The sequence below is a fragment of the Ambystoma mexicanum genome, chromosome 8 (genome assembly GCF_040938575.1).
Source record: "Ambystoma mexicanum isolate Mex_15411 chromosome 8, UKY_AmexF1_1, whole genome shotgun sequence".
NCBI lineage: Eukaryota > Metazoa > Chordata > Amphibia > Caudata > Ambystomatidae > Ambystoma > Ambystoma mexicanum.
This window is the reverse complement of record NC_090929.1, coordinates 553,654,202-553,726,290: the sequence shown is the minus strand read 5'-3', so window position 1 is coordinate 553,726,290 and position 72,089 is coordinate 553,654,202.

The window sequence follows — 72,089 nt, the reverse complement described above, 5'->3', positions numbered from 1 at the left end:
CAAATACATACACCCGGTCGAAATGATAAACAATTTATACCCCAAAATATTCAAAGGAATTGGCAAACTCAAAAAAAGGCAAATCAAGCTCCATGTGGACAACTCCATACACCCTGTAGCCCAACCGTACCATGGGATTCCGGTCAACATTCAAAAAACGGTTGAGGGCAAGCTACAGAAACTACTGAAACAAGATATTATTGAAAGGGCCACAGGACTCACCACGTAGGTATCTCCAATTGTCCCGGTCCCCAAAAAGGGATCCGAGGCCATAAGACTGTGCGTAGATATGCGACACCCTAATCAAGCCATCCGACGGAAGAGATACCCCGCGCCCCGCATCATGGACATGATTCACCTGTTGAATGGGGCGAAGGTATTTTCCAAACTCGACCTGCAAAAGGGCTGCCACCAGCTAGTATTACACCCCGAGAGCAGGAACATAACAACCTTCGTCACTCATGTCGGCCTCTTTAGATACAAAAGACTGAGCTTTGTGGTGTCCTCGGTGGCAGAAACATTCAAGGCCGAGGTCCATAACATCATTAAGCACATCCCAAATTGCCTTAATTACTCGGACAACATACTGGTATTTGGAACAGACGTGAACAGGCACGATGAGACCCTGATGAAAGTATGCAAGGCCCTGCACGATGCCAATCTCACCTTGAACAGGGACAAGTGTGAATTCCGCAAAAGCACACTAAAGTTCTTTGGACACATCTTCTCGGAATCAAGAATGACTCCTGACCAGGATAAGGTAGCGGCACTAAATGACACCTCCGCCCCAACCAATGTGTCAGAACTTTAGTCCTTCTTGGGCCTGGCCAGTTATTGCAATCGATACATCCGGGAATTTGCATTGGTCAGTGAGCCACTGAGACATCTAAAACATCAAGATGTGAAATTCGAGTGGACCATTGACTGTCAAAATGCATTTGAACTAATAAGAGAAAGGGTAGCGAAAGCAGAAAACATGTTGTACTATGACCCGAGCTGTAAGACCGAGCTAACAGATGAAGCCAGTTCCGTGGGCCTGGGAGCCATTCTGACGCAACTCAAACAAAAAGACCCCTCTCAGAAACACGTTGTGGCCTACGCCAGCTGCAGCCTGTCCACCACCAAACAGGCGTACTCTCAAGCAGAGAAGGAAGGGCTCACCGTTGTATGGGTGTGCAAGCATTTTCACCTGTTTCTGTATGGGAATCCCTTCCAGGTCGTCACAAGCCACCAGGCCCTACTATTGTTGTACAGTAATCCCCAAGCCAAGATGCCTCCGGGAATTGCCCGATGGGGTTTGAGATTACATGACTACGCATTTGATATCATACACAGGCCGGGAAAAGGCAAAAACCTGGCAGACTTCCTGTCCCGGAGACCACGGGAGGATTGTGTACCTGAACCGTCAGTGGCTGATAGGTACCTAATATATCTCATACACCAGACCACACCAGAAGGAGTCAACATGGAGGCGCTCGCCAGAGAGACTGGGAGTGACCTGGCGTATCGGATCATCTGCGAAGGACTGGAATCTGAACTGTGGTGGAGGGCCAAGGAAAGGAGGAGAGCCGCAGGAGGCAAGGTGCGAGAGGACGTGGAACGTCTGTTACAAGTGAAAGACGAGCTTGCAGTGTCGGAAGATCACCTGCTCCTAAAAGACTGCAAACTGGTAATCCCTGAAGCCATGAGAGCAAAAATCATCGAGCTAGCCCACGAGACCCATAGGGGCGTGGCATCCACCAAACGCATGCTCTGCCTAAGGGTATGGTTTCCCCACATGGACACCTTGGTAGTGGCAGCATTGAAAGTGTGCCCTACATGCTGCCTCATCATGCCAAATCACCACCCGAACCACTGGTCATGTCAAAGCTCCCGCAGAGAGTATGGGAGGCAGTTGCAGCCAACTTCTTTGGACCCATTGAAGGAGGAAAACACGTCTTGGCCGTGATGGACTCACGGTATCCGGATGTTAGGCTAATATCATCGACCGCTGCCCACCATGTCATTCCCGCTCTGAACCACATGTTCTCGGCCTATGGAGTACCTACTAAAGTACTCAAGACAGACAATGGACCCCCGTTTTGTGGACATCAGTTCGCCGAGTTCGCCGAATACCTAGGATTTCATCATAGGAAGTTCACTCCCTTATGGTCCGAAGCCAATGGGATGATTGAGCGATTTATGGCGAACCTTAAAAGAGCCTACAGATTGCCCGGTTGACGGGACAGCCATACAAACAGGTACTAAACCAACTCATGAGAAACTACAGGGGGACTCCCCATAGTATCACAGGGAAGACCCCGGCTGAACTGAACACACAAACGTGCATTCCCCAGGCCGAGGTGATCAGCCCTCTGCCTGCTCTTGACCTGGAGGTGCGGGAGCGGGATGAAGCAGCAAAAGCCCAAATGAAGGAATACGTGGACAACCGCAGGTGGGCACAGGCCTCTCAAATAGAGGTATGAGATGTGGTAGTGGTCAGACAACCGCTGACACACAAGCACACCTCTCAGCATTCCACAAGGAACCTCTACTTGTCACTCAGAAGAAGGGATCCATGATCACGGCCCAAGGGTCAGAAGGATCTGTCATGAGGAACTCGTCCCACTTCAAAGAACTCCCACAGACGGGAACACGGCATCTGAGTGGGAGTTTGCAGGCTCACTTGGATTATGAATCAGATGATCCCTACCAAGGAGATCAGTGGGACTCAGATGAATCAGAACCGGACGTGGGGAAAGAAAATGCTGAGAGCGGACTGTCGCCAGGGCGGAGTCAAGCATGCCCGCAGAGGGCCCAGAACAGACCTCGCCGATGGATTGAGTAAATGGACTAGAGGCCCTCCAGACCGTCGCCCGTTGCGAAGAGTCAGTAACTGTTTAAAAAGGGGGGAGATGTCACGTTGATGTCTCCAAGGTAACGGGGGGTGGGAGGAACAAGGGAAGTGAAGAGGAAAGGGAAGTGACGTGGGTGGGGCGGGGGAAATGGGGCAGTTCCTGTTGTATGTTAAATAAAGTGGACGTGTGTATGCAGAGCTCCGTGTCTGTCCATTTCTTGCTGCGCCATCGCTCCCATGCCGAGCCCGGCTCCAACATATAGCATCACCCTATTTGACAAGCAACATGCCAACCACTCCAAACCATGGTTTTAACACATAAGCATGTTGATTATATGTACATATGGTTGCTACTATACAGTAGTGTACCGCTATGACTTTATGGCCCAAATCGATTGCAGGGAGAAAGGCAGTGTTGCTTAATGCTGCCACCATGCAGGGCGTCATGGATCTGACTGTCTGCGTGCTTGAATGGACACCTATGACAAGCTCTCCTCCTACTGTATAGCTTTTATTTATTTATTTATTTATTTTACTTATTCATATTTATTCAGTTCTCTCCTCTGTTCCGCACTTTCCACATCTCCCCCCTTCCATACACTTGCCCCCTTTTAATGTCACTGGGCGTAGTAAGGTCGTTGTATTTGTTCTCCCCTGTTCCCCTGCCTATGCCTGGTCGCGCTCTGAAAACAATTATGTATGAGCGCGATATAAATAAAATTTGATTTCATTTTATTTCATTTTACTTGCACCACCCCTCTGGCCAACCAATGAATGCACAGGCACTCAAGAATAATTCAGCGGCAATGATGAGCTGTGAGGAGAAATGATACAGTATCTCAAAAGTGTGTGTGTAGCCAGAATCGCCTGTAGAATGGGGCCAAAGCATCGCTGAAATCACTGAAGAGGTGCCAAATGCCAAGGGCACGTTTTAAAGAACTGGATCTGTACCATGTGGAATATTGAGTTGAATGGTCCTGTTAAAAGTGCACATATGTTTAAGATCCTCATTCTATGCACATAGTGTGTTAACCTGTGTGTCATCTCTAAAGAAAAAAAAAAAACAAGAGGCAATGTGGTTAATGAGCTCATACCCCATAGGAGTATGTTACATAAGAAGGAGAGAATGTTTAGTAGCTGGACAGTACAGCAGGTTTAATGTTTAATGCTGAGCACTTTGTACTTCCATGCCACCATTGGAGCATTTGGTGTCCACTCTACAGGGAGCTTAGGCTTTCGTTCCTATTTCTCCTTCAGTGTCTGGAGTGGCCATTCAAGCTGTGCGTGATCACCCCTGAGTTCCCTTTTCCAGGGTGTGGGTCTTGTATACAGTTCTGACTTTCTTGGTCAGCGAATAGTACAGTTCAAGCAGTTGAGGTGTAGAGGAATATTGGCTGGGCTTTTCAGTACTGCACAGTCCATTGTTCTGGTTAAACACACATGTATATGCTAATACAGCCATCTTCTAACATTGGGTCACCTCGTTCTACTCCACAGGTGGACATTGCCAATTTCAGGTGTCAGCAGGAATCAAGTAAGTGCCCATTAAAGAACAATAAGAAAGGTCAATGTCAGGACTGCAGGCAAAAGCCTAGAGTTAATCTGTCACTGTGATCTATGAGCTGTCAGAGTTAAGAGAGTTGAAGTGTGGGGTGCATGGGCTAAGGGGGTGGGTAACAATGACAACAGATAAAAAGTGTATGACCCCTCCACAGCTGCACTTCATAATACAACACAGGAATAGTGCGTAATGTGTGGTGGGTGGGCAGCTGTTGGGGGTGTGCTGTAAGAATAGGAGGCAAACCAAAAGTGTGGGTTTCTAGAAAAACGAGTCTTCCTGACCACCAGCCTTGTGAGTACAGGACATATCTGTTCAATGTATTGTAGAGGACAAAACACAATTCCTCTACAGCATTGAAGCTTAATGTCACTTGTTTCTCAACACCTCTCCAAGTGTTTTGCACTACCACTCCAAACAGATCTACTCAGGAAGGGTAGGACAGATAGGAAGTTTGAATCTCACTAACCAAAGATGGCAACATCAAATCCTCCTTCCCTGGTGTTGTTACGCATACAGTGGTGAAAAAAAGTAATAAACAAGGAAAAGCAGGGGAACAAATAAGTACATTATGCAGGTGTAAAATTGACTATATGCTGAACTCATTAAAAGTAACAATGGTGGAGCAGATCAAAACCTGGTACCCAGATGATTTAGGGTTTACCTACTTGATTAGGCAATCTCCCGGGTGCACACCAGGTTCAAACTCTGGGGCCCAATCTATCACAGATAAACCAGGTGCTGACTTTTGCTCCCTCTTGTCTCTTATTGCTTTTCTTTGTCTTTTTCATTTTCTCCGTTCCACTTCAATATTCCCTAAACATTTGTTCCTGACATGTACCATACACCTATGTGAATCTAAAATGGAGTGCGGTGTCATTTGAGAAGCGAACAGATATATATTTTTTGGGGCTGTATCTCTTGCTCTTAAGAAATTAAGGAACTCTTTGCTACTCCAATGAGACTTCAGTCTCCTTTGTGTGTTCAGCACCTCGAAACTAGTGGTGATCTGTAGCGGCTCCAGGGACTTGAAAGAATACAGTTCCATATGTGTAACAAGTGTGATTAAGGAATACTGGGAGTGAAGTCATTTCACACACACTCGCGAGAGATTGAGAAAAGACAGGCAAGTGCAAAACCACTGAGATGCCGAAGAGCAGGATGCACTGGCTGGATGTGCATCCGCCTCCAAATGCACTGCTGAGTCCTCATGCAGTATCACTCCGTACACACCCTATTGCCTCACACTTGCCAGACCATATTGCAAAGAAAATCACTTGTATAACACATTCTTACAGGATATACCAGTGTGACTCATTAGACATTTTAGCTAAAGACAAAAGAAATCGTTGATGAACATTGAAACACCCATGTGCTGAACTCAAAGCACAAAAGTAAACATTTGACTTCACTTTAACATTATCAAGACATGCATGAACATGCCCCAGGGCCCTAACAAAGTTTGCCTTCCCCCGGAGAGCTAGTATTGATTATGAACGTGAAAGACTGAGAAACGACCACCAAGCATGCTGTTCCTGTTACTACTAAGGGAGTCCTGTTATATATTTTAATTGAGACCATTTCCACACAAAGGCACGAACGATTGTAAGAGGATTGCTCTTCTCGGGGAGGGAGAGGGGTTACGGATGGGAAAAATCATTTTGAAGATGTTCAGTTAAAGCTGCTAGGATATATGTGGTGACTAACTCTATGTGTATACAATGAATCTCCGGCTCTGTTCTGTATTGCTTTGTTTTATTTTTCATTTGCTTGTACTTATGGAAACTCAATAAAATTGAAAAAAAAAACTGCAGCTGTATTTTTTCATGGCAGTGGAACTCTTCAGGCTGTGTGTACTTTATCACAGATGTACATAGCAGTGAACCCACGTTGTGTCAGTCCAGTGTTGTCGAAGTGCTTAATTTTGGCAAAAAATGCCTTAAGTCCCATGATAGACAGAACCTGCTCTATGCTAGCCTCAATATCATTTTGGCAATCGTTATCGTGCCCCTTTGTGGAAAATTCTGGATTCCAGTATTTCATGGCAACTGTCAAGCAGTTCTGGGAAGTTTCTATCTGATGTGTTTTTCTCTTGTAAAGCAGTACTGGAATTGTACAGTTATGTTATGGCTACAGTAGGGTCACTACAAAAGAAGTCTGTGTGAAAAAAGTCCACTTAAACATAGACATGTGCTTTTTCACAGCACAAAAGACCACGTGTCCTTGCTGCCCTATTATTTGGCACAACACAACTTTTTGAATTATTTGTGCAATTCCGTCACCTTGTGGTAATTGTAATTGTTTATTTGTAAAGCACTTATACACAAGTGAAGTGCTTCAAAGCGCTTCAAGGCGGGAAGGGAACAAGGGGATATCACAGTCATTCTTAGAATTTGAAGATTCTGAAATATCTAACAGCAATAACTAGTATACTAGCCAGATGCATTTCTATTAGTATAAGTGTGTGACAAAGAGTGGGGGGGGGGAAGGGGGACAGGGTGAGGAACATACAGAGGCACACAGTTGGTCATCAATGTGCCTATGCATGCAGGCACAGCCAAGATAGGGAGGGGAGAAAGATGAGGATAGGACAGACAAATATGCTAAACCTAGTACTTTCAAGGTTGTGCAAGTGCGCATACAGAAGAACGAGGGGGGGACATGTGTGCCCAGACCAGCAGGGGCCAGGGTGGTTGTCACTCTTCCTTTGTGCTTGAACGGCATAGATACCCATATATTGGGAGGAGCACTAGCAGCAAGAGTCACACAGCAGAGACACTATGCAACTCTGCTTGGATAAAGAAGACAGGCAGCAAGAATTTCCAGAGCCTGAATCAAGGCATCACACTGCAGTGCATCAAATACACCTGTTGATCTCTTTGTGAGCAGTGTAGGCCCAGTCTATGAGGAGAAATATCAATGTGACAACCTTCTCAGTGACTTGTGTATCTGGAGCAGTGCTCAATTTGTCTGGGCATTTGGAAGAGACCCAAGCCTTATTTCTGTGTACCAGCTCTTGTTGTCTCAGCCTTAGTTTAATTATGATGTGTTTGGCAACATTATTATCAATCAGTCTTAGTCAGACAACAAGCAACAACAGTGTGATCCACACTGGCCCTGCTGTGCTGGTTATCCAGTTATCCAGCATAAACATAAGCCAGAAAGTCAAAGTGCTAGGAGGCTGTGGTGGTCGAGCCAGAACATTGCTCTAGTCAACTTGCATGACACTCGTGCCGTTCTGCAATACATGGCAGTACTGTTGAATCAGAGTGGCTAGCACAAGCATTTGGTGAAGGAAGTAACCTTGCAGCCAAGATATGAATGGCTCATTGGTGGGATGGCAATAAGGGCAAGAACATATAGATGTGTTAGTGTTAATATGATGCTGGCGTTGGTTGCCCTCTATAAGTACAGGGCCCCAGTGGACATATTCAGGCCACTGCCAACATGGTCAGTCACCTGTATCTTCAAATATATAGTAAGCAATAGTGTGCCCCAAAACTGAGGTGTGTGCCAGGCCATGAACTCACAGCACATGATATTGACATGACTACAATTAGTGCTACACAGTGAAAAGATGGAGAACAGAAAGGCCTCCAACCACAGATGTAATTCTTAACACTATCCTAATGTCTGAGTGTCTGCATGATTCTAATATGATTATTTCAAAGTGGAGCTTCAAATAGTAAGCCAAATATCCTTTACATGCATAATCAGGTCATCAAATATGGCAGAAAAAGGCACAAATCCCTCATTCTCAGTCATTATTTAATTTGATTTATTCACAAGGTAATGAGATATCAAGAGTTGACGCTTAGCCTAAGCCTCAACAAATTAGATGATTCAGACGGTTGGACCAGTCTAATTCATCCTTACTCTAGAGTTATTTACAGGTAGATCATGTTGGCACTGAAACATTTTGAGACAACATCTTTCTCAACTCCAATAGCTCTGTTAATTCATTGTCCTCCTGTTTGATTTTTCATGGCATGCCAGTGACCTTCCAATGAGTTATGGATTATATTTGAATATTGAATACCTCAACCTTCCTACTTCAGCAAACACTTATATTACATTGTCAACTATATCCAATCCTCAGAAGTGCACATGAGACAGCATCATTTGGTCATCCACAGTTTTAGAAATCCCAGGCTGAATGAAAAATCCTGAAAAAGACATCATGCAATTACAGCTCTAAAATATCTTGATTTCAGGGTATGAGATTACAACCAACATCAGGCAAAAGAGGACATCCAGAAGATGACAACTTCAGAAACAAATAGACACCTCTGAAATTCCTCTGTTTAGTGTGCTATTACTAAACATTTATCCCAATTTCTTGAACTTGGCAGAAACTCTGATTGACCATCTTAAGGACCGCAGAACAAAATGCACCTGGGCAACCTCCAAGGAAGAGGGTTTTGAGACATACCTGTAATCCCGATCCCATCCACCTCTCCTCATAATGCTTATTTTCAGAGGCCTGTTTATCTTACAAAAAGATTCTTCTTTAACAGGGGTTGTAGCTGTTCTTTCACAAGTATGTCACTGGTATAACCACTTAGGCATTACCATCAGTAGGAATTCTATCCCTGAGATACACACAATGCTGCCATTGAGATGGAATTTCCTGATATTGGCCCTCACAACATCTGAAGGCCACAAGAGACTACACTGGGAACACCAATCAAGAAGAAATTGCCTCATCCCTGCAACAACAGTGATAAAATCAGAAACCAACCACTGATGAACTAGGTGATCAGGTGACAAGATTGTGTGCCATCACTTCTGGTTTGTTGCTTCAATTTCTGCCTGTAACATCACTTCTGATGGCCGTCATGGATCAGTGACATCACTCCCTGAGACCATCTTGGATCAATGACATTGCTTCCTGTGGCCATCTTGGATCAGTGACATCACTTCCTACAGCCATCTTGTGTTGGCCCACACTCCAGCTGAAGGCCACAAGAGACTACTCTGGGAACACCAGATTGGAAGAAATTGCCTCATCCTAGCAACACCATTGACAAAATCAGAGAGAACAATCTCTGATTGACTAGGCCATCACGTGACAAGAGCATTTGTCATCACTTCTGAACTGTATAGGGCATTGGACAAGTATTATTATTCCATGCTTCACCAGATGTAATATATGTGGGGCTAGTATCTATTATACTTGTGTTGCATCCCCAGATGTTGTCAAATGAATCTGAGCCAACTCCTGAGGGGTCAGAATTGAGGCGCAAATGGTAATGATTTCAACCTCAGACTTTTTCATTAAAGGAAAAGGGTTGGATATAGGCCTATCTGTCCCTATTCTAAAGAGAGTATGCCTACCTAGCAAACTAAAGCTAAAGATCAGTCTGTGTCTCATTGCCATGATTATATAGACTGTCCTTGAGTCCAAAACATTACTCTGACCCTCACACTAGAAAGTAACATTTTTGGGTGTAGTAAAGTGTCTCTGGTGTAGGTTTGGTGAAAAGTGTTCAAACATAAATGAATCCATCCAAGAAAAATAATCTTTGGATACAGACGGTGGCTCTCTTCCCATGAATGTCTCAGACAGGATGGCAAAAGTGTCTCCCCCAAACAAAAGTTCCTTCAGGATGGCGAAAATGTTTCTTTCCATCAGCAACTCTTCAAGGTTGGAAAAAAGAAGTGTCTTTTCCAAAGAATGGTTCCTTTAGAATGGAAAAAGTGTCTTATTCAAACAATAATTCCTTTAGTATGGCAAAAGTGTCTCTTTCAAATAATAATTCATTTAAGATGTGAAAAGAGTCTACATTCAATTTCACAATTTCCACTTGCCTGTTCTCCTATAGTCACTGGCTCACTTGTTTTGCCATCTATTCTGTAAAAGTTAATACGTACATTTCTTCTAATAACTTCAGTGGGCTTCCGGATGTACTCCCCTGCCAGGAATCCCTTATTAGGCTTTTCAGATCCCCTGGTATACTCTCCTCCCATGTATATCCCCACAACGCCAATGTATCTATTCAATTTCAACTTGCTTGGTACTTGGACTGCCAGGACCTCTTTTTATCTGGTCCTTACATATCACCTGGTATACTTCCCTGCCAGGTATCTACCCACAATGTCTTATTCCTCTGTGTATTTCAAATGGATTACCTGGTGAACTCCCATGCCGGGAATCCCTTTCTTGGGCTTGCATATCCCCTGGCTTCTCTACAACGTGTCCTTCTCCCCAATTACTCACTGCCTGATGTGCTTCTTTCACCAGTGCTTCTCTTAATGTTCTCACTGTTTTCAGCATAGCACAGCTTTATTCCAATTACTATCTATACTTCCTTGGCTCTACAGACCTTCTCCCAGCTCCCCTGCTGGCTCCATGTGCACTCAATGGTAAGCGTGTTGCTTATGGATTTGGCCGCACTCCAGATAGCATTGCTGTATCTGTCAGCTTCTCAGCGGTTCTTCCTCGATGCCTGCAATGTCTTCCATGGCCTCACAACACTCTGGTAGGTACTGCTGGCAAGCGGAAGAATGAAAGCCCCGGCTTTCTCCAGCCTGGTCCACTCCTATGCTGATGCCTGCTCCCTCGGTTTGACTTCCTACTACCTCCAAACTGCTTCTCTCTGGTCCTCTAATGTAGACATCATTTTTAAATGTCCCGCACACCTGAGTCTCATTACAACAACTAACTGCATGTTCAGTTTAGTGTTTCCTTTGATCCACATCACTTTTTCTTCCTCTTCCTCGTCTCAGTACTTGAGGCTTTATGGGAGTTGGAGTGCATAGGATTTATAGGACTTCTAAGGTAATTTTGTTTCGGATTTTTGTTTAGCACAAACATATCAGAGACAGGAGTTTCTGTGTGTATGTTATACCCATACGAGATGTGAATGGTATTCTTCTCAGAATGTTTTGCAGGAACGGGGGTCTTGGGTTTAACAATGGGACAGATTTGCATAGTGGCAACAGGCCATCAAGAATTTAGGAATTATGGAGTCTTCTTCATTGGCAAGGGAAGAATACTGCATCTATCCTGATTGGGTCACCACCTTTCCCCGACAGGGCTCTCCTCCCATGTGATCCTACCTCAATATACCACCCCCAGGATCAGGATCTGGCTGCCGGCCCCTGGCTAGATGGGAGGAAATCTCTGGCGTGGGTTCCGTGATGATTCCACAGGATTCATCACAAGAGGCACTGATCAGAGTTTGCTCTGAGTTTCTTGGTTTTTGTTACAGGACTTAGGTCACTGGGACATATTTTAGTAATGTCAGATATTTAGGCATGAGACCTCTTGGGGGAACCTCGTCTGATTTTAAAATGGTCTTTCCCCTTCAGTAATGGCATCTCAGGCTGAAGAACAGTGAATTACAGAGTTGCCCAGAGCAATGACAGAGGGTATGATTTATTCAAAGCCTCTCAGCCATCATTTTGCAGTTGTGAAGATGTGTGAGCACTGTTCTGGATTACAAATCAAACTACACTTCTTGCAGAAAGACCATCATTCCTAAGTGCAAGGCCAGTGTGATCAAAGCTTTTGAACTTGTACAGTTTATGTGGTCTTGTGAGTAAAGAGGATCATCCCTTGAACATGCACAATTCATGTTCCTTTTTTCACACTTTTGTAACTGATTTATAAACCAAGGTACTTGTTCAAAGCGGGGCAGATACTAGATAAGTCCTTGGGCCAGAAAATCCACTTTCTCATGGACATGTGGAAAGAGTACAAAGAATTGCCTGCATGGCTGTGAAAACAAACGTTATGCCCTTCCCCTCAGCTGGCAGTCAATTATGGTCCTGATTCCAGATTAAATGTAGATGGGTGTATGTGTAGACAGGTTGACGTTAGGCAACTTTGCGTACCAATGATTTAAGGGCAAAGATGATAAGGTAGGTCACATCTGGGAGAAGGTAGAGGAGGTGACAGAACCATGGCTAATCCCAAAATGCCTACATCTTGGCTTTGCTGCTGCTGACAGTGGGACTAACATTGTTGCTGCCAATCAAAATGGCAAGTAGCATGCATTCGCTTTCCTCTGAGCATGATCTTTACCTTGTAGAACTAACAAAACAGAGGCAACCCACCGAAAGAGTTATATAATTGGACCCAAGCAGTGGATCGAAGAGCAAATCACAAAAACATGAAGGGTGCAATAGACATTGCCACTTAATGGGTCAAAACTCGAGTTGGCATCCTCTTTTTGAGTCTATACTGCCTATTTTTGACTAAAGGTTTGGGATTGTTGTAAAGCAAAGCACTTTTGTGCAGTCAGGTCAACACACAAGTGTGGCCTAAGATGTAAATCTGTTAGGTTCTTGTTCATTCATTTGCTACATTTGCTTTTTCTTTGTACTTGGATCTAGTGGTTTCTGTGTATTTTCCTTTTCGTATTTGGCATCACGGGTTTGGTGTGATTGTCTTTCATTAATTCATAGAGCTAAGAGAGCTGCCTCTTCATGTCTAATATTACATTTGCTTTTAGAATATGAATACGAGTGTTTTATATGAATTAAATGTTGTGATATATTTTTGGATATTAACAATCTGAGTCTGGTTTTATGTTCACCCATTAAGTGTTGATGTGTATTGGATCCTTCACGTTTTTGTGTTTTTATCTTAACCGTGTGCCACTTTTGATCATCGTTTTCCAACTTGTGAAAGAAATGATTAATGTTTCCCAAACGATCAATTCAAACTACAGAAATGCCTACCAAGGACGAAAATGGCTGTGCAAATTGCATGTATAAAATAAGTTGCTAAAGCACAGCTTAAAGGCCACAATTAATATTCTATGAAATTCCACTTTGCACATTTTGTACCAGCGAAAGAGACAATGCATATCCATCACTGATTATATCTTCAGCCACAGATGACCCTTAGATCAGACCTTCTAAGATTACAGTGGCATCTCTTGTCTGAAGTCACTTCAGTAATAACGAAATTTGAAATGCTACATTAGAGAGGTGCAGACAGCATTTTTGCCAGTGCCACCTTGGTGATCATATGTGTAGGGTTGGACATGAACTCAGGACAGAGAGCTGAAAAACCCACTAAGAATGCGGAGCATTTACATGGAGAAGTCAACATAAATACAGTGGTATTTGGTAATAAAGGATAAAGGAGTTCCAAGAATGTGCTCAGAAAGTGTTGTAGCTCTTTCAAAGTATGGGATATGGAGTTTAGGGTTGTCGTAGATTTAAATATATTGTTGGTGTTTTTGTTTTTATTGGGTGGGGACAAGCAAGAAAGGGAGCGAGAGGATGAAGTGGTTGGGGAGGGGCATAGACTAAGCAAGGTGCTCAGAGGATGGTGTGAGGAGCACAGTAGCAAGCGATAGAAACAGTTGGGCAGGTTCTCGACTCTGTAACGTGTTAAATGCTTAACAAATGGGCCTTCCCATTAAGCTGTATCCTGACAATTTCATGACACAGCGGTTGTCAGTCTGTTCAACCCTTGCTCAACTTAGATGTGGATTTTGAAGTGATGGGCATGTAGATGTGCCTCCTGAATGTGTTGATTTGCATTGTCTTCCAGCCTTGCAATGCAGCAATTCAACCACTATTTCCCTGTATCGGGACACATGATATCCTAGTTGTTTCACCATGCTATGGTATGTTGCGTTAATGTGATTCATACGGCGCACCTCAGCCATTTTCATTCTCTCCAGAAGCTCTTATCAAGACACTGCCAACTTTTCCACCACCGGGGTATGCTAAGCTAACTGATCCAATACCGGCCAGTGCCACTGGCTGTGGCTGGGAATCTTTCAAACAATGTCATGCTCTATTTCATGGTGGGGAACAATCCGCATCTCACAATATCCTGACAGACGCTTTCTTTGCCCATTAGAGGAGTGTTCATTTGGAATGGGGGCAGTAGGCGGCACATGGGTATACAGCATCAGTTGTGCCATTGTATAATGTGACCGTGCATTCATGTTACTTCCAATGCACAGTTCTCACTCTTCCTGCCCCAGAACACATTCCTCTTGCAGACATTGCAAATGCATATTCCCTCTTATGCCTGTGCATTCCTTTCCCTCCAGGAGAGATGATCTAATGGCACATCTCAGAGGAGCATATTGTAGAACGTTTTGTGGCGGTAATCCTTTGCTTGTCCCATTTTGCAAGGCGGCTTTGCCCCCTTCCATAGGTTAGAAGCCACCGGAATCAAGTTGGTCAGACTTCTTCACCTCCTCAAGACCCCCCCACCGTCGTTATCCCATGCCATATCCATGCTCATCTCATCCTGCCATTCTCATCCTCATATTCCATCATGCTGTCCTTTCTTTTTTTATTGTTTACTTGGTTTAACAGTGCCTTAAAGAAACACAATATAAGCATATAGATGACGGAACATATCAAATACTTGATACTTTATAGATAAACCAATAATATACCATCACATGAAATACAAAATCATAAAATATCAACTAATGACTTCATGAAGCACTTATCTATTAAACTATTATCAACATATTTCTATAAAATCTGTATTACAACTATAAAATATAAATGCATTAACTTCAATGTGCTTAAATAACGAATCACAGCTAAGGTCTATGAAATCTGACTTCCATCACTTATTTTGGACCATAAATTATCCCCTGAGGCAACATTCTATTTATGTAGGAATCGACTAAAGTACAGGAATCCCAGATTATGTAAAACAGGACAGTATAGCAACAGATGTTTCAAGGTTTCTCTTTCCTTAGTGCAGTGTCTACGGTATGCAGCAGCTAAATCGTTTCCCTCGGGGATAGATGGAATTGTTCTGGTTAATAACTAATTACACCTACATTTCATAAAATGTATGCTCCATTTTGCATTGGGAATCTTAACCAAGTATTGCGCAACGGAACCTAACTTTGTATACCCATACTTTAGGTGATGTAAAAGACTCTTAATCTGAGAATTAGTTTGACAGCAGTCCCACTGCCACAATATATTTTTTTTGTTGCTAAAGCAGGGTTTTGAAATTCCTGTAGCCTCCAATATTGTATAACCAATTGTTATGCAATAACCACAGCACCTTTCCCCGATCAATAACATTTCATTATGCAAAATTTGAATAATTCAAATAATGCATTTGAAGGAAGATCTAGCAACATCCTACATAGTAAAAGCCATTCTCACATCACCCAAATGTTTAGAGACAATAAACCAAACTCAAATCGAATAATGGCATTGGGCACACACTTTGGAAGTGGCAGTACTTGATGAACAGTAGACAGACTTCCGTGCAAAGTGAGAACCAAACATTTATTCAGACAGACAGAGGATAAAACCCAGGTCGCAAGCTTTTGACCCAAAAGGTGCCTTTTGGCCATGTTGAAAGCTAATGACCGGTCTTTACAAGCCAGATAGAGTGGTCCACCATATTTATTCCAAACTTTTTTTTTGTCAATTAAGACTACATTTAACAATGTACCCGCCCTTCTTTGGAAACCAATCTGAAAGTTCTTTAGATGCCTTGATTCATTTTCTCAAACTTCTAAATCTCTTAGTACTATCTGCACCGAATATGGAGGCAGACTTATAGCTTTTTCTGCTAATTTGTCTACTTTGTTTAAAAAGAGGACTAACATGTGACATTTCCCAAGTGGCAGTGGTCTTGCCACTATTCACTATTTGGACAGAAAGTGTGTGCAACATATAAGCCTATAGTGCTGGTGCATTCTTAAAGATTTTATTACAGGGCCACATTGGGACTAGAGTTGCAACACTTTTTAATATACCACATCACATCATCTGCATCAAAATGAAGGAACTATGGCAGTGCTATGTTATTAAGTTTCATTAATTATAGTGCACGTGATGGCTCACATACCTCAGACAATTGCCCGATCCAAGTAGTTTTCTAAGATTGGATTTTCTTGCCAAATTGCTAGATTGCTTTCTGAGTTATTAATTAGTGACCGGAAAATATTATCAGATGTTTTGATTAAACCTTCCAGCATGGTTTCTACATCGTTTCTAAATCTTGTAGGTTTAAGCAATGCTTCAAGACTTGTATTAGTTTTATGTATGTCTGGCTAATTCATTTTATAGTTCCAAATGCATTATCAACTTCCACACTACTACCCAGAATAAAGTTGATATTGCATCTGATATCACTTTTGTATTTTTGAACCAAGGTATTAAACATGTGCGGACATGGAAGCGAGTAGATTTTATTTTAGTTTGGACTAGCAAAGCTTTATCACACAGTTTTTTTTTTCAAATGTCCAACCCCAAGCCGATGACAAAAAGTCATGCAATTGTAGAGGAGCAGCCGAATGCCTCTACTGGAAGTCCCGCTGCCTTCTGCATATATGCTGGAAGCCTGAAATCACGGCATGCACAACACCAGTGGTTATGACTATTCCACGCAGAGCCTCCGAGAAAAGGTATCCACTAAGAAAACACTATCTGATGTATCCCTGTAGAGATGACAATCTCTTGGAAGAGATCCAAGAACAAATATGAAATCGGAAGAAAGAGAAGTTTGTGAAGTCACAAGAGATGAGCGTGATATACTAATAAGAGTGGCTGAAGAAGAGGATGTATAGACTTTATGAAATCTGATGACGAAGTAACAAATCAAGTAAACTTTCATATGCGAAGTGAAGATTGCACGTGCGAAGAGCACTACAGAAAATGCAAGCCATTTACAGACTTTGCAGATGCAGTACTCAAGTAGACTAAGATCTTAGAAGCTGGTTATACGTAGTAAATAGACTGCATGCAGTGCCGACATTATATAGAATCTGGACTTCGGTGTCACAATTTTAGTAAGCTTACACCCATGGAGAAGATGGCTGAAAATTGTGTTGCAGCAAGAAAGCAGCTGGAATCAAGGAAAGATTGTGTTGCAGCAAGAAAGCAGCTGGAATCAAGGAAAGACAGAGAAAGGCTGCCTGGCCTGGAGTCAAAGACTGTAGCAGCCAAGAACTGGTTATCCTTGAAGAACAGTGAACGTGTGAAGCTGAGTCATCACTTTTTAAGGTGGGAAGAAAGAACACATGAGTACCAGGTATTATTCATTAAATACAAATAAATGCTAGAAAATTAGCCGAATTGCAGTCTCCTGTCACGTGGGCTATGGATGGAAATAGAAATTGGGCATGCAGCTCTAGACTTCAGATAGTGGGTGCTCACACTCCATAAATTCCCACGAGCAAGATTACTTTGCAAGGCCAATTTCAAAGGCAATCTCCATGGCAGAACGCATGGACGATGAGAGATGTTGGACTAATTCGGTGGGGAGACATGGTCAAAGTCCACCCACTGACACCTGAGGTACCAGCATATGTGCTGCTACTGAGCCGAATGGTCCAGAAGGGTACAAGTGCGCCAACCAATTATAGGAGGCCATATTACGAAGAGCCTTATAGTTTGATAGAGTCAATGATGAGCTGTCTGTCAAATAACTGTTGAAGATGCCTTGCACTAGGGGTGGGCATAAGTTATCACAACTCGATCCCTTATAGAAAGTATACTTAGAGGTTCCCTTTAAGCCTATCACAACCCTGCAGAGGTTTTTCCTATTTGCCACATAGTGTCACGTCACGTATGACAAGTTTTCACTACATAAATGTAATTTTTGATTAAATACTTTGAGTTCTCGGTGAGATTATGATGTGCAACGTTAGTTGATGTCTCTTGTAACTCCCTGTTTTAGACAATTGATAATAAAACAGTGAAACAAATTTTCCTTCTTCCTGAGTTGGTTTGTTTATTTGCTACCTATTTAAGGACGATATGTTCACAATAATATTTATTTGAATAAGACAATACAGCTGGGGTACCAAGAGATGCTGTTTTTACCATCAGAGACCACACTCACAATGGGACCAGTAACATTCATTTTCTAGGGTTCTAGGAAGAAATAAGCAAAAAGCATGTTATGATCGCTTAGTTTGGAAACTATAATTTTGAAATAATTGCACCTATGGAAAAGAAGTTTAGATATCAATGTGTGATCAATACAGGATTCAAAATAACCCCTATGTCAGGTATTTCTCTGCAGATTATCCCTGTTTACATTTCCATTTAATGTGTTTAGATTCCATCCAAATAATGGGCCTCATTATGAGGTTGCCAGTATCCTGGTGGTAAATCTGCCAGGATACTGGTAATTGTTATTACTGTCTTCAGCACTCGGTCCAGAGGCATTACCGCTGGATTACGAGTGCCAGAGTGACTGTGTTAATCCCCATTCATGGGGGGGGGGAGATTTGCGGTAATTACCGGCACTGGCAATATTGTTGACTGCAATGACAATGTTTCTTGCCAGTAAGGTGCCTACCTTACCACCAGCTTTTAGCTGGAGGTAATGCATGTGCCCCACGGGCAAACCTGTAGTCAGCTGGTCCAGTAAAGTGTCAGTATACATTAATTCTAGAACTTTAATACTGGACCGCTAATTTATAATGAGTCCCAATGTTGTTCTTAACCAAAGATTGTCCCTGGAGACCGAACACCCTATATTCAGATTAAGGGCAGACAGCAATGCATAGGTACAATTCTTGTCTTGCAAGCAATTTGAATAAAAAATCCCCAGCAACAAAACTATCACCACTAGATGAATTCCCATTCTATTATTTCAAGATGTGGGATAAGAGAAAGGTGTATATCGCAATGTGAGGGATTCCAGTAAATATTAACAATTGTTAAATCTTTTAAAATAGTGTCCCAACTTTGACAAACTTTAATAGTTAAGATTCCAAACTGTGAATCACCAATTATGGGCACTTGTTTCCCCAAATTGGATTTCACTGCTGTCAGTAATACACCAAAAGCTCTACCATCACTACTCTACTACCTTTGTGATCAAGCTGGGAACACGTAGAAAAACATCAAAAGTAGGTTTTGCAGTAGCCAGGTTTATTGTGATTTTTACAAAGTTGTAATGATCTCTTGTATTCCAAGGTAAAAGTTGAAAACATACCTGATAAAATGTACTAAATACCAAGTCCCGGCCCATTCCCTTTTGAACCAAACAGTTTCAGTGTCAATCTAAGTCATTACCAGTATGTTCATTTTTGTGATATTGCCCTCCTCCAAGAGACTCACCTTACTGACCTTGAATCTGAGAAGCTGAAGCAGGGTTGGGTTGATGAGATTTTTTTTTCAACTTACACGTCCAACAAAAGGGGGGTTTCTCTTCTGATCAAGAAAAACCTGCCAATATCTATCCTCTCTAGCAAATCGGACAAAGAAGGGAGAGTCATCTGTGTCTTGCTCAGAGTTCAGGATTCAAAACTGCTTATATATAATGTGTATGCACCAAATCTAGATGAGCCAATTTTCTTTCATGAACTTGCAGCGCTGATTCAAAGCTTTGATGTGGACTCAATTGTACTGGCTGGTGATTTCAACTTGGTGCTAGACCCTGCTCTAGATCGCTCAAATGGGGACTGCTGGAGAAACTCAAAAGTAAGCAAGAGATCATTGGATAATCTAATGAAGGAGTTTAATCTGGCTGACATATGGCGACGGGAACACCCATGTGAAAGGGACTATACGTTTCATTCTCAGTGTCATAACACATACACCCCCGCATTGACTTCGTCTTAACTTCAGGGCAGGTAACTTCTGGTTGTTATGATTCCAAAATCAGACTTATTGCACTGTCAGATCATGCGCCTGCGTCTATAAACCTCTCTTTACAACACACTTTGATAAAGTCACCACGATGGAGGATGAACTCTTACATTCTCAAAAGTGATCTAATCAGGTATGAAATTAAGGATGAACTTGAGAATTTTATCCAGACCAACAGAACTGATGATGTCAAAATCTCTTCAGTGTGGGAAGCATTGAAGTGTTTTGCATGTGGTCTTCTGATTGACAGAAGCGGTAAGCAAAAGAAAATGAGGGCAATGGAAACCCGAAGTCTTTCCGATGAGGCAAAAATACTGGATTAACTGTTTGCGAGTAGCAGGGATGCAGGTACTAAGAATGATCTGAGGAGAGCCAAGTTTGAACTAAATAAATTAATTTCGAGTCAAGTGGACTATCCTCTATTTAGGCAAAAAATAAATTATTTTGAAAATGGTGAAAGAGCTTGAAAGCTGCTGGCATACAGACTAAAGGTAGCGGAAGGTGACGTTTCATTTCTGCAATTGCAAATCGAAATGGTGGAATGGAGACTAAGCAGAGAGAAATAAACAAATTGTTTCGTGACTTTTATTCAAAGCTTTATGGCTCAGACCTTGGCTGTGATGAGACGGGTATTGTAAATGTTCTTAACTCTTATGATGTACCCCAGCTCTCAGATGTTCAATCGGAATGTCTTGAAGAAGAATTTACGGTGGACGATATAAAATTGGCTATTTCAAAACTTGCAGGGGGTAAGTCGCCGGGTATGGATGGCCTTCCAGGTGAGTTTCACAGAATCCTGCCGGAGTCTGCTATACAACTTTTGTGTGATGTCTACAAGGAGGGCTTTGATTCGGGTTTGTTACCCGGAACGATGCGGCATGCATTAATAACTGTACTAAAGAAAAAAGACAAGTGCCCTACAAGGTGTGAAAACTATAGACCGATCAGCCTGATTAATTGTGATTGTAAAATACTTGTGAAAATGCTGGCAATGCGACTGGAACCAGTGATTACAACTATAATTCACAAAAACCAGGGTGATTTGTTACAGCTAGGGCTGTGGCTGATAATATGCGCCGTCTGCTGTTGTCTATTGAACATGGTCATCGACAGAGAGTAGCCACTGCTGCAATTTCTCTAGATGCTGAGAAGGCGTTTGATTGAGTGGAGTGGGCCTTCTTGTTCTCCTGCCTGAAGAGGATGCGCTTTGGTGAAAAATATCAGCAGTGGGTACAACTTCTCTACAAAGGCCCATCAGCTAGTGTGCTCACGAATGGTCTCATTTCTGATGCATTTACACTCCACAGGGGCATGAGACAAGGTTGCCCTCTCTCTCCATTGTTGTTTATCTTGTCTATGGAACTGTTGGCGCTGGGTCTGAGAGCGGACGTGAATCTTAAGCCAATAATTGGAAATGACCGTGAAAACTTGCTTTGGCTGTACGCTGACGATCTATTGGTTGTACTCCAGGATCCAGTTAATGGCATACCCCACTTGATGCATGACATTCAAGAATTCTCTGTTGTATCTGGCTATAAAATTAATTGGGGCAAGTCTGAAATTTTACCACTCGATCTGTGTCTACGTAGTGCTTGTGCACATTTTCAATTCAGGTGGTGTTGTGATAGAATCAAGTATTTGGGAATCTGGATTGGTGCAGATGTGGTGAAGTTGCCGGCTTTGAACTTTGTGGTGCTCATTCAAAACTTACAATCTGACATAGCCAGGTGGGGGCTTTTACATTTATTCACGTGGGGGAAAATTAATTGCATTAAAAATGAACCTGGCTCCTCGAGTGAACTATCTTCTATCTATGTTGCCTATCGAGGTTCCTGGTCATATTTTCAGAGCAATAGACAAACTTATGCAACAGTTTATTTGGAATGGGAGACCACCCAGATTAGCTATATGGAAACTACAGCTGCCATTGAAAAAAGGTGGGATGAATTTACCTAACTTCAGTGAATACCATCTTTCATTTTCATCTTTGTCAACTCCTTGTTCCGAATAATGAATGTCCGCAGTGTGTGACGCCGGAATGTAGTGCTATATCCCAGTTGGAACCCAGAGCTCTGCTGACTTCGAAGAAAAATAACTCGAAGGGAGCGAATCCTTTGACTGGTTTTCTTCAAGATCGCTGGTGTGATATCTCGAAGCGCCTGAAGACAGACCCTTACCTGCACGTGGATGCCTCCATTTGGCTGAATCCTGCACTGAAAAGTCAAGGGAAGGTTTTGTTTTGGCCAGAGTGGTTCCTGGCGGCTATAAAGTACCTCCGGGATCTAATAGATGGAGGAAATTGGATCCCGTATGCACAGCTGTGTCGGACTCATGATATGGCTGGTTGTTTGTTTTCTGAGTACAGAAAATTGAAAGGCGTTGTCAATGCTTGCCTTGGTGGTGGTGATTTGTTAGAACCGAATGCTGCCTGGTCTATGTTGCTGCTATTTGGGAGTGCTGCTCATCCTGCTGCTACAATGCATGGATTTCTGAAATCATTCAGGAAAGAAGATTTGAGACTCCGTGTAATTTGGGAGGAGGAATTAGGAGAAGATATTGATGAGGTCTGCTGGCAGCACTGCTGTGAGAATACCCGATTGGTAAGTCTAGATTGGGGTCTTAGAGCATCGCAAACAAAACTGCTCTTTAGGTCCTATTGGACTCCAGTCAGATTGTTTAGGTGACAGCTCATGGACAATGAACTCTGTTGGAAGTGTAAAGGTGCTAGAGGCTCCCTCAGTCATCTGGTATGGTTCTGTCCTAAGACAAAGACATTCTGGGAGTACATTTGTGAGAGGTTGAGACTAGTTTTGAGCTGTACGATTCCCCTCTCTGCTACCTTACTGATTCTAGGGGGCGTATCAAAAAATGATGATATCTCCTTTGGGCAGGCGACTTGGGTACTCCAAGCCAGTATGATCGCTAAAAGGATGATATTGAGATCGTGGAAGTCAAGTAGCTCCTTTAACATTGATGAATGGGTGGATGAACTTTTGACTGTTTCAACTTATGAGAAGGTAATTTACAAGAATACAGATGATATTGAGAATTCTGTGACATTTGGAATAGGTTCCTGGTGGTCTACAGTTGAATTTTATTTTCTATACACAATGCGATGTTCCTGTAGTTGGAAAATGTTCTTGCTGTGTTAATTCTTACTTGTAATTTTTTGATTCAATGTTTCATTGATTTTGCATTTATGGTTCCTTTGGCTAACCAATTGCTTTCTGGTTTTCTGTCATTTCCTGGTTACTGGCTTTCTTTCTTCTGTCCTCTTGTTTTCCTTTCTCTTTAATTTCCTTCATTTGCAGAGTTGGTTTTTCTATATGCTGTTAATTATGTGTCTAGAAAATGTGTTGCTCACTCTTGACGTTTGTATTTGTAATGTTGGAATAGAAACTTGAATGGTAAAAAAAAAAACAGTATGTTATGAAATTAGTGGAAAAGTCCTGGTTACCTTGCAAAGGAAGATTTTTTTAGTCAAATCTTCTTAATAAAAGATTCTCACGCTGGATGCTAAGAAAAGATTCTCAAACTGGAAGCAGTGTTTCAAAGTGTGTTTCTTTATTGTCCGTAGTGTAGACACATGGTCTTAAAAGTGGTCAGCCGACGCGTGTTTCGACACCGGAGGGTCCTTCAAAAGGCGGATATTTTGAAAATTACAGTTCAACAGTGATCCACATATACATATATTCTATTCATCAAATGTTTGACATTTGTTGACCAGGGTGAATGTGTGAGTGACAAAGTGACAGGGTGAAATAAGATTGATATATATGAGGTTGGTGAATTGGTTAGGTTTTAGTTATTGTATATGTACAGCATAGTGCATCATATAGTATGCATTGGTTATGGCGACAACATGTTAAATTCATTGAAGAATCATAGGCGAAAAAGGAGAACAAGAGGTGGAAGGAAAAGAAAGAGACAGCAAATTAGTTGTAGGTCATGGATACAGTGTAGGGTTTGAGAACGTTTGAATTGGATTGCTCTTACCAGGTTCTGTATAGATGATCGAGGGATATGTTGCCCCAGATGGTTCATAGATGTCGTGTGGCGAGTGAGTCAAGGTTGGCTCTGGTTATGTTTCATGGCTGGGCATAAGGATTGTATTGAAGGTCTGAAGTGCTCATATTCAGACACATTATAGAAAGGCCGCATGGATGGAGGGTGAGAAGAGGCCCGATTGGGTCAGAAATTATGTGAAGTCGGCTAAGTGTGCCGTGGAGGAGAAATGGCACATTGAGATGAGCGTGCGTAGATATAATGACAAAATGGTCATGCTGCAATATGTAACAGAACAACATAAAGTGCGATGTACGCAATAACGAAGTAATTCATTATTTCTAATGACAATATGGTCATGCTGCAATGTCTATCAATTGTCATATTCTGCGTTTCTGCGCAATCATAATGCAATAGTTTTGAATACACGTTTTTTTAAAATATGTTCATTTAAAAATTAAAAACCATGGGGAATTGTATCCCCGGAGCTTAAAAAAAGACTGAAGTGGCAGACATTATTGAGTGGCTGCATGGGGCGAGGGCCTTAATAGACACTCCAGCCATTACAGCAAACTTGACGGACGGCGGCAGCAGGTAAGCTCCGGGGACCCCAATTTCATTTTCCCCTCACTCCTCTAAAACAAGTTTTTTTTTTTTAAAACGGATGCTTTAGAAAGGGATGTAACTTAACAGTTCAGCTGTACCGACTTCCATCCAAAACGTCAATTCCGGCTGTTTCAGTCCCTGCTTCAGTCCCTGCCACCACCTCCCATAGCTTGTGATTGCGAACAAACGCAATTTGTTTCAATTTGTTAGACTTTGCAGTATGACCTCAGTGTCAGTAAAGTTAGAAATTACATCTTGATTGCGAACCACGCAAACAATGTAAATATTTTGTATACCTTGCAGCATGACCTTATTTCATTTAAATTATGGACGCCTGTTTCACCGTGCCCCTCTCCTCCTTTGCACAGCTGACCTCACACAACCTCTGACCCATTTGGGCCTCGTTTCACCTTCGCCCCATGCAGCCACTCAATGCCTCGCGAATTCCCTCTGCTTTTTTTTTATTTTTAAATTAACGTATTTTCAAAAAAACGTGTATTTAAAATGATCGCATTATGATTGCGCACAAACGCACAATATGACAATTGATAGTCATTGCAGCATGACAATATTGTCATTAGAAATAAATAATTCCTTCGTAATTGCGTACATCGCACTTTATGTTGTTTTGTTAGATATTGCTGCATGACCATTTTGTCACTATACCTAGGCTCGCCCATCTCACCGTGCCCTTTCTCCTCCACAGCACACTTAGCCGGCTTAACATAATTTCTGACCCAATCAGGCCTCTTCTCACCCTCGCTTCATGCAGCCTTTCTATAATGTGTGCGAATAGGACCACTTCAGACCTTCAATACACTCCTTATTCACAGCCATGAAACTTTACCAGACCCGACCTTGACGCACCTGCCACACAGCATCTATGAACCATCTGTGGCAACATACCCCTCGATCATCTATATAGAACCTGGTAAGAGCAATCCAATTCAAACTTTCTCACACCCTACACCTATCCATGACCCACAACTAATTTGCTGTCTCTTTCTTTCCTTCCACTTCTTTTTCTCCTTTTTTTCACATATGTTTCTTCAATTAATGTAACATGTTGTCACCATAACAAATGCATACTATATGATGCACTGTACTACACATATACAATAACTAAAACATAACCAATTCACCGACCTGATATATATCAATCTTATTTCACCATTCACTTTGTCACCCACACATTCACCCTGGTCCACAAATGTCACTACATTTGATGAATGTAGTATGTGTGGATCACTATTGAATGTAATTTTAAAAATATCAGCCTTGAGAAGGACCATACAGGGTTGAAACACGTGTCCGCTGATCACTTTTTAGACCATGTGTCTACACTACATACAATAAAGAAACATACTTTGAAACAATGCACCCAGTGTGATAATCTTTTATTAAGAAGATTCAACTAAAAAAACCTTCCTTTGCAAGGTAACCAGGACGTTTCCACTATTCCCTTACAAGAGGTGTTAGGTTCACCTCTTCCCACCTGTCGCCTTGCACAGAACTACCAAAACCAACAAACCAAATACCGAGCTCAGCAAAGGAGTGTTCAATTCTAGAGCCCACCTTCCCCCTTTTCTCATTTTATGATATTGGGTATCATGGTAGTGGCTCCCATTAAATGCACTGAACATTAATAGTACTCCCCACATTGACAGCACATTGTCATGTTGTCATTAAAGCTATTATGCTGCTGTGTTTCTTTTCCTGAAAAACAAAACATTTGCAATAGCATCATCTTACTGCATACAATGTTATCCCATTTGTCAGATGCATTCAGCAGCTCAGACTAAAATGTCATGAATAATTCGTGAAGGGATTTTTTGTTGATATTATTTCAGTTCTAAACAGTCAGTATAAATTCGACTAACGCAATGTCTCTAGAAGTAATGAGTCGTAAAGCTGGATTCTCATTAAATGAAGCTAATATGTTGTTTCTATTGTGCAAAACTGGAGCACCACCTTTTCATACTTATTCAAATGTTAATTAAAGAGGCTGTCACTCACTCATGGCAATCCTAGACCCCACTTTGGAAGTATTATTGTATATTTTGTGAAAAGCCACAAAAAACCTGTTGTAATCCTCCATGCATTGGCTTAAAATCAGGGGAAGATTTTAGGTATTCTACGTTTTCATACATGAAACTTTATGTGCAAAGCTCCTTACAGTCCCAATTAAACCACTGCACAAGGCGCTGCTTGTAGGGACAATATCTTACTCCCCTGCATTGAAAGAAGCATGTGAAGTATTCCCCATTATTTGGGCTGGTAGACACTCTGCTAGTTCCACAGAGGAATCCGTACTGTTAGGTATATTTTTCTTTTCCACTTTATACTCAGTTAGGCCCCATCATATCCTGGCGACAAGGTTAAAATGACAGCAAATTACTGCTCATTTGGACAACCTTCCATCTTGGCTATATTTTCTTTTAGTGAGAGTGATGTCAGGAATTTCCTCGAAGATTTACGATTTTACACTCAAACTTGTATCACCCATGGGGACGTTTTCACATACTACCGCGGGTGACAAAGGCCAAGAGGGATAGCATCCTTGATGATAGAGTAAAAGACAAATGAGACATTGTAAACTCCAGCAGCGCTTCTGCTCCCCCAAGGAGTCTTAATATTTTCAAGAGCCTTGCTGTTGTTAACCATTTAAGAGGAATCAGCATCTTGCTGGCGTCTGAATCATACATCCCATAAATCTAATTTAGCTTCCATTGATGTCAGCAGTGCAGTATGTATCCTACCTTCAGTGTTAAATTGTCGTATTGTCAGATCTGGCTCAGCATTTCTACTCATAATTACAGTGACCAGATCAACTCATACTGGGTGCACCTTTTTCTCAGTAAAAACACCCACTATTTGGAAATCACTCCCTGTAATCATCTGCCGCATAGAGGAACACTGTGCCCTCAGGAAAGCACTCTTCCCCTCTTCCCCATCCCTCTTGCATACCTAATTTAATTCACTTTCCACAGCAGCTCGACAAACAACCCCTCATTTATCTCAAAACGCCAATCAAAACCCAGTGCCTCAACACTCCTCCCACAACCTAAATAACCCAGCCATCAGTCTTCTGATTTAATCCATGCATACCTGGCTGCTGTGACAAGAGCCAAGCTATGACATTGAATGGAATAATGCTATCCTAACATAGGCTATTCCAGCCTCTACCAGAGCTCACGTATTACTTGAATATAAATGAATTGAGGCTCTCTTAACAGAAGCTGTTCTAGCACCTCACAACGCCCACTTGTTTCTGAATAATATGAAATTAGGCCCTCCAACATAAACTTCCATAGCCCCTACTGAAACCTTCCTCGACTTTTCACTCTAGAGACCCCCCTCCCACACACCCCCCACACCTGTAGGAATTCAGCCTCTCCATCAGGTTCCCCTACCATGCTAAGGAGAAAAGACTGTCAGAACACATCCAGGTGGGAAATGGACAGTCAAGGGTTTCACGAGTAATGTGGGCCCACAAGGGGGATAGGGGGATTAGCAAGTGGTTCCTCTCTAGAGGACTGGGTGTCCTGGAGACTGGCAATGGGATGGACGATGAATTTGAAAAAAATACTCCAAAAATAAGATAGTACAGACAAGAGGACTTGAGCTGGAGTTATATGTGTCTTATCTGACAATTGTGCATGTAATTTGCATGTTGACTGCATGTTAGACATTGATGAATATGTTCTGCATGTTAAGTATAGCAGAGCCCCCAACTGTAGATACTTACTCTAGGGATTGATAGAGTATTTACAATACCTGTGTCCCCTTTCACGCTGCAACCCAATGGGATACAGCCGAGTACCATAAAATATTCAGTCCAGCTATCACATAGCCACTGACATAGAGATTTTAATAATGCCATTGCAATTTGTGCTGCATGATTTAAAATGCTTCAACCTAGTCATCTGTGCTTATCACCAAATGTTAATTAACGCTTGCTCGCATTGTATTGCTCTTTTTATTTACATGTTTGCACAGACTGTGATCTTCTGAAGGGAATTCATCCACCACATCGCTTCGAAGCCATAACAATGGCAGTAGGTGCTATAAAAATCTGTGCAAAAGAGAGGGGGGTGTGGGAAACTCTCTACCAGCCCAAACACAGCTCTTTGACTTGTTCTTGGGTGGATGGCCCCTGGGAGAGTCTCAACCAAGTCTTTAGCTCACTGTTCTTTTCACAGAGAAGACATTTCCCCGCATATCAGTCTTTGTCCTGCCCAGGGGCAGTCCAGCACTGAAATGCTAGGCAATTCTCCTCTGAACAAGAGTACCACAGCAACCCCATACACGTGTTTCAGCCTAGTTGGGCATCAACAGTGAGGTGAAGCTGTGCCTCTCTAAGAGCAGTGAGCAAGGGGTCCACGCCTGGATTGCCTCCCATTGACTAAATTCTTGAAGGAGACGACAATAAGATATCGGTGGGGTTATCCTTTCTGGCTGACCTTTGAATGGGAAGGGACCACGATCAAATTGAAAACCAAAAAAGTTATTAACAGTTGTATTGCGGACTTGTTGGGTGAACAAGAAGGGCCTTTGTTCCCGAATGAGAACAGAAACAGAGACGGAGAATGGAGAATCCAGGGCCCAAGACGTCGGAAAATTCCCAGGTCCAGAAAATTTAAGCGGATGAACGCCTCTTTGGAAATGGAACACTGAACTTACTGTGAAAACTTGAAGCTACAAAAGGTGGTGCGATTCACGAAGACCACTGACAGTCGCATCTGTACTTGAGCACCGTCCCTGAACACTCGGACATAAGCCGATGCTGTTCGCTATTGATAATGATCCTGAAAAGTAAGGAAATCATCTTGTCATGTAACACTACATGGAGATACACAGACACTATTTTCAAAGTAAATATCCAATTAATGGGGTCCTCGATAACACAAACAAGAACCAACAATAGTACTTATGACAGATAGTCTGGCAAATAAACCCGATTTTATAAAGGCTGGCACTCTAAATGTGAAAGGCCTCAACTACCCCACTAAAAGATCATTGATTTCTAGTGAATTCAATAGAGTCAATTTAGACATACTTTTTTTTACAGGATACCAGGTGCTCAAGTGGAGAAGAAAGAAAGATACTCTACTCTAAAGTTGGGACTGAATGTTGGGGATCAGGCCCTTTGCGTAAGGCCGGAGTTGGTATACTGATCAAAAAGGGGCTCGGCCTTGAATTAAGAAGACCTGGTCAGACGTTGGGGGGAGAGCCATTGTTTTGGTAGGGAGGCTGCACAACACAACTCTCATCCTTGCATCCCTTTATGCCACCAACACGGGACAATCCCGATTCTTCCGATACATGATCCCAAAGATTATGCTGGAGGCCGAGGTCGAGGTCATCCTTGAAGGTGACTTTAACATGTGGGCAGATCCCTCACTCGACAGACAAGCTGGCAATCCAATGTCTCATGAACCATCGAAGAGAGGGCGTGTAGAGTTAACCCGAATGATGACATTATACGGTTTGCATGACATAGGCGTTACCTACATCCTCATCAGTTGGGGTACACTTTTTATTCAGCACTACATGCCACATACACATGAATAGATTACATATATTTTACAGCAGGTTTAAGAGATGCAGTATCCACATCAGAGATCTCTCCAATCACTTGGTCTGACCATGACATGGTCCCAACTGATATAAGCCTGTTAGCTCTCCCGTATAGAAATTCGAAATGGCGATGTAACGATTTATTGTGGAAAGATCCTATCTTCCGCACCCAGCTAGAGGAGGAGATCACACAACACTTTGCGCTGAATAACACAGGGGAGGTTGCCAAGAACTTGGTTTGGGAGGCGGGGAAGGCAACATGGAGATGCATCTTAATTCGGAGGGAGTTGCAAAAAAAAGAGAGAGAGTTCTCATAGAAAATAGACTCCGGAAGGAGATAGCAGAACTTTAATTTAATTTTTAAAACAGAAACACTATGAGAAAGGCGACAAGGCAGATGCTCTTCTGACAAAGAGGCTGAGAGGACAGCGTGCCGAAACGCTGGGTCACAGCTATAGAAAGTGAGCAGGGCCCCTTGACTGCAGCCCCTAAAAGAATCCCCGAGACCTTTGCCGACTTCTATGAGCACCTCTACAAATCTGAAACCACGCAAGAAGAGGTAGAAATTGATAATTACATGAAGGAGATAGACTTGCCCAAACTCTCAATAGACAACGCAGAAATACTAGAATTCCTGATAACATCTGAAGAAGTCGAAGTCGCAATTAAACGGCTACCCCTGGTTAAGGCTCCTGGCAACGATGGGTACACCGCAGGAATTTACAAAACCTTTCTCAACCCCCTCCTCCCCTTTATGGTAGAGTTGTTCTACCACGTCCTCCAAACGGGAATTGCTCTGGAATCTTTTTCCCAGGTGCTTATTTTGGTTATTCCTAAAGATGGTAAAGACCCCCGTAGATGTGCATCATACCGACCCATTTCCCTAATCAACATCGACGCTAAAATCTACACGCGGGTACTAGCAGCTAGACTTGAAACCCACATGCCAACCCTGATTCATTCTGACCAGGTAGGATTTATCATAGGCCAGCAGGGAGCGGGCACAACCCGTAAAACATTACACCTCATTCACGAAGCCAAGAAAATGGCAAACGCCCCCTCTCTGCTGTCTATAGACGCAGAGAAGGCATTTGACTGAGTGGAATGGAGTTTACTCGAGGAAGTGCTGAGGAAGATAAGACTTGGCCCGACATTCAGGAGAAAGCAGTCTATACCTCCCCACAGGGAGCAGTAATGGTAAATGCAGAATACTCGAGATGGTTCACTCTCGGGTGAGGCACAAGACAGGGGTGCCCTCTCTCCGTGATATTATTCGCCCTCTCATTAGAACCATTAGCACACAAGCTACGGGCTGATAATCTAGTTGAAGGCTTCAAGGTCCAAGGCAAAGAATACAAATTGGCCCTCTATGCTTATGACATACTACTTCACATTCAGAATCCCCTTACATCTGTACCCAGAGCAATACAACACATTGAAGCATACAGGGCACTATCAGGATTCAAGATAAACCGAGCAAAGTCCATCTTATTCCCCCTGCATGTCCCCACACATGAATTCGCCGAGTAACTTCTCAGACTCGGCCTACTGTTGGGAGGGACAACATTACGCTACTTAAGGATTCATCTGACACAGAACATAGATGATATGTATGAGACCAACTTTCCACAACTTCTCAATGCATTCCACGCAGATCTTGGTAAATGGCGTCCCTTCACACTCTCATGGATGGGACAGCTTAATGCCATCAAAATGGTAAACCTCCCTCACTTCCTGTACCCTTTCCAGGTTCTCCCCCTGAGGATTCCCGACACGTTCTTCAGAGAGATAAAATCTGCCATGCTACGCTTCTTGTGGGAGGGAAAGAAACCCAGAATATCGTATGATGTCCTGACCCTCCTGAAAGATAAAGGTGAAGTTGGCCTCCCGGATCTGAAAAAGTATTATTGGGCTGCTCAGTTGAGAGTGTTAATACCCCACTTCATAAATAGAAAGGACCTGCAGTGGGTCCACCTGGACAATGATAACCTAACACTGGCTACATTATCAGAATGGCTGTGGGTCCCCAGGTCTAAACTCATACTCGAAGGCTCAAGGAACACCCCATATTAGGCATGATTTGGGATATATGGAGAGATGGAAAAGACATGTTGGGGGTCACAACATGGCCATCCCCTCTGAACCACATATGGTCACCGGGAATCCGAGAGGACATACAAGATCATCACATGTACCAGACATGGTTCGATGCTGGCCTGGAAAGGGTGGGTCAACTATGGCGAGAAGGGATATATTTGACACCGTCTGAATTAGAAGAAGCACTCCAGATCTAGCCAATTTCAGTAATTTTCTACTTACAAGTGAAAGGGGTGATGACTAGAGAGAACTGGCGTACAAAAATACAGAGAGAACTTACACCATTTGAATGGCTCCTTGAAACTCTCACCCATACCAAAGGTTTGATCAAACTGATGTACCAAACATTGCTCGAGAAAGGTCCAGAGACAAACACAAAACTCAAACAAAGATGGGAAAAAGATTTCGGAAGGGAACTCAACCAAGGTACTTGGGATAAAATGTTCAGAACACCCTCACAGGTATCTATTGCGGCTCAATATAAGTTACACGCCATTAAATTACTACATAGATGGCAGTATGATCCAAATAGACTATCCAAAATGTTTCAGACTGCAAATCCCATGTGCTGGAAAGAATGTAAGATGAAGGTCACATACTGGCACATGTGGTGGAGTTGCCCTCAGGTGCGGATGTACTAGGAAGAGGGTCCTGGGGTGGATAAAGCAGGTGGATGGTATCACTAGGGAAATGTCACCTCTCCTCATACTGTTTGGGTTGGAAGAGAATGAAGATGGAGTAACAAGGGTCAAAAACATTGCAGGCCCATTGTTCCTAGCAGCGCGAGTCTGCCTGGTAATTAGGTGGAAAGCAAGATCACCCCTATCTAAGAAAGAGTGGATTGGAGTGGCCGCTAATATATGGACAATGGAAAGGATCACAGCTGCACTTCATGGAAGATCTGCACGGCATGAACTGTTATGGAATGATTTTGCAAATGTGTTTGTAACTGAATCTGTAAACCACCCTACATAAATGTGCTCCAGGCGTGTGATGAACCTATAAAAATGACCCGCCAACTCTTTGACGTGTTCCCTCAGTTTTCCCCCAAGGCCAAACCTATAACAATGTCACTTCTTGTTCGTCATGACATGCTAAACATGTACTGTCAATCGACCCAACATGTTGCAGTATTCCATGCTAAAACTGTTTACTCACAGAAGCCATTGACCAACCAAGGGGGGTGGTGGGAGGGAAGGGAGGTAAACGGGAAAAGTTGATTGCTCCAAGTAATATAAGTGTTCAAAACAATATGTGATATTTGGTCCATTGTGTTAATGTTCCATGTCAGTTATTTATGTAACTTTATTCCTCGTTGCAAAAATCAATTAAAAAAAAAAAATATATACCTTTTATGGTGGGACCAAGCCTGATTTGCATGTGGTCTTTCCCTTTTTTGTAATGGCTTATCAGGAACAATGGTTTGGAGTGTTACCCAGAGCAATGCCAGAGGTTATGATTAATTGCTAAACCTTCCAGCCATCACCTCTTTTCTTTTTCTTTAATCACCGCGAGTGGGACGGGTATGCCCTGATGTGGCTCCCGAGCCTGCTAGTCCTAGAGGCGGAAGCTGCTCCTCAATGATGATGCCCAATTAGGCCGAAACATGTCTGGGGATGCTATGTTTGAGGATGCTTGTGGTCTATTGCAGAAAGTATGCATCCTAGCAGTTCGGGCTGGACTGCCCATTTTGGGGTGGGACCAAGCCAGATTTCGATATGGTCTTTCTCTTTTCTGTAATGGCTTGGCAGGAGAAGAACAATGGTCTAGAGGGTCGCCCAGAACGATGCCATAGGTTAATATTAATTCTATACCTCCAAGCCATTGCCTCTTTCGTTTTACTTTAGTCACCCCGAGTGGGCTGGACATGGCCAGACATAGGGCCTGTGCCTGCAGAGCTTACATACCCAAGCTACTCTTCACTGATAATGCCCTATGAGGTGAACCATGTCTGGGGATGCAGAGGCAACAGCAGCCACAAGGATGGAGGAACACAGCCTGGATGTGGAGGCACCTTCAGCAGAATGAAGTAAGGCCCAGCAGGTAGTGGAGGCAACGACAGAGACAGATAGCACTCCGGCACCTGAGGCAGAGGAGTCAACGTACAACAAATGAGCCCACGGGAGCAGTGGAAAAGGAAGGACGAAGACCAATGGTAAGAGCAAGGAGAGGAAGGAGGAAGAAGGGAGGAGCATGAGCAGAGGCAGACTAGAGGACTGCACCCCAGCTGTGCCACCAGCAGAAGAAAGTGGGACGGAAGACTGTGCGTGGACAACCCAGTCAGCAAAGAAGAGACTCCTGTCATCCAAGGCTGACTTTTACTGAAGCAAGAAGGCAGTGTGTGAAGACCAGGTGGTCATCGATGGGGATGCCGACGAAGAGGCACCAGCAATCCAGGAGAAGTTGGTGAGACTCCACCGAGAGCTGGCCATCTTCAACCAGGCACATGCAACTGGAAGCGGGGACCAGTCAGGAGGACCCATTGTCAAGTGGCTGTTGGAGGAGATTGTCCAGACCACAAAAGAGCAGGCAAGAGCCAGCATCAAAGAAGAAGATGAAATGGCGGATTTGGAGGGCGTGAGCCTAGGTTACATATAAACAGGGACCCAGACTAATCCCTGATTGACCCATAGATTGCAGGACACATATTGTTGGGATGGGGATATCACTGCTCACCTTGAATGTTAGAAGCTTGGAGGGCAGAAACAGATGTGCCAGCACTTTGAGCTTTTTCGCATTCCAGTACTGTGATATGTCCTTCGCTCAGGAGTGTGGAATGCCGCATGACCGGTTGTACAAACAACTCTATAAGGCGTGGAATCATGGACCATAATTTTGGTCCAGAAGGAACAACTGCAAGTACTCGAGTGTGGGAATTCTTGTGAAAGGGAGGCAGCTCACAGTTGAATCAGTAAACAAGCAGTTGTACGGTAGAGTCCTGACTGTTTCTGGCTCATGAGCAGGCAAACTGATCTGACAGCTCAACGTGCATGCCCCCTAACCACGAATGAATGGTTCAAAGTGTTTCAAAACCTGAGGCTGCTGCTCACCACCTCCAGGACCATCCTGATGGGGGGGTGGCTTTAACTTTACCATAGAGGAGGATGGACGCCAAGCCCTGATTCTGCAGGAATGAATGCAACATCCGGCTGCTGCCGTAGGATGTTGGGGAGTCTTCCCTGAGAGATGTCATCAGAATTATGGGGGTGAATGTCATAAACATCTCCTGTAGACACCCTGATGTCCCTGTGTGCTCCTGGATTGACTTCATCTTCACTTCTCAGAAGGCAAAACCAGTTCAGAGCTTCATGTTTGCTGTCCACTTCACAGACTACAGAACAATCAACTACAGAAGGGAGCTTTCAGGAAAGTTCCCAGCTGGCTCAGGCTCCTGGAAACTGAATTTCACACTATTGGAAAGTGAGCAGGTTAAGGCAAACCTCATAGAGACATATGTAGGGTGGAGGAGCATGAGGAACTGCTTTCAATCCAAGAGGGACTGGTGGGAGTGGGTCAAGTCCCAGGTCTGGAGCGTCTTTCAGGATGCAGGCAGAGCTGCCAAACATAAGAGGATCCATGGACTAGCCTGCAGTCAGACCCCAACGTTGCTTTTCCCTGCACCTAATTATAACAAAACTCACGATGTGAGGATGGTCAGAGAAAATAGGCAAAGTGTGCTTGATACCTGTTAAGTGTTCATTTAGTGATTTAACTCCCCTGCTCATGCATTTCCAGTGATAATCTGTAGCTATTAAACACCTCCAAAGAAAGGATTAATAGAAACAACATATTAGCCACCGATACACTGGCCTTCTCAAACTAAAGTCCATCATAATGTATCTGTGCTTTTGTTAAAAGATAGATCTCACAGACTTAAAGGACCTGACATCTTCTTCCAGTCCTAAACTCATTCAGGATATCATCCTTATGAAAGGAGAGGAGGGTAAATACCACCATGGAAGGTTTGCATAAACTCAAAGAGTGTTTTGGGACCATAAGAACAAACACATTACATATATATATATATATATATATATATATATATATATATATATATATATATATATATATATATATATATATATATATATATTCAGTGAAAAAACTTTGTTAAAGGGAAGTTATGGTTCAGAGTAAAACCGAGAAAACCCCTGAAATTCGGCAGTTATGGTAAGATAAGCAACCATAAATCACGCCACCGTGCACTGCTTACACTAACACCCAGGACATCCAAGATGACATCACAAATGTCATTGATGACATCACTGATGACATCACATGGCTGGCTCTCGCTTTTTTCCTTTACTGACATATCTAAGCCACATAGTTTTCTTCAGTAACAGTCAGGAAGTAAAAATTGAAAAGGTACTATATTTGTAGACTTAGGGTCAAGTCACATCATATGAAACATATACATAGCGGAAGACACAGGCTTGAAAGAGAGCAATCCTTTCTGTGCATGAAGATAATCATTAGGGTTATCAGCCCTTTCTCATAGTTTTATTTTTATTACTCTACCTTCCCTGTATATGCTCATATTTGTATACATTATACTCACTCTCCTTTCCTTTGGGTCCAGTGACATCATGTGATACACATACATATGGTAAGTAGCAGCTTTGAAACAGAGCAATAGTTTCTCTGCTTAAAGACAATCAGTTAGGTTATGAACTCTTTCTGCTTCTACTTCTGCTTTTTTGTTTACTTCACTGTCCCTGTATATAGTCATATTTGTATGTGTTGTTGTCTCTTTGTGTTTTGTCTGTAATAATTATGTATTAAGTGGGTTTTATTATCTACTTATTACATGTTTCACAATACGCAAAACTCTAATAAGAACGCAGTTATCATTTCACTATTCAACATGGCAAGATTATGAATATGGCACCTTCATCATGTATGCTGCACACACTGCCTATGTTTCTGCATGAGTACCTTAGTATACTGGATAGAACTTCATAATAGAAGGCTATTTATATCAATGCATTGCTTAATGCAATAATTAGCTCATGATATTTATCCCAATGATCCTTGACAGTTTTTGGTCAGCATTATAAGAATCCCTTGTAGTTTTTATGAAAAGTAAATGCACATGTGATGTCATCAGTGATGTCATCAATGACATTTGTGATGTCATCTTTGATGTCCTGGGTGTTAGTGTTAGCAGTTGCTTATCTTACCATAACTGCCGAATTTCAGGGGTTTTTCGGTTTTACTTTGAACCATAACGTCCCTTTAACAAAGTTTTTTCCCAGAATTTCATAGCTTTTTAGTAGCGCAACTTAACCATAACGTCCCTTTAACAAAGTTTTTTTACTGAATTTCATAGGTTTTTAGTAGCACAGCTTAACCATAGTGTCCCTTTAACAAATTTATTTTACTGAATTTCATAGGTTTTTAGTAGCACAACTTAATCATAATATCCCTAACTTTAAATACATGTAACATAGAACATACTGAACCCCTAGCTAGTGATTTCGATGTACACGGACTACCGCCATGTCCGCAGACATATCGAAAATCTGAGCGTGGTGAATTTAAATTTAAAAAGTGTGCCCCATTTCCCCTTTGAGGTTGGCTCTGAAAAGAGCCGTTTTTCTTTTGTTTTTTTGCAGATGGTTGACAGACACCTGTTATTTTGTATTTTTTTTCTTCTTTTTTTCTTACTTTACTCCTAAAATCTTCACATAACCTTCTCCAAAGCAACCCTTACATTCCAAAACAGCATGGCATTTCCCATAAAAGATAAGGAAATGCCATCTTCTTTAAAATAAACAGCATTACTGGAATCAATATTCTCATTATTACAGAAGAACATACCAGCTCTAAGCATGAAGGCACACATGCCTCGGTTGATTACACACCTAGCATTGTTTTGCTGAGGACAAAAAACTGAACTATTGTCCCACATTGCCCTAGGTAGTAATCCAGAAAAAATGACTTTGGCATTTGGAAGGATGTTCATTACTGCTTGAACCAAGTGTTCCAAATCTGCCAACAAAGTAGGGGCACTGACATAGCCCAAACGGAAAGCACCATAGTGCAAAACTACCACATGGGGACTGTTGATCCTGCCCATGTCTTCACAAACTTGTACAATTCCCTGTACATTGCAATCAGGCACAGTGCTCCACACGACCTCCACTCCTTTAACATCGAAATTCTTTGCAACATGCCTGCATTGAGCATACTGTTGTAAACCATGCACAAACATATCTCCGAGCACCAACACCCTGACTTTCTCCACTTCTGCCATCTTCACTACACACAGTCTCTTTCAACACAAATCCACAACCTCAACATCTGATTGGCTGATCCCTACAGTCTTCTTTCCATGCTGAATTTGCTGTAAAACCCCGGATGTAGCACGCCCTGTCCTACGGACAACCGCGGTGTCCGCGGACCGCATAACTCTTGGACAGCCCTTCTACCATTTCCACTTCACTCTCTCTGCCATTCCCTCATTGCATACAATTAAGCAGTCACACAATACGGAGAACATCCTCAGAACACCCCCATTTTGTTTATTTTTGAACATTTCAGGACACTGCGAGTGTTCTTATAACACATGCAACTTGCCAGCGAACAATACGGACAACGTCCTCAGAACACCCCCATTTTTTTTATGTACAAACATTTCAGGACACCGCGAGTGTTCTTCTTGCTCACTCTTTTTTCTTTTGCTGACATATCTAGGCCACATGGTTTTCTTCAGTAACAGTCAGAAACTAAAAATTGTATTTTATTTGTAGACGTATCCTACAAGTAGGTTCTTATAGTAATTCCCTTAGAGTCCAGTCACATCATATGAAACATATACATAGGGGAAGACAAAAGCTTTAAAGACAGCATTATTTTCAAGCAAATAAATGATGATTTATCTGTTTCAAAGCTGCTATTTACCCTATGTATATGTATATTGGTATGTGTGCTTGTCTCTTTCTGTTTCCTCTATAGTAATGCAATTATGTAATGCATGGGTTTTATTAGCTACTTATTACATATTTCACAGTACACAAAAATCTATTAAGAAAACAATTATCTTTTCATTATTACAAATATTATACCTTCATCTTGTACGCTGCACACAATGCTATGTTTTGCATTAGTAGCTTAGTATACTAGATGGAACCCCATAATAGAATGCTATTTATATCAATGCATCGTTCAAAGCACTAATTAGGGTATGATATTTATTGCAATGATCCTTGACACTTTTTTCGCAACATTATAATAAGAATCCCTTGTAAACATATTTCATGAAAAGTACATACACATGTGATATCATCAGTGATGTCATCAATGACATTGTGATGTCATCTTTGATGTCCTGGGTGTTAGTCTTAGCAGTGCAAGGTGGTGGCACGAGTTATGGTTGCTTAGCTTACCATAATAGGGAATTTCAGGGTTTTTTCGGTTTTAATTGGAACCATAACGTCCCCTTAACAAAGTTTTTTTTATTAGCACGCAAACAATATACAAAGATGGAGTGTAAAAAGCAATTTCTCAGAGATGGCTGTACACAGAATGTTGCAAACTGTTTACAGAGAAGGTCAGCTGCTTCCATTTTTTGCTTGCGTGCCGGAGAGGCCCACGACTCACACTATAAGGTTCTATTGTTTTTTGACCTTGACAGACAGGGATCGTGCTAAAAGACTTCTTTTGAAGGAGTGTTGCAAAAACGTAAGACACGATAAGGATGACATTTCTGAAACGAAACCACTTTTATATATTATATCACTATGAGAAAGATCGTTGGCACAGACGGAGTCGTATTTTGGGACTGCACTACGCTTAGACAATGGAAAATGCCAATATAATGTAAGTAACACTTTAGATTATTTTATACCGGAATATAATAACAATAGCGTGGCGTTAAAGCCCGGTTAAGTTGTACTTGTTCCTTCAATGTGGCATAGTGTTTTCTACCGTGCACTATCACCGCCAAATTGGTCCCCTGTCGCTTAGAGGGCTCTGAAAAAGGCAGAGGACAGAGGGTGGGTTAATGGGAATAAGTTAACATACTCCGTTGCACTATCCTCGCTAGCAAAAAGTTTCACGCCCTAATAAATAAAATGAATATTTTTAATGAAGATCGGCTGGTGAGACTAATTTATGTTTTTTAAAACAGGTATGTCCTCCCGTACTGTGAATGCCACGATTTTCATACCCCGGCCGACGGATTTTTTAACTGCCAGGTGCAGCTACTTCTAAACAACTTCTTGACCCTCACCATTTTATGGGACAATCGCCAAGGACCAATATGCCCTTACGCGGTACTAGCGGCTAGAAGCAACATACCAACCATTATGGTGGTCTAATGCCTCGTTGTTGGAACAGACTTCCGATTATCAGTGCCACCATAGTGCTTATTTTATCATAAACCAACACCCTGTGTACCTCAAAGGAACAGCGCATGACTCAAGATGAACTTTTGCGGATCGACAGCAAAGACAAATGCAAATCGCTGAATATTCTCTAAACATTTGATGTCAAATAAAAGTACTTTACGAAATGTACAATCTTGCTGTTTGCTTTTAAATCACAGTTTCATATTCTGAATTGTGGCGCGCTGTGTTGTGAGATGATCTGTGTTGTTTTCTGGGTTCTGTGTAAAGTAGCGTAGGAATCGCAAAGGAACACCGCATGACTCAATATGAACTTTTGCGGATCGACAGCAAAGACAAATGCAAATCGCTGAATATTCTCTAAACATTTCATGTCAAATAAAAGTACTTTACGAAATGTACAATCTTGCTGTTTGCTTTTAAATCACAGTTTCATATTCCAAATTGTTGTGCGCTGTGTTGTGAGATGATCTGTGTTGTTTTCCGGGGGTCTGTGTAAAGTCACGTAGGACTGGAGACGACTGAGCGCGTTTGGCTACGCACCCTGTACCGTCACGGAGAGAGACGGGGAATATGAATGCTTTGATAATGTCAGGCTTAGGGGCAGGAGATATGATTTAGTGTCGCAAAAGCAGGTCAACCAGGTCGATGGGGCAAGTGATAGGATTATCACATAATGTCGACGCACAGCAGCCTGATTTATCGTTTGTTTAGTGGACAAAAAGTAGTGTAAGGGCCATAGCAAATTGTAATGTCAACGGACATAAGGAGGGTTCTTATAACACTTTCAACCTGACAACGAACAATACGAACAGCGTTCTCAGAACACCCCCATTTTATTCAATTGCAAATATTACCTCCACGTCCACTCTTCCTCATCCCAGTACTTACTTCATGAGGCCCCTGCCTCCAACACAGGACCTTCTTCTATGTCTTTAAATTCCTATAACTCCTCCCCCACATCCACATCACTCAGTTTATATTACCAAGCTGGAGCATGGGACCTTCCCCGCAGGGAGGGTGAGGAGGGTCGTCAGTACTGTGACGAGGAAGAGTAGGACTGAGAGTAATGAAGATTACTGGTAAGTAATCAGAGCATTTCAGGACACCGTGAGTGTTCTTAGAACACATTCAACTTGCCAGAGTACAATACGGACAGCGTACTCAGGACACCCCCATTGTGTTTATGTACGAACATTTAAGGACACCGCGAGTGTTCTTAGCTCAATTTTAGCTTGCTTCTGAACAAAACGGACACATACTCCATCCTCAGAACACCCCACCATTTAGTTTATATAGAACATTTCAGAACAGCTGTGTTGTCCGCAGACAAATCGAACACAACAAAAGTGTCTAGCATATTAAAAAAACAGAATATTGAACCTATCTCATACTCCCCCACCCTCCCCAAACACTCTTACACACCAACACACTCCACTAAATACAATTTTTAATCCAAGTTTCACCGCGCTGTCCGCGGTCGTCCGCGAATGCAAGATGGCAGACGCCACAGAAAATCTGACGCGCTTCCCGCACCATGCCATCCAATCAGCGAACACGTCGGGTGTCGGTGGACATCGCGCAAGCCGCTCGGCCAATCAGGGCACTGTCCGCAGAGCGAACAGGGAAGTCCGTCCACGAAGCGAACGGAGATATCACTAATTTTTTTGCCTTACATTTTGGTCATTTAAAAAAAAAACTACTGGACAGATTTACACCACATTTGCAAAAGCACGCTTTCGGGACCAAGCCCCCGCTCCTGCCGCAAATTTGGTGTAAATCCGTCCAGCGGTTTGGGCTGTAGGCATGTACAAAGTTTTTTCCCATTATGTCTATGGGAAAAAACTAAAGTTTTGGGACCCCCCCTATAACTTTGCCCCCCCTGGACCAAACCTCTCCAAACTTTGCAAAAAAAATTCAGAGTGGGCCATATACTTTTTTTGCAAAGTTTGGTGAGGATTCGTCCAGAGGGAGCGAAGTTATAAGCCACCCAAAAAATGCTCTTCCTATGGAAACACCAACTTAACCATAACTACATGGACGCTACTGCGTCCATGTAATATATAGATATAAGACATTTGTGACAGTGATTCAAGCCTGCAACTCTTGTGTGCACAACAATTAAAAGAGCAGAAAGGCCAGTTTGCCTTATAATAACACCCTACCAGAATATGGATGGAAAAATATGAGGCATACATACATATTTTGACGACACACCTTTTTTAAGTGAACTACTGGCTGCCCTGCTTTTGCAGACAGACACTCAACATGCAGGTGTCTGCGAGCATTGGAAAACAAATAATGTATTTGTCATTTACTTCACATATTGTACACTTATTGTATTTATTTATTCATTTATTTATTTATTTATTTATTTATTTATTTATTTATTTATGTATGTATTACATTCATGTAACGCCCAGACCCGGGGGTATCACAGCGTTGGTACTGACAGTTGGCAAGTACGGTTACAGACAGATTTAACATATTTGTTAAACAACCCGGTTTTTACAAATTTTTTGAAGGTTGTGTAGGGCTGTTCATTTCTCACAGTCGGTGGTAAAGAGTTCCAAAGCGTGGGTGCTGTAACACAGAAACTGACGCTGCCTGCTCTCTTCTGTATCGAGGAGTGCATAGAGTGCAGGCTGATCATAGTTTGCGCACATGTTGTTTTGTGGTGATGCTTTAGTTAAGGTATTCAGGGGCATCTTTGTAAATGCAGCAATGAGCAATAGTCAGAGTTTTAAAGTCAATGGAGGCTTTAATGAACTTCACGTCTGGTTTCAGAGATGTGGCCAGATTGGTTTAAGCCCAGCAGCGCGCGTAATGGCTTATTTTGGAGTAGTTGAAGTTTAGCCAAGTTGGCTGCAGTGGTGCCCATAAGTATAATGTTGCAGTAGTCTAGTTTTCTCAGGATGAGAGCTCTGGCGAGAGTGAGGCTGTTGTTGGGGGAGACCAATTGTCTGCTTAGCGATATGAGTTTGGAGGTATGGGCTGTGGCTGACACAAGCACATTAATAAGGCTAGTTATGGACAGCTCACATGTGTGATGACTGCTTTGTCAGAGCCATCAATGCAGAACGTGGAGAATGAAGTCTCAAGGTTTTTTAGGCACAAAGGTGAGCCTATAATGAGCAGGTCTGTTTTGTCATAATTGAGACAGAGGTTTGGGGCGACCATCCAGTTTTGTACGATACTGCATGTTCTGTTTATAGTAATCGAGTCACAGGTGTGGTTGCCAGAGATGGGGATGGGGATTTGTGTGTTGTCAGCGAAGTTAGTGTAGGTAATTCTGTGGGAGTCAAGCAGATCAAGGAGAGGCTTAGTGTAGGTATAATAAAGGGTGGGGGAACGGCAAGGACCTTGGGGGACACCAAGAGAAAGTAAGATGGGATCAGCAGCCGCCTCACCAATGAAGACCCTTAAAGTGTGGTTACTGAGGAAGGATTTAATCCAAGTTGTGGCCTCAGCCGAGAAGTGGTAGTGCGCGCTGAGGTTCTGGCATAGGCTGTCATGATCAACAAGGTCAAATTCTGCAGAGAGATGCAAGAGGAGAAGAATGGATAGATTCACAGAGTCGCTGATTTGATCGCTTTGTATGTTTAAGTCAAGTAGTGGTGTTTCAGTGCTATGCTTGGGTATAAAACAAGAGTGTCTAGGACCTAATACCTGATGACTTTCAAGGCATAGTTGTACTTGGGAATAAGCTATCTGGTCTAGGACATTGAGTAAGAAAGGCACCATGGTGGGTGGTAGTTCGTGCGGATAGAGGGGTTGAGAGAAGGTTTCTTCAGGAGTGGGGTGACCCATGTAGATTTTATGCTGATGGAGACTTCACTCGACGTAAAGACGTAAAGGAGACATTCACAAAATCTGTGATGATTGGTGTCAGCGTGGGAGCACAGAGTTTGCTTATGTGCACTGGGGAGGCGTTGTTCTTGCAGTTAGACTGTTTTAGGGCGAGTATAGTTTCTAGGACCCTCTCTTGTGCAATAACTGCAAAGGAGAAAGGGGGGGTGGTGGGGTTTTGTTCGTCAGTAGGCACTTAGGATTTGTGGAGGTGGGGGGTTTGGTAGCAAGAAGTGCTTTTTTGTCAATGTTTTTGCCTGTAATAGGTCAATTTTTTTAGAGAGAGCGGTTCCAATGGTGGAGTACAATGTCTTGTCAGCCAGGGTTGTGGCGGCTGTAGGGGTGGGGGTTTTCTAGCTCTCTGATTTTTCTTATTGCATTGTCATTTCACAATGTTTTATTTACTTACATTAATTGCCAACATGTTTTCTCCAGCATATTTGGTTAAGCTTTGTGGCTGCCTTTGATGGCCAATCAGGGTCCAATCGATGATAACAAGGTCATCTGCATGAAACAAATGTTCAATCGGATGTGCACCTAATTTAGAAGGAAAAGTGAAAAGTGCAGCCTTGCTTCAGGCATCGATCGGTAGGGATTGGCTGCGATAGAAGTCCTTGTTGCATCAATTTGATCTGAATTGAGGTGTCCAAATAAAACTGTTGAAGTGTATGTAAAATGTAATTCATACATCCTGCTTCAGATGGCTTTTCCCGGGATAAGGAGTCAAAAGCGACTCTAAAATCAATAAACGCTAAATAGATGGGATCATTATGAGTTTGAGCTTGTTTTTTAGGGCAGACAAAAGTATATGATTTATTGAAGTACCAAGACCAGGAACAAACCCCGATTGATGAGGATCAGTCAGTTTTGCCGTTACAAGCCACTTATTTAAGTCTTTTAAAATTAGTCTTGCAGAAAGTTTGCCTAGGATGTCTAGAAGGGCGAGTGGTCGATAATTCGACAACAAACACCTATTGCTTTTCTAATAGATTGGTACAAGGATTGAGCTTTTCCATGTGTCCGGGATCCACCCTGTTTTTTTTAATCCTGTTAAACATGATGTATAGAATGTTGGTCCATTCATCAGGGTTGGTCTTTAGTGTTGCGTTTGATAACCCGTCGGGCCCAGGGGCTCTCGATGTGCTCCATTTTATAATAAGCAATTTTATATCTAAGTGATCAAACTTTAAGGAAGTCTGATCAGCTAACAGAGGCAAGGAGTAGGGTATATGGTCAGTATCAGCATAGATGGACATATAGTATGATATCCAGACAGCTTTGGATATCGAATTTAGCAACAGAGTCTCGTTACTTTTGTTTGGATCATCATTCAGATGTTTCCAGATTAATTTGCTGGATTTAGTCGCCAATGCTGACAACATGCTTTCATTATCACCCTGTTTCTTCTGGGCCTTATATTTTGCGACAACATTCCTATACTTTGTACGGAAGCTTTTAGCTATATATTGTTTTATCCTTGTTCAATTTTGTTTTTAGTTGTCTCAATTCTTTTTGCATCTTTTTGTTAGCCTTCTGTATCGTCTGATTGAATGCATGTTTGTATTTATTATAGGTGTGCACCCCTTTTTTTTTGATTAGCAGATAATAACATAACTGCATGGGTGTAATCAGAGAGATCTTCAATCACATATCGACTATCCCCAATACTGAGATTCTCTAATAGTCAGTTTTGTTTTGTCCCTGGGAAAGGGAGAGCTGCTGCCTATAATATTGTTGTGGGGCTGCAGAGCTTTCTCCAAATCAATTTCAAGAATATTGTGATCACTTAATCGAGTGCAGATCACTTTGAAGTTGAGCACATAAGGCAATGCCAACTCAGATATAAACATGTAATCCAATATGGCCAAGGAGTTATATCCCTTTGCAACGTTGGTTTAGGTGGTACATCATCTTTAAAACCTCTGTTCAACAATGACAGATTACGCTCGTCTATTAAGCTTAACCATCTTTTAGTTTTTGGCTATACTCTGTCACACTTTTGCACAAAACATATGTTTAAATCGCCTGCAATTAAAACCGTATGGCTCTCCTGCTCACATGTGACCACATCTAATAGTTTGTATTGCATACTGGAAAAATTAATCATCATTTAACATAGCAGGATTCCAGTAGATATTAAGTATAGCTGTTCGGGAAACCAGCTCCTTGCCTAAGTCACGTATACATAGTCTGACCAGCTGTAAGCATGAGTGGGGTGATACCCAAGGGGTAATATTAACTTTTAGTTCTTTTTTAAGGGCAATCAGAAGCCCATCCATAGGTTTCCCTCTTGCATGTTTGATTGTAGGTATCCAGGCAATGTCATAATTTGGCCAGATTCGATACACAGAGAGCCAGGTTTCTTGCAGTATTATTATTTCATATTTCAATAGATGATGCAAATCATTAAGGCCTAAAAGATGGGCAAACCCTCTGGTATTCCAGACCGCAAATATGAGGGTCTTGGATTTGCCTGGCATTAATGACCAGGCTCACCTTTTTTATCCTTAAGGGTGCTTCGGAGCCAAGTCCACGATACTTGTTGGTCTACTTTGATGCCTCTATTTGATGGCTTACATCCTTGCTGGGTGCCAAGATCACAATCATGTCCCTACTCTTTATGGACGAGTGGTTAGGGCCATCTGCCTTGAAACTCTGTTCTGTGATTTGCACCTTCCTCATGACAACTAACCAGCGACTTGTTCAGGGCTTTAAGGAGCTGAATTGTGTTTGAAGATGACAGTATTACACCATTACTCTCCAACGCATGTCTTTCATTCCAGATGCATTCCCTCACTAGTTGGGATGGTACCCTCAAGGTTACTGTATGTAGTTTCCGAGATCTTAAAAAGTTGATTGATTCAATGTCTCTGAATTTCAGCTTTTTTATTTGTTTAAAGACAGCCAAAACTGTAGTCCTGTTCGGATATGGATCTCCTCTTTTTCTGTCTTTCACCTGCAGTTAAGATATTGTTGTGTTTCAATTAAATACATATTGTCTGATGGTGATAATGGTGATGAGACAAGGTGTGTGCTGTTATTTGATTGTTTCTTAGGGGGGCTCCACAGATGACTTAGCCGTGATTCAATTCAGTGTCTATGCATGATTTTAGACACATAAATATTACTTTATCGAGGTCTTTAGCAATGTCAGGTTTTAGTATGATGGGGACAACATTAGAAGACATTGTTCTTTTTTGCTCCATGGTCAAAAAGCTTTCCATATTTTTTACCTGACCAACATCTTTCCTAACTATGCCATTGTCGTTACTCAACTCGCCATACGTCAAATCCCCACTGATATCAGGCAGTGTAGAGATGGAGTATGTTGAGCAGTCCAAACAGTCTATTTGAGCAGGGGATTCAACAGGTTTATCGATCACAAGATTTGAGGTAGTTCCTGGTCCAATTCAGAGGAATCTTTTTTAGATGTGTTTTTGTTTTTGTTTTTCATTTCCTTGTTTTAGATGGCATAGTTAGCGCATTAATGAACGTTTTAGTATGGCTTTTAGGAATTTTCCCGGTTCCATCTTGATTTTTAGTTTTTTTTCATTTGTTTTTCAAATGTTATTAAAGTTCACAAACAAAATGCCCACAAACACCAGAAAAGAACCAACACCCGTTTTCTGCCATTTTCTAAACATACTTCACCAACTCCTCGCCACTCCTAACCACCTTCGAGTTTGCTTCATATATAGGGCATATGTAATGTTGTGTGTTTGAATATTCTATCACTGGTCTATTTGTGGACTGTGAAAACAACATTCCAACAGATTCAAAATGTTTGACATCATTCCAAGATGGCGGCCGTGCTGGACAGACGTGCGTGAGCTGAGCTACGTATACCAGCGAGAGGCCGGAACATAAAGCTGGTCAATAAAGCAGTGCCGCGGCCCTATGGGAGTGCGGAACCTGGCGGTCACGTTCCGGAGCAGAGGAGGTGTAGGGAAAGTGACTCCATCCATCCAGCGGATCCTGTGCATACAGCCGGCAAGAAGTGAGAACCCGGGTACAACCCGGGGAAAGGGCGGCTCCCATCCCGCCAAGACAAGCTCCTCTACCCAGAAGAGCGAGACCCCCACCTGCTGCGTCGGCCAAGGCGAGAACCTGCGCTGCAGGAAGTGGATTTCAACGGAGAGGCCAGAAGCTCCCACCGACAGGAGGGCCAGGAGGTTTTGGAGCTCCCGACTGGCTGTGGGCATCCCGGGGAAACGCCTGCCATCCTGAGGAGAGAAGACGCCATCCAGGCCGCACGCCCGACCCCGCTGCGGGGAGCCTCCGAGGAGGACCGCGCCTGAACAGCGCCACAGGAGACAAGGTGAAAGGAGTAGCGGAGCGGCTACGAGAGGCGAGCCCTCATTCCCGGCAGCTCGCCTCCCCCACCAACATCCACATGGGAGGCCAGCAGCCGGAGGCAGAAGCAATGCGAGAGGCCCAGCAGAGCCGAGCCCAGAGGAGGTGCTGGGAGTTGGAGGGAGTGAGGGGCAGCCTGGCGCCCTGCATGAGCCCACAATAAAAGGCAGTGGAATCGTAGAAGAGGTGAGGAGAGGGTGAGGGGGAACCTATCCAAGCAGCATCAACATCTCCGGGGCACACACAGAGGATTGGGGGAGAGGAGTCCCCCTCCCCCATATACAGTATAATATAGCCCTTGCGTCCAGTGAAAAGGACGATTGGGACAATCAAGAAAGCCCCCAGGGTGACAAAACATTGGCGCCATACTATCATAACAGCCCCAGCGGGCGGTCGGGGGGAACAGGGCTCATTCCCCCCTCCACTATCCACAATGTTAAGGCCGGAATACCGGAAGAACTCTCCCTGAACAGATAAATCCTCATCACATTCCATACAGCAGCGGACACAACTACTCGTCTCTCGCAGGAAGAGCCACCCCTCTCTCCAAAAAAACTACACAGTTAAGGAGAAGTGGAGGATTCACGGTGAGCCTCTTCATATAGCCACAGGAAGGAAACAAAGCCACCACCAACCACTTACAAGTTCAAATAAGAAGAAAAGAAGAGGGGCCAATTGCCTGAGACCATTTCATCCCTAATCCCACCATTCTAGTGACGGCAACCCTTTACAGATCGAACTTCACAGGCAGGGAACAACAAACTACACAGGAAGGGAACACCGGTGATGGGGAGAAAAATTCAATACAGTAAAGCTGCTGGCAACCATAGCCATGCCCGAGGAATTCCAGAGCAGACAGACCAAACCTAAACGGGAGCAGCACACATGTCCAAATCCAGGGGCAGGCAAACACAAACCACGTCTAACAAGTTGAAACCAGATCAGAATTTGGACCGCCTTTGGGGCGTGAACACACCTATGAACCAGAAAATAACCACGCAGAACGAGAAAGGGGGAAGAGGCGGTGGCGACGAAGATAGCACAGACATGACTACCAAGGAAGATATGAAGGAATGGTTTAAAGAATTCCAAGAACAATTCATGTCCTCTATGCACACCCAATTTGGGACCATGAAGGGAGAAATGAAACTGGCGATCCAGGAGTTGAAAACCTAGAAGAACAAACTGACATTTTAGAAAAGGCGATTCAGAACCTAGATGAAGAAACTCAACAATTTGCGGAAACACAGAAAAGACTGGTGAGACTCTCTCACGAGTTAGAAGCCCAATGTGAAGACTTAGAAAATCGGTCACGCAGATCCAATATTCGGATCAAAAACATGGCAGAGACGGTGGAAGACAAGGACCTCAAACAAGTAGTCCAACAGGTATTCCGAGATATCCTTGAAGACGAGGATGAAACAGTGATCCAGATTGATAGGATTAACGGAGTGGGCCTGCGCCGCAGGGGAGAACCAGGAGTCCGCCCCAGAGATGTGCTGATAGCCATGACATCTTACCCTCAGAAGGAGCTGATCCTACGGAAAGCCAGAACAATGGATCACATCAGAATGAGTGGGTCAGAAATACAACTATATAAAGACCTGGCACAATCCACCCTACAGAAACGTAGGGAGATGTCACAAGAAACAAAATAATTGACGGAAAAACAAGTACATTATAAATGGACGTTCCCATTCAGACTGCTATTCACGTGGGAAGGGAAGCAGCATAGGATCATCACGAGCGAGGAAGGAGAAAGGATCCTGAATATTCAGGAGAAGGAGTGGTCGCAAAACAATGACAGGGAACCACTGCAAGGGAAAAGGGCCCCAAGAGGCTGGACTACAGCGAATGCAAAAGCGAGATGGGCCACTGAAGCTACGGGGCATAAATAATGGCCTCATCCACTGGATGGTTATAGAACAATGGCCGCCGGACATCCATCAAAAGCTCAACAATAAAAAGGCGACACTCAGATGCAGCGAGCTGGCACCACAGGAATCCTAAGAGACGTTTAGTGAGGTTTAGGACTCCTCATGCCATAGTTACCCCTGAGATTGAGAGGGCATGGCACGAAGGGCAACACGCCCAACGATCATAGGGCCCAGGGCCTTCCTCAGGGAGAGGAGGAGGGGGGAGTTGGGGATCACGTTGGGGGGAAGGGATTGCTAAAAGGGAAATACGAGAGGCGAACTCAACAGGAGGAGGGGTACCCACCGGCACGCAGAGAAGCATCCACGACATTCCAACAATAAGAAGTCCACAAAATATTAAAGAACACACAACAGGATGGGGCTGAAGATTCTAACACACAACATCCGAGGATTAAATTCCCCAGTCTAAAGGTCAAAAAGTCGAACACCAATTAAGACAGGGGAATTTAGTATGTTTTGTAATGCTGCAAGAGACACATATACAGATAAAAGATAAGGGGAAAATTCCGACTGAAAGGCTTCAATAGGATAATACATGCAAATGATGTGGAAAAGAAAAAAAAGGGTGTACTAATTGCCTTCTCTGACTCACTCAATGTCCAAATTCGGGCTGCCCTGGAAGACAAGCAAGGGAGATTCTTAGCAGCAAAAATTCAAATCGAGAGCCGCCCTCTGACTCTCGCAACAGTCTACGCCCCCAATACGGCTCAGGTCAGATTGTTAAAGGACACCCTTCACAAATTGGAAAACTTCTCACAAGAAGATTTGATTTTGGCAGGGGACCTTAACATGGCCTGGAATCCAAGGGAAGACAGATCGATCCCCAACCACGCACCACAGGGCTCCCAGTCACAGTCATTAAGGAATACAATGAAAAACCTAGCACTGGAAGATGTTTGGCGGAAACTAAGAGGGACATCACCGGGATTCACATATCACTCCCAGGTACACGGCACAAGCTCCAGAATTGATTATATCTGGGTGTCGGGGAGTCTTCTGGAAGAGATTCAGGAGGTGGAGATGGGCCCCATCTCAATATCAGATCATGCCCCAATCTGGATCTTATTACCGGCCATCCGGAAATGATCTGGCCTCTGGCGATGGACTCTTCCCAGAGATGTCATGCAGGACCCAGTGATGAAGGAATCAATCAGAGACCACATAAAAGAGTACTTTGATCAAAACAATACCCCAGACATGACCAAGGTCACTTTATGGGAAGCCTTCAAGGCAGTCATGAGGGGTCACTTGATTGCCCTAAAAGCACAGAAAGATAAGCCATCCCGAAAATGGGAAGAAGAGCTTGAAACCAACCTAGGGAGGATTAGAGATGAAATGACTATTAACCATAACCAGAAACTAAAGAGAGCCTATACACATGTACAGGGACAGCTGGAGGCGATCCGAACCAAGAGAGCCTAGACCCAACTTCTTCACCTGAAACATTGGTATGCCATGAAAGCCAACAAAGCAGACCAACTACTGGCGAGGCAGCTGAAAGGCAAACAACAAAGACAAACAGTACTGGCTCTGAGAGACTCCAATAACCAAGTAAGAACTCAATCGAAGGCCATCAAAGAAATATTCAGAGGCTCCTATCAAGAGCTATACACATCGGACAAACCGAGCAGAGAGAGACCAAATGAACTATCTGACTTGAAACTCCCAACCATCACACCAGAGGAGAAAACGGCAGTTAATGCGCAGATAACGGTAGAGGAAGACGCAAAGGCGATAAGAGAACTGCCTAAAAACAAAGCCCTGTGCCCCGACAGCTACACGGCCTCCTTTTACAAAACTTACGCAGGAACTCTAAGCCCGGTCCTCACTGAACTCTTTAACACCTTTAAAGACTCCGCAAACATCACAAAGTCAATGAACGAGGCAAAAATATTGGTCTTCCATAAGAAAGGGAGAAACCCAGAATCGGCAGATGCATACCGGCCCATAGCACTAATAAACCTAGATGCCAAACTATACATCAAAACCCGACCCAATAGACTTACCCCTCTACTCCCTAAATTGATACACCAGGATTAATCAGGATTAATTTCTAACAGAACAACACACGACAACATCAGAAGAATTACCCACCTGATAGAGAAAATAGGAATCACAAACACTCCAGTTGCCCTACTAGCAATAGATGTGGAAAAAGCATTTGACGGCTTGGAGTGGTCCATGCTCTTCCAGACGCTAGAGATGTATGACCTTGGCGAAACATATCGACATGATAAGGGCCAATTACAACACACCAGCAGCCAGAATTGCGGTGGGAACTCTCAGACATAATAAGAATCGAAAGAGGCACCAAACTGGGGTGCACCCTCTCCCCACTCCTATACGCCACCTTTTTGGAGCCTCTGCTGATGAAAATAAGAAACTCACCCAACATTAAAGGCATCACAATGGGAGGCATGTCCCATAAAACAGCAGCCTATGCAGACGACATGCTGATGGTCCTAGCGTATCCGGTAGACACATTGCCCCCACTAATACGAACAATAGAGGAATTTGGCCGAGTGTCGAGCTTGAAGATAAACAGACAGAAGTCAGAGCTAATGGGATTGGTCGGAGACAAACAGGAAATTCAGAAGTGCGCAGCAGAGTTAAATCTCTGAGTGACGGAGGAAGGTCTCGGGAACCTGGGGGTTACTCTCACCAACACAATTAAAGCCCTATACGCTGGGAACTACCCGCACTTGTTAGATAAAGTGAGAAAGGATTTAGACAAGTGGACCCCTCTCTCGACGTCCTGGTGGGGCAGAATAACAGTGATAAAAATGACGGTACTACCCAGACTTTTGTATCACTTTCAGGCACTACCAATCAGAATCCCACCCTCGTTCTTCAAGGCACTAGTGAAAATAGTCAACAAATACAATTGGCTGAACAAAACCCAGAGACTCTGCAGCACAGCGCTCACGGCCCCAAAGACGGAAGGAGGCATGGCACTACCAAACTTCCAGAAATACTATGAGGCGGCCCAATTGTGGGTCCTGAAGGAATGGATTCCCAACACATCGCAGAAGATATGGGTGGTACAAGACAGGGCAGTGGCAAGGAAAAACCTTCAACAACTACTGTGGACTAGCCCCGAACACAAACACCCAAACCTCAGGATCAGCGAGATCATGAGCGCGGCTCTTGACAACTGGGATAGAGTGGTAACAAAAAGAAACACTGTCAATTAATCCGCCCCCCTTTATGCTGATGTTTGATAACCTGGAATTCAAACCCGGCACAGAAAAAGAAAAGTATACAAAATGGGTTGACACAGACTGCACTAAAGTCGGGGACATGTATGAAGACAAACAGATAAAAACCTTCATGGAATGCCGCTCATTACTCGGCCTCACGGAAAAAGAAAGATTCCAATATGATCAACTCCATCACTGGCTCTCCACACCAATGATAAGGCAGGCGGCAACGAGAGACCTAACCCCATTCGAATCATTCATTATGTCTCACACAGGACAAAAAAAAATCGTATCTACTCTATACAAACACATAAATGTCCTAGCAGAAGACACAAAATGGCAATATATGAGAAGATGGGAAAAAATGCTGGGGAGAGAGATCACGAGAAGCCAATGGGAGTACATCTGGCAAATCATCCCCAAATGGACTTGGGCGATCCACCAAAGAGAAACTTGGACAAAAATAATGACCCAATGGCACTACACCCCAGAAAGACTACACCGAAGGTACAACACGAAACAAAACGTATGCTGGCGAGGCTGCAATGAGGAGAGCACCTGGAGACATATATGTTGGGACTGCCCGATGCTGCACAGCTTTTGGTCGGAGATAAAAACCCAAATGCAAGGGATGTTTAAAGGGACAGAATTAATAATAGAAGAGGTGTGGATGGGCAGATTTTGGGACCCCCGAGATAGAATGCTGACGAAGACACAGCAGAGGAATTTTATGGGCCTCCTGATTGCCGCCTGGCTAACAATAGCCCAAAGATGGAAACAGAAATCACCGCCATATACGCTAGAATGGCTACAGCGAGTCTGGCAATTCATAGCATTGGAGCGCATAACATATAACCTTCAAGGGGCCGACAAAACTTCCAAATAGAATGGGGGCCAGTGCTAGAATACTTGCAAAGTGACTTTATGCTGCAATGGTGCCCACATAGGATCAGAATCCTGGACATGTTCACATGAGGGTACAAACAAGTTGGACATTAAGAACTCAATAAGCTTCTCCTTTGATAGCCGGTGGGGAGGAGGGATGGTAGGGGGGATGTTTGGAGGGGAATGGGACAATGTTACGTCCCACAATTGTTGTTAATGTGTTATTTCTTGCTTTTTTTTAAACGCAATAAAAACATGTTTAAAAAAAATGTCTGACATCAAATTTCTCAATTGACCTATAAGGACATTCCTGCTGTGTCTACAAATGTTACGAATATCCCTGATTTTTCCAGAGATACCCACGGAGACGGAATCAGGAAGTGAGTCCACGGTCCAAACTGGGATATCACACATTTCTTTTTTACTTACATTTTGGCAGACAAAAGCAAGTTGACCTCTATGAGACTAGTCAATACAATCACGTGAACAGACTGAAAGTCTGTCAGAAGCCAGAAGAACCACAATAATGCCCACCTACTCCCCAAATGTACCTCAAACAAACCTATGATTCAGATGGATATGATCCCTGAAGACCTTTTAAAAGAACTGAGAGAATATATTCAGGTTTACCTGAAGCACTTCTCATATGTGTTCTTTGACCAGCCAGGAAGGGCACATGGTTTCATACATCAAAGGAAGACTATTCCAGGAAAATCTGTCTATCTTCATGCATTGCACCTATTTATTTATTTCATTTGTAAAGCGCACAAACAACCCTGAGGCATTGAGGTGCTGATTGCAGGTACAGGTCAAGGAAGCATACTTTGTCATACAGTTATCAGATTACGTTAAAAAATGAGAATGAGAGCAATGGAACAGTTACATAGAAGAGTTGTATCATGCAATCTGGAGAGCGGAGTGTTGAATGATATTTACAAGAATTTGCGATGTGTGTGGAGGTTAGGACCAAATCTGGGTTTTGAGAGCTTTGTGAAACAGCTAGTATGATTTGTCAGCCCTAAGCATAGGGGGGAGGTTGGTCCAGAGTTTCACAGCAAGGTAGGGGTAGCTTGAGCCTCCTGCTGTGCATCTCTTGACTTTTGGCACAACTAGGTCGGTCAGTGTGGGGAGACCCCGTGGGTCTGGTGGAATGCGCCTTAGTGATTCTGTGTGTGAGGTATGGGGGAGCTGTGTTTAATAGGCATTTGTGCATATTGGAGAGAGTGTTAAATCTAATGTGCTCCCAGATAGGGAGCCAGTTTGCTTCTCCTTTAGCTTTGGAGATGTGATATCATTTTGGGATCTGGAGGGCTGCTCTCAAGTCATTGTTTTGGACTACTTGTAACCTTTGTATATTTCTCATTGAGGTGCCTGTCAAGAGGACATAACAGTAGTCTATCTTCGAGCCAATGATAGTACCAGCGATGGTAAGCTAATTTATTTTTAGTAAGGAAGGTTCTTATTGCGTTGAGGACCTTAGTGGAATAGGCACCTGAGAAGGCAATTGCGCTTACTTGCCTGGACATGGTAAGTGAAGCGTAAAGGTAAGACTCCTAAGGTCTTCATAGTGGAGGAGACGGGCATTATGCAGTCTGGAATGCAGATTATTGTTTATTAAGGGATTTTGGAGCATTTGGAAGGCTGACAATTAAGATGTCCATCTTTTCACTGTTAAGGCAAAGGTGGTTGTCAGAGGAATGGAGGAAGGCTATAGAGGAAGAATTCCAGAAATGCTCCAACTCTGTGTCCTTAAATCATCCCAGAGTCCGCTGGTCATTGCTGATTCTTCTGAATTCCAAACCCAATGGAAGCTTGTGCTTTTAAATGTATTTCCTCAAACTGCTATAAAACAAGAGTGATCACAATCATACTTGCAAAACAGAAACAGTTAAGAGATATACCTACTTCACCTTTTGGGGTAACCTGGGCCTGAGGAAAGGTCATACTCACAAACGTGTTGTGAATATGATACAGTAACAACCCAAACAACAAAGCATAACCGTCCAAAATAAAGGGAATGCCCAATCAAGGTGAAGAGTCCACAGCTGATTTGACTAAAGCAAGCTTGCTTTAGGGGTCCAAATGCCTATTAATGAGACAAGTGGTCTTAGCTTTCTGATATAACATCCAAACTTCTTTGTGTGAAAGGAAGTGAAGGGAACTGGTAGAAAGGATAGGATAGAGAGAAACAAGATGGTGCAATATTCCTCTAGCTTCTCTGAGCTCCACCTTTGACCTTTGATTTCTGTTTGCAGGACAGCTTCTGCTGGAGGCTGTCTCACTGGGGAGAGGTGTTATCCTACCTCATATTGTATCAATTAGAGGCAACCCCCAAAGATAATGTATTTGGAGGCATTCTTCTTCTAAAAATCCAGGGAGTCAGGGAAAAGAAATGTCCTTGTTCTCAAATTCCAAACCTGGGGGAGGCTTGAGGACACCTCTCCTGAGGTCCTAGATACAGGGTGTACCTGCAGAGAGGCAGAACAATCCTTTTCCGCCTGAATGGTGGAGGGCTTCAGAAAGTTCTATTTTCCCCAAAGAAGCCCAATTTAATTTTTCTTGAGGTCCGGGAATGAATACCAAAATGAATCAGAGAAAGGGTGGAGACCCCTTTCTTATAAAGACAACAAGCCACAGAGGATTGGTTAAAAGTGACCCTGTTTTAGGGGTATAATCCTTGTTAAAGTAACAAGTTACTTGTGTCATTTTGCATCACACCCACAATGTTCTGCTTGTGCAGGAAGTGTAGGAGACAGAAAGGAAAGAGAAGTCCACAGAAAAACAAGATGAACAAATTATTCCTCCCTTTAGTACTATTATGCCTGACTTTCTTAACCCACCACCTTCTCTAGCTGCGCACTACAAAGCCCTTTGGTGTGTAACCAACCCCCTGTATGGAATTTCCTCCTTAAAGCCAGGTTTCTAGGTGATGTCCTGTTGTGAGTGACTGAGTCTGGGAGGGAGGAGTTATAAAACCTCCCCAAATGTCAGAGGCAAGTATCTTGTCTTTAGTCCCATTCACTGGAATGCAGAGAGTCCACCTTGCATCTCATAGTTGTTCTGAGCTCAAAGGGTTGAAACTGGTATGCAAAAAATCGGATGTGGCTTTAATAATATTGTGAAATACCTGCCGCCATACCAAAACATCAATATGACTTACATTGTGTGATTATCCTGCCACCAGTTTGGCTGTGTTTCAAAATTATCACTGTTTTGGGACAGGGGTTCAGATGTAAATTCAATCTCTATGCTGCAGTGGCTTTGCTGTCACAGCAGCTGCCACAAATAACTTTTGGACCTGTTTTGGGAGATCAGGGTACAGGTGTACATTATGCTTTTGGCATGGGAGTTTGATCAAGGGGGGGGGGGGTCTGAAATGGATTACCTGCATCAATTGTATTATGTATTAAATAAAAAAAAGCTACAGCGTAGCTGTCCTCACCAAATGGCAATCCTTCACAGTCAGTCTTATGTCAGAATACCGTTCTGTAATACAATACAATTTAAGTTGTCTTATGGAGCACTTCTGTCATTTTGTCTTCTTCACTGCACCCAGCCCTGCTAGGGAGGTGGAAGGGCAATGTAGTGGTTTAGAGAGGAAGATAGTTGCAAATGTTTTGTGTTGATGCCTGCAGGACAAAAGTACCTGCATACTGAGAGCCGGTGTGGTTCAAGATGGGTATTGGCTGTGTGTTTCATCCAGAAGGGAGGGCCTAAAATACTTCAGTTGAAGCTGCTGGTGTGGGGCATTTCATTGAATTAGAGGAATGGGCAGTGGCGTTTTTCTCTTAATGCAGTGGGTTTGGAGTCTGCTTCATGATCTGTGCCAGGGTTAGGTGTGTAAGTAGCGTAAGATGGAGACAAATATCTGTGTTCATTGGTTAGAGGCACAGGGGGAAAGTTTAAACCAGAGGAAACCTTTGAGTGCATGATTGCTGGTCCAGTGTTCAAAAGGTATTTTGATGTCATCTGCTAATAAGGGTTTTTGTTGTTCCATTTTAGTTTAAAGGGTCAAGGAAGACCAACCCAGAAGAGCCAACTAGCCCATATTCGTTAGATGACAAATTGCGTACTTGCACGCTGCATGTTCACAGGAGTATCAGTCTGTTTTCATGTGATGTTATGTTCTCCTAAAGATCTTAACTCACTGGTTTTGTGTAGATTTGTGTTATGTTCATCTACGTGGGCAGATAGGTTGTCGGATGATACCTGAATAGGTGTCTTTTGGTCACATGTGTTATGCTGGTTTCAAGCTGATATCAGTTGAATAGCCAGGTTTATAAGGATTTTCATTGTTCCCTGTGTGCACAGAAATCTGGGCATAGCATTTCAGAGTGTAATAGAGAGGAAGGAAGAGGAAGACCTTCTGTGGTATTTCTTTGGGCGCTTTGAAACACAATTTACTTGATGTATAAGCGCCTTACAAAAGCACAATAAAATAAAAATAAATAAAATATCCCAAGCCGTATCTGTCGGTGTTACTGGCAGATATTTGCCGGTATTACCAGCAAAAGTGAAACGGTGAAACCTCCCCCCGAAAGCAGGCAGTAAATGCATTATGGTGTGGGAAATGTGGCCAAAGGTTAACACAATACACGGAGGTGCTTAAAATCCACCCTGAAAGAGTATACAATGGACACAGCTTCCACAAGCACACATCCCTACACCACCCTGCTGCCACTTATCGCAGACAGCATTGACATGCAGCTGCTCCAGGCCAACATAGAGCTGCAGGTACTGGAGGACCACCAGAGGGAACAAAGGGCAGTGGATATGAGGAAGAGGAGGTTGTGTGCAGGAGACGCCACGCAAGGCGTGCACCCATACCTAGTGCAAGGGCCAAACCATGAACCCTCAGTGGCATTCAAATTTTCACTCTGTTCCGCCTCAATTGTGAGAGCATTGCATATGTCCTCAACCTGATCCAGGAAGACATTGAGAGCAGGATGGGCATCAGGACAGCCATTCCACTGCTTTTAAGGCTGGTGTCAGTCCTGCACTTCCTTGCCACAGGCACGTTTCAGCACACTGTGAAACTGCTGCATGGAATTTTGCAGTCTGCATTCTCCAAACTGCTAGGTCATGTGCTGGATGCACTCCTGCGGCATGTGAGACAGCAAATTGCACTCCCCAACCACACTGGCGCAGGTGAACACCACAATGGCAAGATTATACACAATTGCACACATGCCCAATGTGGTGGCAGCCCTGGATAGCATGCATGTTGAGCTGGTAGCACCTCAGGCCTCGGAGGAAGTCTACAGGAACTGGAAGCAGTTCCATTCACTTAATGTCCAGGTCACCTGTGATGCCACCTCACGATCACACACTGGTGTGCCCGGTTCCCTGGATCAATCCATGATGCCATGGTACTGCGGAACAGCATGCTGCCAGTTTCCATGGAGTGGCATAGAGGCCAATGTACCTGGGCATTGGGTGAGTACATGTTCCATCACACTAACTTTGCTGTATGGCATACACGGGGGATCACCCACACCTAGAAATGGCATGCCCTGACAAGGCCACATGTATGCACATCCAACACATGACAAGTTGCAACCCACCGGAGTAGGGCATGACTCACGATGCAGCAGTGAAGGGCCAGCCACACACACTGGACCACAGGTTCCAGAATCCAACATTGCACATCCCACTACATGCATGGTCTGCAAGGGGTGGTGGGGCTGACCCGCCTACGGATGTCCGAAGTATGTCCAGGTGGGGCCCAAGAGCCATGGAAGAAGTGCAAAAATGACAGACGGCAACATACCCAATGGCCAAGGTTACCATCCATGCAAAGTTGAACCACAGATTACAATTTACACACAATAAGAGTAGTTAGCACTACAGTACTCCTGAAGTTTAAACAGCCTGCCCAGCCCTAGACACCCTTGGTGTGAGCTGATGGGTTGGAGGAACAACCAGAGGTATGGGCCACCAATAACAATTGATCCCATGGGGTGTCCATCATATCAAGGTCTGCAGAACACTGCCACACATATAAAGTTACCCTGACAAACTGCAACTGAGGGACATAGCACTGGCATTAGACATGGCTTGTAATCAGGGCACCATATATTTGAATACATCAACTGATCCACACAGATTTCACACACGTGTAAACCAGACTCCCATCATGAACAATGCATGGGAGTTATGTACAGGCCCTAACCACCGAAAATGGCATGCTGACCTGACCTGTCATGCAAAGGCCATGGAAGCCATGAGTGTCAGATGTGTGCAAGATGTCCCATGTCAGACCTAACACCCTCCCTGAGTAGTCGACTCCACATGTACAGGCTGGATTGTGAAATACAGTAGTGCGATGACATATGTGACATACAAGCACAGACTATCTATTAAGATGCTGCAGTTATAGGAAACTCATCCACAGATCACCATGATTGACACCTATGGCTCTCCCCCTTACATGTGACTCAGGATACCCGAAGCTTCCATGGCTGATGACTCCTGTCATGATCCCCTGACACCGCATGAGGTGGCATACAACCAGGCACACATTAGGACCAGGGTGTCAATTGAGCGCACTCTTGGCCTGTGGAAGAACCTCTTCCGATGTCTACACCACACTGTGGGTGTGCTCATGTACAGGCCAGAAAAATTGGGACAGATAGTGCTGGCATGTGCTTTGTTGCATAACATATGCATCCAGCGCAACATTCCCCTGCCCATGGGTGTGGACATGCCACCTCCTGAGGGGGGTGACGTGGTGGCTGCGGTTACCACACATGCATGCATTGAGCATGTAGAGGTCAGGCTTGAGCAACTGGCTCACCAGGAACTCATTGGCAACTTCTTTTGAAGAGAACACAAAATGCCACTACCCTTGCACATATGTGAAGTGTATATTGACTGTGCACTTTAAACACATTCACTCAATGATGAATATCCACTCATTGCTGTCAGTGATTTTTAAATCTAACAACGTGCAACATGAAACCAACATCCCCACAACAGCACACCCTCCCCAAACACCCACCCTCAGCACACATTGGTGTGTTCATGCACCCTTTGGCCCAGATTCACCATGGTGGCGGTTGCATGGCCAAGTGAGCGTGCGATATGCCAGTTGCATTTCTGCAGAAAGTAGTGCATTACCTGCATTTCTTGAAGCTATTGGCCCTCAATGTATATCCGCCTGCTGCCTCTGAATGTTATCACCCTTGCCCTTATTGCCCACAAGTTGGACTCAGGCAGTGGAGGTGGGCTGTGCGGACTTGATGGCTGGGCTGGGATGAAGTAAGGTGTTGTGTCACCCTCCTAATCCTCCCCTCTTTCTCCTCCTCTTGTCCTTGGGCCCTGCCAAAAAGTACCAGGGACCACACTCCATGTGATGTCGATGCTGGCCTGGCGTGCTGGTGTGGGGGTGAAGGGAGCACTGTCTGCTAGCATGGGTGTTGTGTCACCCTCAGGGCTCGATGGTACTTCACAGCAGTGGGTGGTCGAGGTGATGGCAGTTCTTTTGCTGGTGGCAATGCTTTTTCTGTTGCTGATGGTGGGCCTTGTGCTGGTGGTGGTGGTGGCAGTGCTGGTGCTGGGCTGGCAGCATTGCCCTGCTGCTTGCTCCTGCTGTCAGGTGGTATGGACTGTGCAGGGGTGGGGGGCAGTTGAAGAGGCTGCGGTCGAGGGTCTGGCCTCTTTGTTTATTCATGGACAGTGTACCTGTTGGATACATAATGACATTTTGTTAGACATTTGGTGGACATGCTTGTGGGTTTGCATAACACTCCTGCCACTGCATGTTTGTCCCAAAGTTCAACATTTCAGGTGGGTCGCTTGGGTGCTATTGCTCTGAAGGGTGCCCATGCATGTATGTGGGGGTGCCTGCTGAGTGTATAAACTGTGCATGCATATTCAGTGGTATGATCAACCACATCCTCACATTTGTGTGTGCTTACTGCCCATTTGCTGTGCCTGCCATGTGTCACACTGTTTCCCATGACCATTCTGTGCAGCTATGCTGGTGGATGAAATCGATTTTGGGGGGACAAGCACAAGTACATGCAGATTTTCTTAGTGCCATCACCTTGGGTCCCTGCTCCGGCCTCACTGATTTGCATGCCCTTGATGCCCTTCATGTGCAGGATACTGCTGGCTTTCTCCTCCTGGGGCATGAGGCAAAGGGGGCCCGCTGTGACTCCTCTGGTGGCAGCGCACTCCATCCTGTGCTTTGCAATGAGGCTATGGACCTTTGTTTTAATGTCTCCCACCTTTTTCTGCAGTCGCTGTTGGTGAGGGGGACAGTTGTCGTGACTTCAGTCCATATGGCACTCTTACGATAGGTGCTAGTCCTCCACTGCCTGCTCCCAAAAAGTTCTTCTTCATGCTCATTTAAAGTGCTCACCAATAGTGTGAGCTCAGCATTAGACAACTTGAACATTCTGAGCCGTAGATCTGGGGTCTGGGACCTTTTCTCCTGTGACATGTTCCAGATGCACTTCTGGGCCTGGATGCCAGCAGGGACAGGGGGATTCCGGATGGATTGTGTTTTTAAAATGGCCGCTGCAGGCCTTCCTCTTCCAACATTGATGCTATTTCAGGCACTGGTAATATAGTTTTTTTTTTTTTTTTTTTTTTTTTATTGTTGTTTTTCGATACAAATTGATCTTTACAACAATTTAAAATATATTTTTTTTTACATTATCACATACCTGTCTTATTAAAATATCATTCTACTCTAAAAGCCAGTTTCACAGTACCAGCTGCGCTCACATAACGGTTTTTACACAAGACCTTATTTACATTTAAATACTATTTGTGACAAATGTAACTTATACATACCCACACGTTATCACCACCTCCGTTTGGATATACCATGTACAAAAAATTAAAATCAACGATTTCTCATCGGTATCTAAATACTTGTAACACTTTCAAGCATACAACGAGCGCACTGCCACCGCATCAGTTGATGTATTTAAAAGCTCATTAACAGATCTGTCTAAGCAGGATTCCCTACACTTTAGGTTCTTTTCGATGTCATATAACAATTGCACTAAATCTATGATCAAAGGCATTCTATAGCCCCACATACATTGTATCCAAAGCATTTCGCATTGATAAGATGAAGTTTCATTATAATATTTCGACAGGTTAGTTTGCCGTGCTTTTGTAAAATAAACACAATGTATAACGAGATGTTTCAGGGTTTCTTTTTGACGATTTTTACAAAATCTACAGCCTTCGTCTTCCACAGATACATAGTTAGGCCATTTCTCAATACGCTCTAGAGTTGGAAAGAGGTTGAATTTAAACCTCATATAAAAAGAGCGAAGCTTGTGACCAGGACACAGACTCAAATATGGCAATATGGGTAACTGTTTATGTCGAAATTTTGCGTACTCTTGAAATAATGCATAAGTCCCAATTTTGTCTGAGTTCAATGCCCAATCATATTGTAATAGTTTGACCTTAACAACTTGTGGGTGTTTTATTAGATCTTCCCTTTCCATAGCTAGTAATCCCAGCTTTTCATCACACTTTTTTCCTGCTTCGGCTACAGATGTTGGAAAACCCTTTCTTAACATGTTTCCAAGATCTTCATAAAGGGAGTTCAACAATGGGTCTAATATTTTTGCATGAGAAGCAAGCTTACGCCACAGATATTTAGTAGCCAAGGATGTCAGTCCTAATTCATGTATAATAAGCGAGTTTGGGAGAGACATAGGCAAATGTAAGACTTTCTTCCAAATTTTCCCTTGGATTCTATTTAGCATGGGACCAATTTCCAAGTAGCACAAGTCCAACCCATATATAATAATTGCCTCTACTTTGAGCTTGTAAAATTCAATCAGGGGAATCATAGAAAAATTGCAAATTCTTGAGTAAATCAATTTCATTTGTGCAATTAGTGGCATAACTTTAATTGAGATTTCTACTTGCCATTTATTGATCGAATCAGAATTATTCAAATTATACCCCAAATAGATCATACCCAATGACCGAGGGATCGACAGTCCCTTTATTTTCCATTCATATCTTACAATCTTTCGCTTGTTTGTAAACACCAAAATATGGGATTTCTTTGGATTCAATTTAAGATTGCGGTTTTCACAGAATTTTACAAGACATTCTAATTTATTTTGTAGCCCAAAGGGCGTTAGGTCGAACATAATCAAGTCATCCGCAAATGCCAACCAATCCAATTTAAGATCCCCTAATTGGACTGAAAATGCGTTACACGCAGACCAAATTGTGGATATCTCGGATAAATACAAATTAAACAGGGTGGCTGCGAGATTACAGCCTTGCTTTACACCAACATACGTTGGAATCGGAGGTGTTAAGGATCCTTCCTTGTCGATCTTAATCCTGTAATTTGTATCAGAATGTAACATTATGATCATTGCTATCAGATTAGCTGGGATTAAAAGATCTTTCATCCTTTGCCATAATAATTGTCTGATTACAGAATCAAATGCCCCCGATATGTCAACTAGGGCCATATATATCGGACCATGTCCTTTCTTCCTACTCGATTTCAGTAGGTGGGCCAACAAAGTCGCATTCAACTGTGTGCCCATACCTTTACGAAACCCAGTTTGAAAACGTGAAATAATTTTATGTTTTATAATGAAGGCGTTTAGATCTTTTAATATTAATGCTGCAAAGATCTTTGCAGAAATATCAATTAACGCTATAGGTCTGAAATTGTTGGGATCGTTCAATAGACCCTTTTTATGTAGTGGGATTATGATTGCCGTTAGCCACGACTCTGGCACCTTCTTTGATTTAAATACACATTCTAGCCTCCTTAATATAATTTTTGCCCATAAGATCGGGTCATCCTTTATGACACACGGTGGGATGCCATCCGATCCCGCTGCTTTAGACGGCTTTAACTTTGCTATTGTTAATATAATATCGTTCAAATCCCAAGGACATTTAGAGGGAAAGAACGTAGCCAAGTCTAAAGTCGGTAACTCCTTAAATTTTGATGGTAAGGCATACTTGGTCTTATAGATTGTGCTCCAGACTTCCCCACTTACTGCCGAACATAAATCCGGTTTACCCTTTAAAAGAGGATCTTTCAATGTTGCCCAAATTTCCCTGGAATTTTTTCCGCTTAAGTTCCTAATCATTTTTTGATTGGTTTCGATGAATATACCAATTTTCAACTGTTTTACATCATTTCTATAACTGGTAATGATTTCTTTTTTCTGATTTACATAGCCCACAATGTCCTTAGCTACCTTTGTCAGTTTACGAATTTCGTTATTTTTTTGTTTCTTCCTCAATGCAATTCCTGCATTATAACTGCTCTTATAGCCAAACTGTTTGATTATTGAGCATTCCTTTACCAAAGTTTCCAGATGACCACGTATCATGGCCTCGTTCTTTCTTTCCCATACAGTGAACTCGCAACTGTTCGTTGTTTCGATATTGATTTTTACAGTATCTCTGTTAACCAGATAATTTAGTTGCCTGTATAGGCGAGCATCCCACCTGATGGAGATAGCTTTCCGATCTGTCTCCAACAGGGACAATGCAGGCCTAGTTTCATACAGAGATAAGTTGCAGTCTAAGAGACATTCCAATATGCAGTGATCACCTAGGTGTGGCTGTATGATGTTACAATTTGTTGTAGCTCCTATTAGCGCATCCGAAATTGCTAAGTAATCTATAGTTGATCTTTTCGTACCACGAGACCACGTATATATATGCTCACATTGTACAAAAGGTACAACAGACAGTTCCCATTCGTTTAGGAAGTTCTTCCATATTTGCCCCCTTTCAAATGCTAGTATTTCATAGATATTTGTCGCTATATCAGTTTTTGCCGTTTTGGAGTTCAGATTTGAATTAAAATCGCCACCTATGATGATTTGTGCATTTGGAACGTCGATTGCAACTTGTAAAAGTACCGAGTTCACTTTTTCAATAAACACATCTATTATTGTAGTTGCTGGATTCCAATATAGTGCAATAATGATTAACTGAAAGAACACTTGAGCATTCGATGACACTTCCACAACCAGTATGTCTGAAGAAGAGTGAAATTGCAGCAACTTAGTATAATATAAGTGTCTCACAAGGATAGCAAGACCACCAAATGGACGGCCCTGTATACCTTTTACCGCTCTTGAACAAAAAGCTACATATCCTTCCAAATAAATATCTTGGATTGCCATAGTTTCCTGCAATATAATTATAGCTGGTAACTGTTCGTGTGAAATGTTCTGAAACCATTGCTCTAGATTGTTGAAACCACAGCAATTCCAAGAATTTATAACCACTCTATTGTGTTATTGCTTTTCTTTGACTGGCATGTCACCTATTAGAGTTTTCATAAGAGGTTCAAGCCATGCCAGACTTGTAGCAATTTGAGCGACAGATTCAGATTGAATTCTGATTTTCTCATGTAGAGTTGCAAACTGGTTCTCGTGATCTTCAATGAGCTTATTATTATATGAAGCTGAGGGCTGATACTCTACAAAGAGTGTAGCATTTTCCAATGAGTTGTACATAGACAACTCATACCCAAGCAATTGAAGATCTTTCGAATGTTTCCATATTAGGGCAGCAATGATAGTGTTTTGATATTTACATAGCATTCTACCATTCGATACATACGGTAAGCGAATCCAATCAATGTCGTTAGATACTAAGTTGCGTAAAGCTGGTATTTGATGGAATACTTTCATCAAAGATGCTCGATTTAGGTTGGGTTTGTCTACTTTCGTTGGATCCAACGTCCAACCCATTACCAGTTTCATTTCGGGCCCCAGTGTATTATAATAAGACCATTTATCTACACACTCTCCATCAATGAGTACAACGGGCGGTATAGACTGCGATTTCTGAAGTGCATCAGGGCCTCCCTGCGTAGCTTGTAAGTGGGTAGAATTTTGTTCCTGAGAACTTACAACTTCCTTCGCATCCTGACTTATTTGGTTCTGCACACTGCTAATTACTAAGGTGTTCGCAGCAGAGCGGCTAGCACTGATGTCTTCTACATTCTGAGGTTTTTGTACTAAGGAAGTAATTTTTTTATCGATTTTTTCAAAGAAACGCTGTAACTGCGTTTGTATAAGAATCGGTGACGAAATCGCATTGTCATCGATTATATTTACATCATGGTTGTTTGATAGATCATCTGAGCCCTTTTCACTTGTATTCACGTCAGATTTTGAGGGAACAATGATTGTTGACACAGTATCATTTATACCCAATACAGCTTGACTTTCAATATTAAGTTGCATTATATCTATGTTGTTGTCCTCCTTAGGAACGCACTTGTTATTTATTTTTTTTGTTTGTTGTTGCTTTTTTACTTGTTGTTTTTCTATTAACATAGACTTTTTATTTTTTACTTTATTATTGCCAGCACTATTAGACCCTGCTAGCATCAAGGGATTTTGCAAGAGGGCGTTTTTTTGTCTTTTCAATGCTTTCGCATGCATTTTTTTAGCTTTGCGAGACATAAAGAATGTGCTCTGATTTCCACTTCCTGCCTCAGCCAAGTCATCAGTACATTCCTTTTCCCTCACGCTAGGATCCGAATTTAAATCAATCAGATCTATAAGCACAGAGGGACTATCAGGAGCGTACCTTGAAGGAGATGACTTTTGGGCTTCATTTGGACTAAGTACTTCAGCCATCCTTTCTTCTGGAATTAGATTTGCGGCTAGCACTATCTTTTCTAGAATCAGTATTCTTTCATGTTGTAATTTTGCTATTTCCTCATACGGTGGAGTCTGATTCGATATAACGGTCTTAGCCCCATTACTTAGATTTGTTTCCATAGTGCATTTTTTTTCTACATTCTCAGTTTGAGAAGCTACAGATTTTACATTGTGCAGTTTTTCCTCTTTTGATCCAGTTACTATGACTTCTAACTTTTCAGTATGATGACATTTCTCACACAAGTGTTTCTCAGCCCAAAACATGTGACATTTTTCTTGAGCCATCAAAAAACCTTCAATCTTGCATATTCTCGAGTTGATTTCTGACGTTGCTAGACTCAGAGCACCAATTGCCCCATGAGTAAATTCGTGCCCCTTATCCAGCAGGTTCAGGATTCTAGTCAAGACTGGAAGATTCTGTAATTCCTGGGGATTTAGATCTACCAAAGTGTCTTCTAGTGGATATAACGGAAATGATGAGGTAGGATGGTGCAGTTTTTCAGCACTTTGCCTCAAGGGTATAGGGTCAATGCCCAAGACCGGTGAATGAGGATCTACTGTGTCTGATGGATTAAATTGAATTTCTTGTGTAGGTGAGCTAGAGGAATGTTTTAAATCCCTAATCCCCCACCCCTTTGCATTTTTCCTCGTTTCTTTTAGTTGACTCAAATTTTCGGCTATCGCTGCATGAAAGTGAACTTGCTCCCTAATGCCCCTTGACTCTGCAGCGGGTGTTGAGGGGCCATTAGATAAACGTGTCCTGCTGTGGAGTTCTGCTAGGACTACTGGGGCAACTAGTGAAATATCTATCGTTGGGATGTTACAATCGTCGCCTACCGCTCCCAGTATTGAGCTATCAGTAATGGGTACATTGTGTATCGGATTTGAAGGATAGATTATGCCTTCTTTCTCTTCCCTGTGAATTTGGGCCACAATGTCAACCTCATTTACGGTTTCTAGTATTTTGACTTTTTTTGACCCAGATGGTATAGGTTCAATTACATTTGTATCCATTAAAGATTTCGATTGCGAACTAGCACTCAAATTCTCAGTTGTACCTTTTCCTTTTTTCCTAATTTGGTTAACCGTTTCATGCATGGACTCATCGTCTGACATATTCCCCTCAGCCAGCATTGAGGGTGATCCATTTAGGCATCTCTTCCCATTTCGCAATTTTTTTACCATGATGCACGTACGAATACACTCGATCCCACGCAATCAACACAATACTTAGGATACTTACAACCTAAAATATTCCTCAGTATATACTGCGAGACCCCCTAAACACACTCAATAGGCACCCCGCGCCACGCACAGCGAACAGCAAACAGTACTTGTCCGGTACTTGGTGCGCGGCGCGGGTGCGCCAGACTGCTACAATTTGAATCCCAAACAACGTGACTCGTCACAGAGGGCGTGGCCACCACAGTAGGAAGTGCCTTCGAAAAAAGAAAGGCGGAGTTAAATGCTTGTGATTGGAAATAGACAATGCTATGTGCACAACTATGACGCCCTGACTTGCAAACACGTCAAACACGTCGTCTGAAAGGCACACAAATTGAAAGGCACACCAGCTCAATTAAGGTAACACAATGCTGACACAGAGCGGCACTAGATTGAAACAGTCACCTTTCAAGTCAGGCACACTGGTGTAACCAGCTAAGACTTCCTCCTTGTGAAGCAAGCAAAGTCCACTGCCGCACGGCAGTAAAGAGGCAAGGCAGCAATAATCCACAAGATGTAAGGTGAAGGGCGCAGCGGCAGCAAACAGTACTTGTCTGGTAATATAGTTCTGATGCCGGTAACGGTATTACCATCATTTATCTGCCAGTGATTCCGGCACTTTCTTGTTGTCACCGGTATTACCGTTTCTGGCATGGGGAGGTAAGCACACCCGTGGACTCATACTATGCCAGTAATTCCAGCGATTTCCATTCTGGAAATGATAATACCGGCACGCTGCTATTTTCACTGTTTTACCAGCCCACTCGGAATGATCCCCAATGTGCTTTCAAAACAGCCAAGAAGACATGTATGGGCTTGATATATATATTAAAAAGGAATGGACAAACGCAGAAAACATGCGATTCATGACAGGATAGCACATCCCATAGGGAGTCATAACTTCCCATTCTAAATGCGGGTTCCATGTTTCTTTTTTTATGGATCAATGACTTCTTTATTATGTTTCCAAGCATAACATCCAGTTTCTAGAGTCATATTAATCAGATAGTAGATTCCAGTTCACATAGACAAGCACAGGCATCCTCTCTCTCAGGCTTACATCTTCAACTCCAATCCAGAGAACACCAGTCATACACAAACATTCCATCCAGTAACATTCCAATGTCACTCATAACACTCACTCCAGATTCTACTAGGATGCAGGAGAAGACAGATCCTTACATATCTCCCCTCCTTAGAGATATCAAAAACATGACCAGCTAACTCAGCATGACAGCTGTATAAAACACCCACACACACAGACACCTACACGGTTAATGCACATGAGAATTTCTGACATATCTGGTAAAAAAGTTTCTGAGAATTTGGTCACCCAGTTTAATGCGATTCATGACCTCCCAGCCAATGCCCCAATGCATTGAAGCTAAAGGCAATGTTTGATCGGGTTGAAGCGTCACATAAGTTTAATAGCATGGCAAAGCCTATTTTGCACTGGTCTACAATTTGCAGAGGATTTTCCTTGACATCCAGAACAACCAATGCATTCACTCTATTTGGTTGAAACCCATACTCCCAGTGCCAACGTTGTAGGATTGCCTCTAGATGCAGCTTGCATTGTTTAATAGCAGTTTTAGCCAGGCTGTGTATGGGGAATTGGCAATAGCTGGTTTTAATGACAAGCAGGTGGCCCAAGACTATATTAGCACCTCTGGAATAATGGAGTCTTGGAATGAGATATGTATTTAACTCAGTCATGTATGAAATTCACGTTTCCGCAGAAACGTTGATAATTGCAGATGGTCACCACTCTCTGGAAAGTTTGTCAGATGTTGACTGATAATATTGGCTTCAGTCTCAAAGGTTGAAATCAGTTTGAAGTCAAAGGGTCTGTTAAATTGAGCATAAGTCAATTTGAAACTTTGCTCGCTCATGGAGGCATACGTGTGACTAAATGTCATTGTGATCTCCCAGGTGTCAGAAGCATTCCTCTTTGGTCGCATTGTCTTATTTTTCCCCCCAGAAAACGGATTGAATTTGGCTTTACCGATCGATAGACGGTTGAAAATAACTTGTAGTAGATAGCTTTTCAAAATTGTTAAAAATTCCAGGGCAGTTGGCATACATGGGATCCTTCCTACACTTCCCTCTGATTCTTCTAAAAGTTTAAGGAGTCTAAGATGTGTTGCAAACATGTATTGTATATGTCTATGAGTTGACTACGGTGGTTTGAGTGGGCACAGCTTTATTAACCATATCTCCAATATACAAGTTAAAGGTACTGACCATTTCTTCGGCAGATGTGTTAGTGTCTACACAAGGATCGATGTTAGCACAGACTGTAATAAGACAGTAGACTGTTCATTTTCGCATATTCTTGTACCAGGTAAGTAACTGAATTTCTTCCTTTGTTGGAGTGATATGTCTCATGAGGACCCAATCC